Source organism: Arvicola amphibius, chromosome 14, assembly GCF_903992535.2.
Source record: "Arvicola amphibius chromosome 14, mArvAmp1.2, whole genome shotgun sequence".
Taxonomy (NCBI): Eukaryota; Metazoa; Chordata; class Mammalia; order Rodentia; family Cricetidae; genus Arvicola; species Arvicola amphibius.
The window spans coordinates 51,780,420-51,852,508 of NC_052060.1; the positions used below are offsets into that span (position 1 = coordinate 51,780,420).

Consider the following 72,089-nt stretch of genomic DNA (forward strand, 5'->3'; position numbering starts at 1 on the left):
CTGGGGAGATCCTTCTCTTTGTTCCAACTGATTATTTTATTCAGGACCCAGCTGCGACCGAATATGCATAGTGTATGTTGGACTGTAATTCCACCTGACTTTGTGTTGTGACTTGGATTGGTCCAGCTTTGACCACTGGCTCTTTCTCTTTTGAAGTTACGTTCCAAGAGGACCCTCCTTTCTGCGGTCTGCCCTCACAGGGCGCCTCTGTGGTGGGATTGCCCCTCAGACCACCCGGACTTGTCTGCCCTGGCGAAGCCCCAGTCAAGTGCAGCAGACACCATCCTCACACCTCTGCCAGCAGGATGTGGTGCCAAGTTACGCCAGGAAAATGAATGAGTTGTGAAGCTCAAATTAGAGAGCGGAGATACGGGGGACGAGAGTGGGAAGGGTCAGCGTGGTTAGATGGTTAGAGCCATGAGGCACGGGTGTCTTCGGGTTCTTCACTCGGGTCTGAATTTAATAAGCGTCTACAGAGACCATGTGTTTGGCGTTCTTCCAGGGCCCAGGGGTGTGTCATAGCACCGTGAAATGTGTGCCTTCCTAAATGCGCCTTCTCACTGGAGAGAGCACCCAGACCCTGAACTAGGTGGTCAGATGGCGAGAAAGGCTGCTAACCACAGCGCGGGCTAAGTGGTCTGAGTGCAGCCCTTTGTCTGTTTCCCCTTACAGAGCCATGAGGAAGAGGGACATGATGACGAGACGTTTGCACGGGAATGGGGTAGAGGAATAATTCCTGGGAGTGTGTAGGGGAAGAGGTGGTTGTAGAGATGGGATAGGAGGTGCGGAGGCTTAGATGGCACTGGCTAAAGAGAATTCCAGGAAGTATAGCTGTGTTTAAATCGTTCTTGCAGTCCCAATTTGCCGTTAACATGAATTATTGAATTCAGTGGCCAAGCATGCTGACCTATGCAGGCCTTCCTAAGTCAGCAACTTAACTGCGACTCAGCTCCCACCTAGTAAGATTCTAACTGGCAGAGAGTTGTTCAATGTTTGTGGACCCTAGGAAGAGGAAACACAGACAGCACCTCCTCACCCCTCTTCTCTGCACGGTTTCCTTCTGGAAGGGGGCACATTACTGAACAGACGGGCAACAACTTGTCTCCGAAGACATCGCTTGAAATAAAAGCTGTGTGAGTGGCTTTCTGATGGCTTCATTTTCATAATTGTTTCCACATTCCAAGTTGCCTGATTATCTTTTTCTCTTCGGAGAAACAAGCTGGGGAGGATCTAAATGAGAGCCTCGCTCCTGAAGGTTTCATTTGGATTCCACATATAGAATTTCCAAACCACCATTTTCTGAAGTCTTACATTACTGGAGTTCGAAGTTGCGGTCATCCCTCCAAAGTTTAGCATCTCCCGTGTCTGGGTCAGAACTGCTAAACCCACTAAAACCTTCAGTATAAAAACAAACATCAGCTGAGATGTGGCAGAAACAACAGGCAGCCAGCATCGTCAGTGTGACTGCATTGCGTCCCATGTGCTGTAAAAACCGAACATGTATTTTCAGGAAAAGAAAAGATCCTTTTTACCCAACCCCAGGCCATTTTAAAAGAAGGCTGTTTAGAGTGCCCATCTGTGTTTTATTCTCTGGGGACAGTCTTTGATGAAATCAGCTCTTTTCCAGTAATGTGGCTATCACCAAGCATATAACGAGAATCCACAGTTCTGCCTGGTGCTGCCTTCGCCTAAGGAAGAACTGTAGACTGGGTCTATGGTACAGCCCCGCTCATTGAGTCACAGTCGCAGGCATTTGCGTTTCCTCTTCTGCAAAATGGCCGCTCATCATGGTTGGGAAGATGAAATGAAGCGATCCATGTAAAATGCTTAGTCAGGCACTTGGCCCTGGGTGCCCACTTAATATTAGTAATTAAATCAGACTAGAGTGGAGATATTAACTCTCTGAGAACATGTGGTTAATAAGTGATGAAACTCCCAGTGTCTGTTGTGTAAGCCAGCAAAGCTGCTTAACTCCGGGCTTTTCATTTGAGGGGAGTGGGGCATAGCAGAGGACAAAGGTCACCAAAGGTCACTCGTTCATTTACCAGATCCACCACTCTCGGGATGAGAATGAGAGACAGGTCCCTGCTCTGTTGGAGGCCAAGGTTTCTGCATCAACATGGAAGAGAAGCCAGACATTGACCGGGCTACGGGGTATCTGTGCAAGTGCAGGAACATGGCTCTCACGTATCCAAGGTGATGGCAAGTTAAACTGGTCAGCAGTATCTTGCAGAGAACACTTTAGACTAGGTGTGAAATGACTTATTATTTTTTTTGAAATCACAGAATTATGTGGTAAGGGCTGAGAGAGGTCAAGAAATGCAGCCTTTGTCATTAGTTATAAACTGGCTAGGATTTTTGGTGATTTCCAGCTTAGAAAGTACAATAACATATGGTCGATCTGCCCTGGGAACCATCGGTATGCTTGGCAGCAAATATAGAAGACAGGGTGAGGTGGCAGGAAGTCTCGTGGGTGAATTGGTGAAGGTTGCTTCCAGCTGCATCAGCTGTCAGCATGGAAAGTCTTAGGGGGATGGTAAAGTTTTTAGGCAAACATCATATTGAGCGAGGTAACCCAGATCTAGAAAGTCAAATATCATATGTACTCACTCCTAAGTGGCTTTTAGACATAAAGCAAAGAAAACCAGCCTACAATTCACAATCTCAGAGAACTAAGACAACAAAGAGGACCCTAAGAGAGACATACATGGATGTAATCTACATGGGAAGTAGAAAAAAGACAAGATCTCCTGAGTAAATTGGGAGCATGGGGACCATGGGAGAGGGCAGAAGGGGAGCGGAGAGGAAGGGAGAAAAGGGGAGAAAAATATATAGCTCAATAAAAACAATAAAATGAAAAAAAAATCACCTAACCTTTGTTCTCCATGGAAAACCCTCAAGTGAGCTGAGCTGGTGAGGGTCAGCTGAGCACACGCAGGTCTCCCAGACTTTACCTTTGAGCCTTAAGCTGATTTTGCAGAGCGATGGATGTACAGCAGAAAGCAGAATGGACACGGAATTTGTGAACTTGTGTTGTCTTTAAACTCTGGGCAGTGGTGGGGCACACCTTTAATCATAGCACTTGGGAGGCAGAGGCAGGCAGATCTGAGTCTGAGGTCAGCCTGATCTACAACCTGAGTTCCAGGACAGCCAGGGCTGCACAACTTCATGGCATGATTTGCACTTACTGCTTGATAGTCCATCTCGTGTTTTGTTTTGTTCTTGTTTGTTTGTTTGCTTGTTTGCTTGCTTTAAACTAATTCCGGGAAGGAACTGTGTTCCTCTCGTTCTGTTTCTCACAGTTGTAGAATCTTGTTGGGGGGGGGTGGGAAGAGGACTATGTAATATAAGTCCTGCTAATCATAGTTTTCCCTCGACAGCTCAACATTTTCAAGACAAAACAACTTCTGCTCTCATAACAATTTTTCAAAAAAAAAATCAGGAATATACAACTTATTTTTTATGAAAGAAAAGTAGAATTTGAAGATTTTTGCAGTACCAATCACGGAGGCCTCACAGAACCAGAGAGTCGGCCAAATGTAACAACCCAAACTAAAAATCTTAGCATCGCTTTAAAAAATATGAAACAAACTTTAAAAACATCTGAATTCTAACATTCTACATAATATTTCTAATAAATCACTCAGGAGTAATATTACATTTCAATTAGAAAAATGTCTTTCTTAGCTATCTAGAGTATATAGCCAAACAAAATACGCAAATCATTTTTAATTAGTGAAAGGAAACAATTTAATTAAAACTTCTCACGTGGCATTTGGGCCGATTCCTGTGGCTATGGGCAAAGGAACTTGAACTACGTGTGTATTCACAGGGTTTATCTCTCGTAGTTCTGGAGTTGGCAAGTCCGAGACCTGAGATTAAGGCCCCGTCAGATTCGGTGTTGGGGAAGGCTGAGTCCCTGCTTTAAACGTGGAGCTCGGCTGTGGTGTCCTCATATGGTAGGGTGACTAAGGAGAACCCGAGACGATCTTTCCCGGAGTGGAGGTCCGGTGGAGAGGGCAGAATGATACTTCCTCCACAGTGAGCGTCCAGACTGGCTTGGTATGACGCAAGCAGACCATGGTTGTCTTGAATCTTTACATAATTTTAGCATCGTTGAACACTTAATCTTCTCCTTGGGTGTTGAAGTGAATTCCACTAATTAATATTTTCTATCAAACCTTCCTGTGGCGATGGTAGACTTAGACACACAGTCACTTTCAAGCAGTCTGACGGGATCCGTCAGAAACCTGACACATTGGTATCCTCTACCTTATTCTGAAAACCACGAATTATTCCTATAGTTGGCTGTGTATATAAAGATGAATGCTTATAAAGGTCAAACACTGGAAAGAACCTCAGTGTCCAAATCTAGGAACTGGTTAAAAGTAGGACATATAACAGGATATTAAAAAGCTGTTAAAATTATAAGATTGGTTTAAAGTACATCAAATGAACATTCTGTCTCAACAGTAACAGAATAAACATTTAATTCACTTAAAGATATCTTTCTACAATTGAAATATAAATTGAGAAACGGACTAAGATAAGTAAGACCAAGTAAAATCACTGTCTAGGCTGGTAATCTCTACTCTGGTGTGGTATCAGATTCAGCATCCACAGGAAGTTTTAAAACTTGGGATTCTTTCTCTATTTTTCCCTGTTACACAGACTTCTTCCCAAAAGGTGGGCAGCTGAACTCTTAGGTCTGCTGAGCCTGTGCTCCAATGAAAAAAAATCCTAGCCTTGTTTTCTATGAGGGATCGGACAGCCCTCCCAGCCAGAAGTTAGAATCTTGGCATCAACTACACTGGTTTTGAAGCTTTATCCTCAGTCTTACATTGAGAGGAACCAGTGTCATCCCCGCAAGCCTGGTGCCACAGTTTGGAGTCCCCTTTCACACAAGTCCTGAGGACTGGTCTTCACTTAGCACTGAAGTCTAGCATTTGCACGGGGCTGAATCTCTGCACACAGATCCTGGGGGTCAATGGCCTGTAAAGGCCTTGTCCTCAATCACCTGTGGGTTGAAGAATCTCCTGGGAAAGAGACTGACTTGAAGGGGTTGGGATGGAAAACCCAGCATACATAATTACATAGGTACCATCAGAATGGGTGACTAGGGGGAGGAAGTGAACGAGAGGAGGGGGTGGTGTTGAGGCCAAAGTCTCCCTCCCTACACCACATGCTTAATAAGTGATGGTAACTGTAGCCTGAAACTAAATGATGCTGATTGATCGAGACTGGAGTTGTAGGTGTGGACATTGATCTCTTGGAGAAAGCATTTGGCCCTGAAAGAGTAATTCAATACTATTACCTTGGCACTATAAGCCTGCTTTTGATTACTGAACAGAACTCATAAATAAGAAATGGCCTGGACGCTACCAGCAGAAAACACTCATTGATGATTTGTGCTATGTTGCTGTTGTCACCAGTACAGAGTGGAAATTGTAGGACAGCACATTTGATGTATCGATGCCCTCGCCCATTCATTTATGAGCCAGCTATTAGTTACCTGTTGTGAACAAGCAGAGCCTCTGGATGCTGGTGGGAATAAAAGACAACAAAAGGCACTCCCTCCATGAACTTTCGGCTGATCCTGGGAAATAATTTGCATGCAAGCAGTGCCCTGTGGTGGGAGGCCAGGAGTGACCGGACTGATACAGGGGCACCCGGAGGAGGGGTGCCATGGTGTCAGCTGGTGGCTTAGCAGGAGATTTCACCGAGAGTGACGCTTGTCTTCTCGTTCCTCCTAGGATGCGTAGCTCCTCTCCACGATGAATGAGTGTCACTATGACAAACGGATGGAGTTCTTCTACAACAGGAGCAACACGGACACTGTCGACGAGTGGACGGGGACAAAGCTTCTGATCGTCCTGTGTGTCGGGACATTTTTCTGCCTCTTCATATTTTTCTCTAACTCCCTGGTCATTGCAGCTGTGATCACGAACAGGAAGTTCCACTTTCCCTTCTACTACCTGCTGGCTAACTTAGCTGCTGCGGACTTCTTCGCGGGCATTGCCTATGTGTTCCTGATGTTCAACACGGGCCCAGTGTCGAAAACCTTGACTGTCAACCGCTGGTTTCTCCGCCAGGGGCTCCTGGACGCCAGCCTGACCGCCTCTCTGGCCAATTTGCTGGTGATAGCGGTGGAAAGGCACATGTCAATCATGAGGATGCGGGTGCACAGCAACTTGACCAAAAAGAGGGTGATGCTGCTCATCCTGTTGGTGTGGGCCATTGCCATCTTCATGGGGGCGGTCCCCACCTTGGGCTGGAATTGCCTCTGCAACATCTCTGCCTGCTCTTCTCTGGCCCCCATTTACAGCAGGAGTTACCTCATTTTCTGGACCGTGTCAAACCTCCTGGCCTTCTTCATCATGGTGGTGGTATATGTGCGCATTTACATGTACGTCAAGAGGAAAACCAACGTGCTGTCTCCACACATGAGTGGCTCCATGAGCCGCCGAAGGGCTCCCATGAAGCTAATGAAGACGGTGATGACTGTCTTAGGTAAGAGGGGCCAAACGAGCCAGTGTTCCCATTCAAGGCGCAGACGGTGCTGAGTGTCCCCTGTGTGCAAGGTACTCCCTGTGCAGTCAAACGGCAGCAGAGTTAAGATGTAAATTCCCAGTCATAGAGCTTAAATATAGTGAGAAAGTATGTGTTCTGATAGGGCAGACAGCACCAGCAGGACCTAGAAGACCAGGCTTTCACTAAAAAATGTAGCAAGGAAGCAGGTGTGACTTGTAGTTTAAAAAGGCACGTGAGGGCCCACGTGCTTTGGAGCAGAGTTGTAAATTTAAGGAAGGGACAGCCTGGACATCTGTGACGTCACCAGACAGACAATGACCAGCAGAGGTGGGAGGACACAAGGTCAGAGAGCCAGCAGACAGAGCGGCCCACTCAGGTTATTTAGGGCCACGTAATTGTAAGGACGTTGGTGTTTCTGAGTGAGGTGACAAGCGACTGGAAGGGTCTGGACCAGATACTGACGCATCTGCCCCACTGCTGCAGGAGGATGCTGGCGTGGGATGAGAGCAGGTGTGGTGTGGGCAAAGAGAAAAACCAGAATAAGCAGTGAAATTGCCCAGAAAGATAAGAGAAGTCGTGGGATTCAGAGGCAGCAGCACCGGGGAACTGGTTAGGGACAAGGAGAGATTTTGGTGCTGAGGATGTGGGGAAATTCTCTGGCGGTGAGAAAGAGGGATTGGGTGAAAGACAGGAAGTCTGAGAAGAGGAAATGAAACTGAGGAGGTAGGTGGTGAAGGTGATGATGTGTTAGATGTCTGCCTTCCAGTGTCTGTAGTGACAGAGATTTGGGGTTTGACCCCAAGTGTTTTGAAAGTTTTCTGTTAGAGTGATCTGAAGCATACTGGTTCATCTTTTGGGGAAGTAAAATTTCCCCATCCAGTATTGAATAGATTGTCTTTAAATTCTTTCCAAGATCTAAGTAGCCAAAGAAAAGGGAAAGGAGTGTGTGTGTGTGTGTGTGTGTGTGTGTGTGTGTGTGACAAACATATACCGAAACAATAAATGAAAGAGACTCCTGCAGGGCAGTGGCCAACACAGACTTCTGTAGATTAACTGTGTCAAAATGCAGATTCTTTTCCATAAGAGCATCTCCCAGTATCTTAGAGAGGAAGCATCCAGGTGCTCTCCTCATGTACCAATTCCGTTGTCTAAAACAAATATCTCTCAAATGGTGGACTATTAGGAGAATCTGCACTTCTGGGGCCTGCTGTCATTGCAACCAGTGGTTCTCAGAAGGTCAGACAAGTAGCTATGTGATTTGGGTATTACAATAAAAAAATGCTAAACCTTCTAAGGAAGGAATATTAACTATGTGGGATTAAGCTCCAAAGTTTCTTAGAAATGTTAGAAAGTCCATTAATATTCATAAACAGTTTCAAGGAGGCAAGTGGCTGAATGAATTCAGTGAACTTTGTCTCACTTCTAGGAGGAAAGCTTGGAGGAGGAGGGTCTTAGAAAGTCTGGGATATAGTCTAGAAGGGAAGGAAAAACTCACGTGGGTGGAAGAAGATGCCCTAAGGATGAGAAACAGCATAATCAAAAGTGATGGTCAAGGGTGCTGAAAATGCTGAAGAGTTGGCTGAATGGTTGAGTGCCCTTGTTCTTACAGAGGACCAAAGTTTGATTCCCATTACCCACATGGTGGCTCACAACTGTCCACAACTCCAGTTCAGGGGTCAGATGCCCTCTTCTGAATGCCGAAGTCACCAGGTGCCAGCATAGTGCACATAAATGCATGAAGGCGAAACATTCAATGCACATAAAGTTAAGTAAATAGATCTAAAAAATAATCCTTTTTTAAAAAGTGATGCTAGAAATACCCAAAGCCTAGCATACAAGGAAGGCCCAGGACCACAGATGCTTGCTTTCCTATCATAGAAAGAGTTCCACAGTGAGCCACAAAAGTCAATTGTCCCCTCAGTTGGCCATGAAAAGCACACAGAGCAGGATTGAGGGTAGACCGCTTTTGAGGGTGGTGGTGCTGGGAGTTCTGAATCCTCATGATTGGAGAGGCATGTCAGCATCCTGGTCATATCTCAGTGGCCCTGTGACAAAGAACATGTCCATGGAGGAAGTCGCTTATGGGTACTCACTAAAAAGACATGGGAGACATATGATCTCTCCTTCCAAAGAGCGCCACACCCTGCCTAAGATGCAGTTGTGAAATCCTACTTCTCAATAAACCTAATCCGCTGCTGTCACCAAACATACACACAAAACCATGTTTATTGTCCAACAATATACCATGTGATCTGTGGACACAGGAATCAGAAGCCAGCTGAATTTCTTCTATTTTGCAATGTCTTACAAAATAAAGGCAAAGGGGATTTGTGACCCTATGATTATAAAGTCCTCCACGAGGCTTCCTGTTCTGTGGAGTGATTAAGCTGTGGGTTGTAATCCATTAATGTACTCCCCAGTTACCCATGAGGGTATTCCAAGTCAGTATATACCAAACTTAATAGTACCAAATTTATAAATTAGATTGGCATTAGTGGCAACTAATCAAAACTCAGCAACTTCAACATATAGGATTTTCTTTTTCTCTTTTTTCCTTAAAATAACATTTTTATGGCTTCTCTTTGTCATATCCAAACTGCCAGCGAAAGCACCCTTGCCCTTTGGAGTCATTGCTGAGTAATATAAGGGTTACTCAGCTAGGACTGCGGTGGCACAGGACAGCTGGGGTGATCCTCAAGCTCCAAGCCAAGTAACTAATTGACGGTAGGCGTATGCAGCGTGAGTCTGCAGGACAGCTGTGTCCCGTGTGCGACAGGGGTGAAACTTCATCACGCTAAGCAGAGTGGAGTACAAGCCAAGTTTATGGATTCTTTTGTAGTGTTCTTTTTCTTATTTCCAGACCACAGTTGATTGGTTATCAGACACTAAAGAAGAGGGAGAGACTGTGGTGAAAGCTCAAATCAATACATTATAAAAAAACAATGCCCAATTAAAAGAAACATCAGCACACATTGTACTGAAAAGGTTTAAGTGCCATGTGCTAATCTTTATTTTGTGTGTATTACATGTGCTTATCTAAGATGCATTCATTCCTTGGGTTATGGTTAGGAATATTTCAAAAGCCAAGGTCTTAAGATCGAAGAGATTGTTTCTCTCGGTTTCTCTCTTCCCCCATCTCTTCTCTCTCTGTCTCTCTCTGCCAAAAGCATTGATATATAAATAATTGCTAAAGGCTGTTGTTGCAAAGGCTTGTGGTAATTACAACATGGAGCTAGACATTTTTTTCTTCTTTCTTTCAATCACCTTACATAGATTGGTGTTAGACCCTCCTTTGTTTCTGGGGAGACACTACTTTAGATTTTGACAGAATGAACAAATGGGGAAATCTAGCTTTGGGGAAGTTGAGTGGCTTTTGAAAACCCGGACCTCAAAGAAACATCCAGGTTTGCTCAGATCCAGCTTGGTCTCCAGCGGCTGTGGCTAAGACATGCCTGCAAAGCGGGCAGCAGCCAAGAGGGGAGCAGTCTGTTTTCTTGTGGGTGCGACCACATACCTGAGAAGGAGTGGCATGAGGAAGGATTTGTGGGGTGGGGTGGGGTGCAGTCTGCTGTGGTGAGGGAGACGTGGTGGCAGGAGTGGCTTGGGTCTGTGGTGGCAGAAGTGTCAGGCTGCTTGCTCTGAGGAGCAAGGGCACAGACAGAAGACAGCAGGCAGGCTGTAGGCTTCAAAGCTTGCACCCCCCCCCCAGACACCCACTTCCTGAAGCAAGGCTCCACTTCCCTAGAGCACCAAACCTCCTGAGTTCGTGCCACCCCCTGAAGCACAGATGGTTAGACATCTGAGCCTGTGGAGGCCATTTCACAGTTAATTCCAGTAGGATGAAGGCGCTGAAGGCAAACCTAGTGAGGGAGGGTTGCATCCCAGGAAGGAGAGAAAGGAGCAGTGATTGACGGTCTCCCTCCCCCAATGGGATCCGTGTGCTCTGAGCACTTAAGATGCTAATTCATTTACCCTTTAAAACTCAGTGCAGATGCTCCAACCAGACTTGGAACAAGTGTTACAGGAATGGCTCTGACCCCCTCCTGGGATCTAAAAGAGCCATAGTTTTCCAGGCCCATGCTTTATCCAAGCAGTTGGTAAGAGGAAGGATTTAGGAGCCTGTAGGGGGGGGAAATCAGACTTAAATCCTGGCTTTGTGGCTTTCAAGCTGTGTGGTGCTGGGCATCTTACCTAATCTCTCTGTAACTTGGAGTTCAGATCTGTAGGACAGAGACAGTGCCTTTGATATGGCGAGGGTTTAAAGGTTAAAGAGATGCTGCTTATCACACTTCTAGGTTAATGCTCGACACATAAAAGTACCAAGGAAACGTTAGCCTTGCTTCCTAGACCTTAGTTTAACTCAGGAGGGTTTCATCCCATATTCAAGCAGAATGCTCTCTTCCCCCGAGAAATGCCACCAGGTACCGGAGAGACAGAGCCTAGTGGTCTGAGAGATTCTGCAGTGTGGACAGGCAGTGACAAGGAAGGCTCCCTTGCAGAGGGTGCCTGGCAGCTGGTAAATGGCACCATCTCTGTCTCCGGAGATGCTGCTGTGGTCACCACAAACTGAAAATCCCTGCTCTTACTGTATTGATTTCTGTGATTACTTTCATCCCCTAGACCAGATTCTGCCGTGACTTCCACCCCTGACAGAGGACATTTGCATTAATATTTCATTTCATTGTGAAGTTCATGAATAAAACACTGTAATACCCCAATGAAAACATGCTGCGGCATTGCCTTGTGGAACGGACAGAGATCGCTGCCTTTCAGGGCCTTTTCTCTCTTATCGGTGTGCAGGGAATCGTATCAGATGGCACATGACTAAACCTGCTCAGAGTGGAGCCATCAAACTAAACGCTTAGTACAGAGTTTAGGGCTGTTTAGACTGAGTCTTGAAGTCTCTAAGAACAAGTGACCTGTATGCTTTATGATGGGACTCTGTGGGCTGAGGGAGACTGGTGTTCTCAGGCAGGCTGAGAATGAATGAGTGCCAAGATCCAGTTGCCCCTTAGCTGCTGCCCCAGCAATGTTGCTGGATTTGTCCCCGCCTGTACTTGTTCATTTTCTTTTTTTTCTTCAAGAGATATTGCAATAATTTATTTTTTCATGTTGAAATTTGATTATATGATATCAAGTCATTACTTTCAATAAAATTTAAAGTTAGTGGGAAACTATAAAGTTTAAAGGATGTACAACAAAAGAATGAATTTTTCTAAAAATTCATTTCGTATCCTAGAGATTGCATTTTAAAACAGTTTTACAGTTAAACATTATGAAGTGTCAAACAGAAATATTAACAAAAATGAAAAATATGTCACATCTTCTTCTTAGTATGTTTTGATAGTATGATTTCACTACCTCCTTTAGTTTTCCTTTATATTTTATTTATATAAATTATATAAATATCATTTTCTTATGAGTGTGACCAAACACCTGACAAAAGGTAATTAAGGGGAAGGATTTATTCTGACCTTTGAAAGGAGAGAGTCCATCATTGTGGGGAAGATGTGTAGCAGGTAGCTCCAAGGTGGGATGACTCCATGGTGGAACAGCAGGCAGCTCCATGGTGGGACAAACCATGGTGGCAGGAGTGTAAATAAAGTTGCTCATTCACATCTCAGAGGATCAGAGGAAAGAAAGGGAGACATTGGCAATTAACCAACTTTCTCCTTTTTCTGTTTTGATTCAGTCAGGGTCCCCCAGGTCGTAGGTTGGTGCCTACAGATTTAGTATTGGTCTTATCCTTTAGGAGCCCCTTACCCCTCTGCTGATCGAAAATGTCCTCACAGACCCAAAGGTGAGCTTCATTAATGCCACTGATATTTCTTAATATAATCAAGATGGCAATGCAAATGAATCACCCACTCCCTCTTTTTGGGGAATGCATGGGGACTGGGAAGGCCACCATGTCTATTGGTCTAGCTCTTTGTCCCCTCTCCTTGATACCTTCCCTCCACAGCCTTTTCTGTCTTCTTCTGCTTCTCCACACCTAACCATTTGCCTTCTCATTCCTTTCTGCTGTTCCAGGTGCCTATTTTTACAGTCAGCTCAACCCTCATTTGTCCAAACCAGCACCCTTCCTCCCAGGCCCATCACAGCAGGTCACTTCCGGTTTCCTCCCACAGCTCCCCATGAGTGGTAGTGTATTAAATGAAGCCAGCATTGGAAATCCCTGTTCTCACTCCCTTCTTTGGATTTTCTTCTGGCTTATCTTGTTTCCTGAAACCCAAGGAGGCTTCAGCTGGATTGAATAATCACTGTGTATTTTCTGAGAGCAAAGAACAGAAGTATTTTTTACATTTGATCTTCTGAGGAGGGGGTTCTGGTAAAAGATCCTGCATCAAGCCTCCTGGAGGTGCAGAGCTGCACAATTCTGTAATGCCATCTCTGGGGCTTTGATTTCTGCCAAAGAGGTCACTGTCCACCATGTATGTAAGTGTCGCCGCTTCCCCCCCCCCCCGCTCCCACCAGTCTACAGCTAGAGTATTATAATGCATGCCTGCTGGCCCATGGTAGAATTTGTACCTGCTGGAAATTTCAACAGGAGACTGCTGTGTTCAACAGGAAGTCAAGGCAGGTATATTGGGTGGGAGTCAAGGAAAAAGGATGATTTCTAGAATCACAGACTGAGGGACCAACGAGATGTCTGAAATAAAGGGTAGGAAAACCAAGACGTCCTAATTAAAGACACCCCAAGTAAAACCCCTCCTCCATGCTTCCTGTCCCCGGGAGCCCTGTAGTGTGTCAGAAAAGATCCCATGGCCTTAAAGAACCACTGTCTTTTGAAAGTGCTGACTAAATTTATCTTGTAAATCATTGCTAGTGCTGTGGCTGAGCTCAGGACTTCCTGGTTCCTTCTTGTTTCAGCAGGTGCTGATCTCATACCCGGTAGCAGGTTACCTGTCTCGTGTGCTGAGCGGCGGCAATGCACAGGGGTCATCTACTGTGGTTTAATCCGAGGGTTTACTATACAATCGTGGGCCTATCTTACTCTTCATGTTTTCTCAATGAATAGAGATTTCTGCTTTATATATCTTCTAATCCTAAACATTTCTTTACTGCCTCCTATGACCTGGCCTCTACTCCAAAGACACATCGCATGTGCCTGGCTCTAGTGTTTTATGGTTGTCAGGAGATGACCAAAGCTTATGAGTCAGCAATGTGTCATGTGGAAATCATGTTAAGTCAAAGCTATTCTGTGTGGCTGCCCCATGTATGACTCACAGGAACCTGAACGATGGGTTTATCTGAGGAAACAAGACGCCTACCCAGAAAATGTAACTCAAAGAAATTAGCCAAAGGACCAAGCAGGGGAGCACTGTGGATTTAAAGGCTTCCCTTGGAGGTAGAATATAAGCCAGATTTCCTATGGCCAGGAAACCACTGCAGGGCTACGTGTGGGAAGGGAGGGAGCAGGGCAGAATGCTTATGGAATAAAGTTTTCAATGGCGATGATGCCCTGCTCGTAAGGCATGCTGAGGCCAGAGCACAGCTCTTGTATCCTTAGATGGTATACTGTTGTCCCATGTGCCTCAGAGACAAGGCAGGTGTGGAAGTGTGAGCTGGGCCTGAGGTGGGTGTGATGCTGTACAGAGAGCCTCTCCTGTGGCTGCCTGGGCAAACCGTGTGTTATGTAATGACATGCAACGCCCCCATCTCTGCCACCCATCTTGCCACAGGAGCTCTGAGCTACTCAATGTGTCCTGCTGTGTGTGGCTTTACATGGTTTCCCAGCCTCTGAACTCAGGTCCAGCAAACACGTTACCCACTGAGCCACCTTCCCAGCCCCTGATTGTTTCATTTCTAACACCAACGCCATGCAGGAAAAAACCAGAATTTTATTTAAACGAGCACCACATTGTTCTGTCTAACCCTTGTGCAAAGCCGCAGGAAATGCCTCGCTGCCTCCATTTTCAGCATGAAGACGTAGTCTGAAAAAGGCGGAAACCTGCCCAGGTCACAAGCCAAAAAGGCAAAGAAGCCTTTGTTTAAACTTCATCCTCTCCACCCAGTCTGTGGGCTCTCTGAGGGCACCAGCAGTGGCTACCCACTCTGCTTGGGGTGCGCCTGACTACCCGGTGGTCCCCCTCTTGGGGCTCTTCTGCAGAAGTAGCTTCCTCAGGCTCAGTCCCAACGCTGTGGGGTCTGGTTTGTGTCACTAGAGACCTGTCATTCTATGCAGTGACCTAATTGCTTCCTATTTTGTTCCCACCAATAACATCCAGCTCCTTGTGGGAAATGCTTGCTTGTCAGTAAAATCTATCTCTGTCTTTGAGGAAGAGCGTGCTTAATCTAGAAGAGGATCTGACCTTTCTCACTGACCATAAGGCATGGAATGAGATTTCTTTGGGAGAGTTGGGCCTAGAGGTTGAAAGATCTCCAGGACCCTGAATACTGTCTCATGCAATTTCCTCCTCAGGGCAGCTGGTCATGTGGAGTGGGGTTGTATCAGGGCCACAGTGTGGGAGTCTCTCTTTTCAAATGGCAACAGTACAGTGAAGGCTTTAAAGAACACAGAGCTGTTTCTTTTCTCTTCCTGTTTCCCTAGATCCCCCTCATGCTCCATTGTTCCCTTATGAAGAGCAAGTCAAGATAAAAGTAATGAAAAAGTAAGAAGCTACAGCAGCATTTTAAAGCAAATGTGGTCCCTTTATGTAAAGCCCTCTGTGACCAGCTCCCAATGGCTTGGGCAACAAGATTGACCTCTTAACCTTAGATAGACAGGAGCCAGGAGACTTAGAGCTTATTAAATGCTCCCCCAGGATCAGGACTCACTGTGTGTGTTGGTTGGTGTTTAATCTCCTTGATTTTGAAGTCTTTTCTTCTCTCACGCTTGTATCTTTTCCTTATCAAGCTGGGACACTGACTACAGGACAGTGTCTCAGTGTTGCTGAGAACTCCTGCATGTTATCTTAGCAGCTAGGGAGCCCCAAGGGCTCCCTCAGTGCTTCCAGATTCCTAAAATTTCCAAACTGGACTCACCAAGGAGTCAGGGACAGAGCATCCCTGTCATGTTTTCAAACTGCCTAGTTGTAGGCCCAAGACAAGGCTAATGAATGCATGTCATGTCCAGAGCAGCATCCCTCAGGGCTGCGGTCACCTCAAGAACCCCACAGGTGAGCCTGTGACCAAAGTTCAGAACTTTGTGTACAGCTTGACCCTTGGAGGTTTGGTGCCTTCCTCCCTAGGAAATGTCCCAAGCTTCTTGTTCCTGGGACTTCCTACAGTTGGGCCTGGTGTCCTCACAAAAGCTCCACGCTCCAGAGTCCCTGTGCTGGGTTTGTTTGTGAGGGTAGACAACCTGTAGTCCTGGGATTGATTTGACTTCTTAGATGTCCCCCTGTGATTCCAGACATATATGGCAAACTAGTATCTATCTGCCTTCCTGCCTTTCTTGGTGCACATGTGTGCATTTGTGTTTGTGTGGTTGTGCGTGTGCATGTTGTATACATGTGTATGGAGACCATTCATCTCGGTGGTGATTTTGTTTTTGTTTGTGTTTTGATTCAGCCTCTGACTATTCCCGGGAATTCCCTGATGAGGCGAGGCTGTCAGGCCAGCAAGCCCCAGGGCTCCTCTGTCTCTTCCTGCCCAGCATTTGCACTGTCGTTGGCTTTTCATGTGGATTTCGGGGACTGAACCCAGGTCCTCCTGCTTGCACAGAAAGCACTTTTCTGACTGAATCAGAAGTTTGGAGGAAGGAAAGGGAGAAATGATATCATTATCTTATAATCTCAAAAAAGAAAAGAAGTAAATTTTAAGGAGAAACTTGTCAGTGTCTGTTACATGATTGAATGAGTGACAGTCAGAGGCTTAAGAGACTGGGGTCTGAGAAAGAGCTGTAGTAGCAATAAAAGGGGGAGGTAGCTACAGTGTGAGTACTACATGAGACAGGCTTCATTACAGGTGGCCCCTTGAGGACATGCTGAACATGCTTCGTCTTGAATACATCAGTGGGCTGTGGCACCCCTTCATGAAGTAAGATGCTAAGATCACAGTGGCACTATATATTCCTCACCATCAATAAGTTTCATCAGCATCTCTGGGCTCAACTGAGTTTCCTGAAGACTTCCCTCATCACTTTCTCAGGATGGGCACATAGACACCTAGCGATAGAGGGGAAACTTGTAATGAGCCTTTTTCTGTTCCACAGCCAGCTCCCAAATGATAACTGGGAGACTTCTTATGAATTATGAGCGCTTGGCCTTTAGCTTAGGCTTACCCCTAACTAGCTCTTATAACTTAAATCAATCTTTTCCTATTAATGTGCATTCTACTATGTGACTTTTAAAAACCTCTTCTCTATTTCTGTACTTCAGATTTATTAGCATCTTCTTGGCATAGTTTTAACACCTAAATTCCTCCTCCTCTTCCTCTCTCTCCCTGGAAGTTCTGCCTAGCTATTACCCATTCAGCTTTTATTAAGCCAATCACAGTAACCCATCTTCACATAGAGGTTGTGCAACAGAACCCAGTTTCCCAGACAGCTGTTTGGAGGGCTCCTCAAACTACACAATTCCTATAGACATGTGGTCTAAGGAGGTGCTATGGCCCTGTGTCAAGGGGCATGTTCAGCTTGTACATAAATTCTCTGTTCTCTCCTGCGTGCATGAGCACATACACACACACACACACACACACACACACACACACACACACACGTGTTTCTAATTCAGTGATCTAGCCCCAACATGGATTTTTGAGAAATAACTGAGGCATTCTTGATACTCTTATCTCATTGTAAGCGGAGACTGCTTGTTCATTTCCTGGCCACCCAGCTCCAAAAAATCACACAGAAACTGTATTAATTACAACACTGCTTGGCCTATTAGCCCAGGCTTCTTATTAACTGACTCTTACATCTTAAATAAACCCATTTCTAGTAGTCTATGTATCACCATGAGGCTGTGGCCTATCAGTAAGGTTCTGGCATCTGTCTCCTTCAGCAGCTACATGGCATCTCCTTGGATCAGCCTACTCTTTCTCTCTGTCTCTTCCAGCCTGGCTATAGTCTGCCCCGCTATAGAAAAAAAAACAGCTTTATTCATTAACCAATAAAAGCCACACATATACAGAAGGACATCCCACATCCAGGCAAGAGGTGCAGCATTGTGTGAGCAGGGAAAAGGGCATGGAAACACCAGGTGCCCCAGGAGATGGTGACAGAGGTGGCATGAGGGGAGTGGCAGAAGAATTCAGTTCGGCTAGTGGAAAAACAAAACAACAAAATAGTGATTTAGAAACAGAGGAAGTCCAATTAAAAAAAAATAGTGTCCCTAAGTGAAATCCCCTACCTTCCTATAGAACATGATATACTGATATACCATCTTGTAAAACCCCAGGGAATACCCTTCAGCCCTGATCTCTAGGAGAATAAATTACAGTAAACTACAGTAAGCCCCCAAAGTGACTCCATTTTGATCTAGCAGCTTCCATCTTCAAATTCATTTCTTCTGTATGTATATGATTTAAAACTTTACAGTGTCCTGTCATTGTCTTGCTCTTTTAGTTATGAGGAATGAACGGTTTTGTTAGGTTTGCTTGTATCCAGTCTCATCTACATAGCACAAACAGCTTCTTCGTGGGCGATGAAAGCAATTTAATGGTGTGGTCTGAAGAAGTAAGCACCATCACTATAGCTATTAACACCAGGGGACTCTCCTCGCTGACCTCGCCCAGTGGCCTGCAGACTGTGCTGCCTGTATTACTGCACTCCTGAGGAAACACGGAGAGCAGCCTCTAAACATTTTAGGGAATGTGGGAAGTCATAAAAACAAGCAGAGAGGTTCCCTGTAAATGAGAGGCGAGAAGGGTCTTCTAAGATTAATTTACTAGTTTTAAATGACACGTCACTGCGATATTGGAATTGGGCAAAAGAGCTACCAGTGCAACATAATAAAAATTTAAAAAAGAGAATGATGTCAGGTTCTGCCATTATGTCTGCTTGTGACTGTTGGTGAAGACTGGAATGTCTGAGTGGATGCAAACGGAGGCTGGGCAGTTCTGACCTTGACTAGCACAGTGTGACCGGTGGCTCTCTACTGGCCTGATATAGAGTAGGAATGGCTTTAAGACACTTCTGTTAATTCTTGGAAAACTCTGGGTAGTCTTCATTATGACCTCTCTCTCTCTCTCTCTCTCTCTCTCTCTCACACACACACACACACACAATGTATTTTAATTACATTCAGCTCCATCATTATCCTCGTTGCCTACATCCCACGGATCCACTGGGTAACACTGGAGTATAGAAAGCTGCCTTCCCCAAGCAGAAGCTCCCCCTGCCATGTAGAAATGAGCTCCCTGGTGTGAAGCCTTAGCAGGAGCAACTCTTTAGGACTGTGGCAAGTAAGACTGGCAGAGCGTGTTTTCCCGAGTCTGTTTATATACATTCTGAGGGTGCAGCTGTGGCATTGTGTAGCAAGCACACCTTTAGACACTCCCCAGGGCTACCGCCATCCTTTCTACAGATGGGTGAACTCCATGCCCCTGTGTTTTTTCTAAGTCGCACCTTTTCTCTAATAAAACATGCTATTTCAGCGCCTACTAGCATACCATCAGCATTTAATTTAAATGATTGATCTTAGTTCTTGGTACGAATAGACCAACACCCTCTGCAACATGACAGACATGAATTTTTATTCTGGTTGTGTTATTTTACAGTTCAAAGGGTGGGTTTTACTTCCCCTGACCCTGTCATTCTCATGCCTTTTGTCGTTGGCAGATTTGTACTGAGGAGGTGTTTTCCTTTGCTCTCTGGATAGTGTGTACAGTGTTAACATGCCATGTTGTCTCGATAGTGTGTGCAGTGTTAACATGCCATGTTGTGACACCCGACAAAAAGCAGCTCAGTGCAGGAAGGGTCTATTTTGATTTGTGGTTTGAAAGGATACAGGCCCTCATGGTGTGGAGGGCCTAGGGCAGAAGCCTGAGGCCACTGGCCACAATGTTTCTGAATTCAGATAACAGAGAACAGCAGTGGATAAAGCTATCAAACCTCAGGGTCTGCTCCCCCCGACCCACTTCCTCTGTCAGGGCTCTGTCTTCTGAACTTCCACACCTTCCAAAACAGTGCCACCAGCTGGGGATCAAGCACTCAAAAGCGTGAGCCTGAGGCAGACCATTCCCCGTTCAAGCTGTGGGAGTGGGGAGATGGGACCAAGGTAGAAAATTCTGGGTCCCAGGAAGGAGTTTGAGTTTTCACAGTGTTTTCCTCATCTGTGAAAGTTGTACCACACAGAATTTGTTCTTGGGAGTAAATGGAAGACAATGCCAATACGAAGTTTAAACAAAACATACAATAGCCTCTTGTCATTTGGTGATTTCAAAATGTTTTCCATCAATTTGGTTTAGCCACACCGTAACTGTGAACCATAGATGGGACAAGTTCTGAGGAATTTGTAAATAAAACCTACAGAACTGACAGAATTAGTTAATGTACATCTATGAGCCCAGAACTTAGTTTCATAAATGTTTAATTGCTTTGACTCCAGGATTTAAACTGTAACAGCATTATAAGTTTCATTCTTATGATTGCAGTGTGCTTGTTGCTAAAATGTTCATTTTACAAAGACTGTGGCTTAGAAAGTGGAAGTCTTTTCCACCTCTATGACCTTGGAATCTCTGCAGATGCCGACACAGCATTTTAATACTGGCTGTGTGCCTGTGTGTATCCGATACCCTCACAGAGAGGAATCACACTCTGCCATGGCAATGTAGACTGTTCAGAATCCTTTCCCACCTTGCTTTTATTGCTTGACTGTGTATACTGGTGATGAGGTCTCCTATGTCCTTATAGATGTCTGTATAGCTAGTCTCTTCAATGGCTCCAAGATTACATTTCCGTTCTACACAGAACCTTTGATAGTTCATGAGCTTTTCCTAATCTTTCATCATGACAGTGAGGCAGTGGTCCTCCTCATGCTGCACACTTTCAAGCTAGCTTTGATCGGCTACATGATTTGAAAATTTGTAGATTGAAAAATATATGTTCTAAAATTTTGCTAGGTGTTTCTAAATTACCCTCCAATGGGTTGTGTCTGAATGCACTTCCACAAACAATGTAATAACCCTTTCTCCATCAACACCAGGCTGTTATAACGCATAGACCTTTGAAGGTAACACTTATGCTTTTGTACAAGATATTTGAAAAGGCACATACTGTTCAAGGAACTGAGATTCAATGTCCCCTCCCATCCATCCATTCATTCAGATGACATTTTCTGAGAATGGCTATTGCTCTCCTATTTAGAATCGAGAACCAGCCCCCGCTTTCATGGATTCCAGCGTGGGTGATCCATAAACAAACACAATAGAACATAACTTCACGCTATATGAAGAAAAAGAAAACACAGAATGGGATTGATGGGTTGGTAGGGCTGGTGAGGAGGAGGTGCCTAACCTCACAAAGGCTGCATCCACTGATTACCTGGGCTAGAAAGCAATGTCCAGGCAGAGCTGGCACCAGCAAGTGCAAAAGCTTGAGAAGGGAGCTAGTTGGGAGAGTTCCAGAAATAGCTCTACAGCTACACTGACTTGATTTGCCAGAAAAGGAAAACTGGGCAACAGCCTTTGTGTTTGGAAGGACCTTGACAACTGTTCAAATCTCTAGAAAAGGCTGTTGGAAGAGTGGGGTTGTTACTGTTTACGCCTGCCAGGGAATCCTGCAATGTCCCACAGTTTGTACAACTTCTGTCCCTGGCAAAAGACTGTGGATTGTGACATTTAAATAGGCATGAAACAGGCTCATTGCCTCAGCATTGTAGAAATGTCTGTGGTAGCAGGCTTCTCCCTCATGCCCCATTGCCTCATACAAACCCCACGGATTGCTGTGTTTGAACGCTACTCAAGATAGTACTTCACACTGGGAAGGAGGACCCAGAGAAAAACTTCTACTTGCTAGCTGTGTCTAAGGACAGCCCTGTCCCTGCCTAGAGATTCTGGCCCAGGTTGAAGTCAGCCCAAGTGGCTGTGTGGGGTAAAGAGGAGGGGTGAGAAAGCAAACAAGCAGTTTCCACATGGGGGGTGGGGTGCAGGGTTCACCACAGAGCAGAGCTTTTGCAGCTCTAGACACGAGTCTCAAACCCCCACCTCGGCTTTTACCTGTGAAGACCAAGTCATCGACTGTCATGTCTCTAAAGCACTGGGATGCCATCATTATTCTACCCTGTCTTACGGAGAGAACGAAACTGCCTGGGAGGAAGCTCAGGGAGTCTGAAGTGTTGCTTACTGGGTGGTTTTTCCTCTCTACATAGATTCTGCTGTGTCTCAACATGTAAGGAAACCTTTTTCTTCATTGCTGTCTTCCAAGAGTCTTATGCAAGAAGGCTCAAACAAGAAAAACCTCCTTGTGAACAAAACAGCACCCTGGAAGACTTTGAAACCCATGCCAAGTGTGATCTTAAGCCTGAAATTCAAACAGGACTATTAGTATTATTAGTATTATCTTCTCTTCCTAAAGAGACTGTCCAGTTCTACCCTCATCCGCCTGCGTAGAGGAAAAGAATTTGCTTGCTCATGAGTACTTTCCCAGAGGAGATCTTTTTAAAGGACAGTTCTGAGACCATGATGAGGAGGCGAGCTGGGGAGGTTTGTCATTTGCTATAATAACACTCATTTTTTATCAGAGGAAAAATGAATCTCTTTAAGTGGGTTTCACTTAGAGCATGTCTTCAGAGCTCTACTTTACGAAGTGAAAAGTGTCAAGAGCAAGATGTCTGTGGGTTCATTTGAGTCGTCAGAGCCTCTAGTATCGCTGTACCACGTGAGGGCTTTCTCACATTCTGGGAAATTTTGGGCTTTGGTGAGTGCATCAAGGTGTTTGTTTGTTTGTTTGTTTGTTTGTTTGTTTTTGGCTTGAGACCCTGAAAGTGTAGCACCTGATAGAGGACCAATTCCAGCTTTGGAAGCTCTGTATAAAGGCAGCATTCCATTGTACACACTAGCTGTCCTCCTGCTTCAGAAACAGGGACAGACTCACATTTACTTAAGTGAAAAGAGAGGAGCAGTCTTAGATGATGCCAGGGTGTGGACATCATGTGCTGGGGCAGCCAGGGGTAAGGCTGGGAAGCCCCGGGCATGCTGGGGCTTCTTCCTGTCCGGTTCTCTTCTGAGCTTCTCTCCTGATGCTCATTCACGTCTGCCGGTTTCTGTTTGTGTAAAACGTGGAAGCCTGCAGCTGGGTGCTTATATCACAATGCCCACCCCCGGCATATTCCCTTTAACTAACTCAGCTTATCCAACTCAGGGCTAGAGTTCTGACCCCCATCCCTTGATACCTATGACTATTCTGTCTGTCCGGAAGCTGGGATCTAGGAAAGGGATTCTGGTTGGTCCAGCATAGTCAAGGTCGGGCACTTGAAAGAAACTAATTTTGATCAACAGGGGAATTGTGTTTTCCATGGACATCATCTATGTAACCATGTGAGGATGCTTGACTGAGGGAGGGGTGTGTGTGTGTGTGTGTGAGAGAGAGAGAGAGAGAGAGAGAGAGGAGAGAGAGAGAGAGAGAGAGAGAGAGAGAGAGAGACTAAGAGAGGAATATGCACATAGCAGTGGTTATAACTCCGCTATAGAGTGGAGATCTTTGATTTGTATCTGTCCTTTTTAGTCTTAGAACATGAAATTAAATACATGAACTGGCTCAAAACTGCAGAGCAGGAAGCATCTAGACTAGCAGAGGAGTCAGTGAAATTCTGTAGACTTCCATTCGGGACCATCATCTATGTTTTCTTCTCTAAAGGAAATTTCCCCTTTAGTGAAAAAACATTCCAGATGGGACTTTTTGTTGTTAATGTTTTCTTTTCCTTTCCTTTCCTTTCCTTTCCTTTCCTTTTCTTTCCTTTCCTTTCCTTTCCTTTCCTTTCCTTTCCTTTCCCCTTTCCTTTCCTTTCCTTTCCTTTCCTTTCCTTTCCTTTCCTTTCCTTTCCTTTCCTTTCCTTTCCTTTGTGTCGCTTTGTTTTGACTGTTTGAAAGGGTCCTTCCTACCTGGGCAGCCAGACTGACCACACTATCTTCTTGCTTCCATCTCACAAATGTTGACATTATAGCTGATCATTTTTGTTGTAATGAGCTATTGTTGTTTTTAAATGTTTTGATTAAGTTAATGAGCAAATCAAACACTATGTGTCATAAGAAATTACTGGTTATCTTTGCAGATCTCTTAGATAAATATTTTTATGATTATGCTTGTGTTTTAAGTGGCATTTAAAATATAGTACACGAAAATGGGATAAGAGGCTTCAGGAAGTCAGTTATGGGCTATGATCTAGAAAAGAAAAATATGGAGCCAAATGAAAATGCTGTCGTTCGTAAGACCAAGGGTTGCCAAAGGCAGGGTAACTGCTTATGACTGAAGACCTGGACTCCATTCATATAAAAACTCAGTGATGGCCTAGATACGTCACAGCTCTGAGGATGAAGGTCCGCAGAGGGTCATCTCTGACTAAAGTTCCAGGTGAAAACCATCCAGTGTTTTCTGGAAGCAGAGTCTCTCTTCCAATAACCTTTGCACAAGAGATGCTGCTCCCAGCCAGGGACGTGATGTTTAACCACTGCACAAACTCTTGGCACACTGTTATCTCCTTGGGTTGTGTTTTTTTTTCAACCACGTTATTGTTTTAATGAGATACCTGCCCTGCTCTGAAGACTATACACAACTAAGCCCGCTCCCCTGTCTGAGGGTGCGATTCTTCCCATCCTTAGTAAACTGTTCAGAAAAAAAAAATGCTTGTAGAGGGAAGGTATTCCATCCCGAGCACTCTCACAGGTGTAAGGAGACCTCTCCTTTCGGTTTTCTTGTGAGCCGCTTCTTGTGTGTAGGAATGTATAGGAATGCATCCTTTGTGCAAGCTAGCGGTGTACTTGCTCAGAATGACACTTCTGGCTGCCCTTCTTAGCTTGTAGCTCGGCAGGAATCCTTAACAGAGTGATGTATAGCAAGTCTCTTGGAGTGATGTTATTTGGCTCTAGGTCCAGCATGTGTTTAGGGATTGTCGTGTTATCTCTGCTGTTGTTCTTTCCTGTAGAACCCTGTGGGTGACATGCATTCCATTCTACAAGTACCCGTAGATTCTTCTTTGCTGTTAAATGCTGCTAGCCTCAAAGCAAACACTTCCGATCTTCACTGGGTGCCAGGTACCCTTTGAAGCACTCTACAGTTGTTTATTGATTTTGTTCTTCTCTCTAGAGTGGGATCGTCATCCCCACTCTAGGCAGAGAAGGCCACATACTCAAGGTCACATGGTCAGTCATGGGAAGAGCTGAGATTTGAACTATGCGTACCATGAGGTTGTTATTATTTATTGAATCCACAAATATTTATTAAGCATCCTATATGAGACCTAGCCTATGGCACAGACAATTGAGAAGGCAAATCACTATAAATTCTGTATCAGCATGGGATCTTGGGAGCAAGCATCTGGAAGATGGTCCCTGCTTTTGAGACTCATGCAAGCTTTCCAGACCAGACGATGTTTTCTCAGTTTGTCTGAGACAGCTTCCTTATTCTACAAAAGGGGAAAATGGCCTTGAAGGATACACATGAGCATCAAATGATGGCACACAGTATAAAGGGTCACTTTTCTGAGCCTGGGTGCTGTGAGTTGTGCAGTTGGGAGAGGCCCTGGTACATTGTCAAGTACTTTGAAAGCAGAAGGATCCTCAGGGACCAAGTCCCCAGAATGGAAGACAGAAGACAGGAGGCAGTCACCTGAAGAGGACTTACTCAGAGCAGAGAGGAAGCTGGCTAATCAGTTGGGTGAGGCCGTGAATCCTGCCTGCGCTTCTGGCGGTGGACTTTGGATTGTATCCAGAGGACTTTTAAGCTACAAGGTAGCTTGGTTAGACTTGCATTATTTTATTTAAAAATGGCTGACCATATACGGGAATGCACTGAAGTGGGTAACACTGAGGCAGGAGGTCATTTGAGAGACTCTTAGGTTAATATATAGAATTGATGGGGTCTGATATAACCACACTCAGAGAGATAGATAGATTGGGGAGAAGGATGCAGGACCATTGGTACCTGGTGATTTTTCTCATATAAAGTGGAGTGCTGTATAAATGATGACACCCCGGATGTCTGGACATCTGGGCAGATGGGAGAGTTGTTCACTATAGCTGAGGACATTTCACCTCACCTGAGTACAGGTGGGGGGTCACTGTTCGCAGGAGCGTGAGAACACAGGTGGTGGAAGGTTCAGGGCAAGAGGTTGAGGTGTGAAGTCATCCATCATGGACCCAGGTGTCAGTCCCAGCCAAGACAGCTTTATTAGGGTTCATTTGAGATGTTAATCACAGTCACAAGACTGTTGACACTAGGCTGTTGACATTCCTCTGCTTGTCCCCTAGTCCTCAGGGCCTGACTAGTTTCCAGGCTGTTGGTCCAGTACTCTTCCTGCTCCAAATCCAAACTAAGACCTTATTTCCCAAAATTCCAAATTCTTAGTTAGCTTTTCAGATCAAACCCCATTGTATCAGTAGGTGTAGTCCAGCCAACCAAGGAAGCTATTTATTTGCATATGTGTATTTGCACTTTTAAATGTTTTTATTAACACAGATAATTACGCACAATAATGGCTGTCATTATGAGATTTTCACATGTGCATATAACGTGCCTTGATCATATCAAGGAGGATATTTTACAAGTAGATGTCATAGAACTGAATTATTTATGCATGTTCTAAACATTCCCCAATCAAATAATTTAAAATTAATTTATTTTATTATGTGCACGGGTGTGTTTTGCCTGCACATATGTCTGTGCACTACGTTTGTATCTGGTGCCCATGGAGGGCAGAAGACCATGCTGATGCCCTGGAATGGGAGTTATAGAGAGTAGTGACCGGGTCTTCTAGAAGAGCAGTCAGTGCTCTAAGCCACTGAATCGCCGCTCATCACATTGTTTAATTCCAGATCCAAATCCCATTCTCTTCACTTGGGTTTACAAACAAGAACATAAGTTTCTATGCAAAGGTAGGAACCATATCCCATTTGATTTTTACAGTGGCCCGGATAACAGGTGATGCAAAGGGGAGTAAAGCTAGCTAACAATCTGCACGAGCTCTTCCCGACTTCCCACCGCCTGTCTCTTTACCATTGGTGGCTCAGCACTCTCTCTCAGGGGCACCAAGGACTCCATCTCATCTGAGATGCAGGCATAGTGTTAAGCACTTTAATTGCCTAAAAGCACATCATCTGCCAAAAGCAAAACACTCTTGCAAAAGACCCATGAAATACCTTTGTTCTGGCAAGGGTAATTAGAACTGCTGAGCAGACAGGATGATTCATAACACAACTGCTGTTCAGGAAAAAAGACTGAGGCCCCAGGTTGGAGGAATGATTCTCTGCTTCTCTAGACTCTCAGCTGCCAAGGGCTCCTGCCTGGCATTTCTCTCTGAGGGTTGTAAACTGCTGGTCTCTTAGTTTTCGGAGGTCATCTTACACTTGGGCAAGTGTCTACAAGTATCAGCAAGCCCATTTATTTATTCAATAATTTGATCATTGACTCATGAATAGATATTGATCCAGTTCCCACTCTGTAACAACAGTGTGCAAAGAAAAAACCTGGGGATATGAATGTAAATTTTCTCTATATGGACCCACTTCTTGCTATATACCTGATCTAGTTGAGAAAATAGACATGAAAAAGGACAGAACTAACAATGATAAAACCAAATACCTAAGGCATTTTGGAGTCAATACGAAAGGTTTCAAATTGATATATTTCAGCAGGGTCCTTTTGCCTCATAGGTCTCTGACTCTGTTCCATTCACCTAGGTTTAAGTGGCTAAATTTATCTTTAAGAAGGCACCATCCTTCAGACCGGGAAATGTTTTACACACACACACACACACACACACACACACACACACACACCGGGGATTCCTCGTTGCTACTTTCTGTAACCCAGATGGCTCTGGTTTCTTAGTTTTTCTCCAGTCTTTCCCTGAGACATGTTTCATTCTGGACATCTTTAAAGCCGACCAGTAGCCTCTATAAATTGGGCTTCACATAAGAAGTAGTCTACACCTACAACCTCTGAAGCAGGTAGGTATGTATCCATGTTAGCTGATACACAGGCTGGTTACTAGATTAAATAATGGTTGGCACAGATGGACCTGGGATTTGAACCCAGTGGTCTGTCTGTAGAGGCCAAGCTATTGATGTGTGATGCTACCTTGCCTCCTATCAACCTTTTCAGCCTATCACACCACAGTAGATCTTTCCTGGAATAGAAAAAGAGTTCATCACCATCCAGATAGTCTTGACTCAAAACCTCGTGCCAAAGGGAAAGGCTGGTGCGCTCTCTCTCTCTCTCTCTCTCTCTCTCTCTCTCTCTCTCTCTCTCTCTCTCTCTCTCTCTCTCTCTCTCTCTCTCCATCCTCTTCCATGTGTCCACCAGCCCCAGAGAGGAATTTATCTTCTGTTACACAAATGAGGAAGCAGGCTTGGCGAGTCTTACAGCCGTTTGCCTAACCAACAAAAATGTCTGTATCAGTAAAATAAATTAGTCATTGTGCACGATAGTAAACACAGGTGTTTAAGCAATCAAAGAAGCGTGTGTTTAAAGAGGAAATTTTAGTGCTCTGCTCCTGAGGGAAAGGGCGCCTACAGAGCAAGATGTCCTCACTCCACAGTGTAAGTGAGATCCTATCCCACACTCCCTTTATAACGACAAAGCAGATGTGTTTTCTGTATTCTGGACCAAGGTGGGCAACCTTTAATGCATTACAGTTACTTGTTTATATCGGGGAGGGCACTTGGTATGATTTGTGTGGAGGTCAGAGGTCAACTTGTGGTAGTCAATGATCTTTTCTCATCATGTGGATCCCTGGGATCAAGCTCAGGTTGTTGGACTTGGCCACAAGCACCGTTAGCTTACGGGCCACCTCAGTAGCCTGGTGAGCATCCATTCAGTCAGAGACTCCTTTAAACTTGGGCCGATCTGCCTTTGACTCTGTATTTACACGATTTGGAAGTTTTGCTTCATTAATTAACAACTTATAAAAATTTTACAGCTGTTTGTATGTTTTATCTTACTAGTCTTATTTATTACTAGCAATCGAAAGCTAGCAAGTCAGTTACTACTAAAAGTAACTTTCAGAAGGAGGATTCCTTAATCAGGGTGTAGCATAGCATAAGTGTGTTTTCTTTATTCACGGCTGAATGTAGGGGTGCAGCACAGTCTTGGTGCTTGCTCCAGAGGTCAAAATATGAGCATCTTTTAAGGCCAGAGACCAGAAGTTCAAGGTCAGTCTGGGCAGCAGAACAAGACCTCCTCTCAAAAACAAAAACAAAATCAAAAAACAAGCAAAGAACCAACGTGTATGACTGCCCAAATGTGGGGAAACAGGGCTGTATAAGAGCGTATGTTTCTCATGTTTCATATGATAAAAACCCTTTACCATGAGAGGAGGAGCCTTGGTGTCTCAGGTTCCTGAGATAACAGAACACGTGGTTCCTTTTGCTGTGACCCCTGTCTCAGCTTGTCATTACTATAGTATCATACCTGGTCCTGATTTTGAAGGTGTTTGCTGTGCTTCGATGGTGTAAGTTTGATCAACCAGTACAGGAACAAATTATGAATATTCCTCCTGTCCAACCAACATTCCAGCAATCTCATTCTTTGTGTTCTCTTCACAAGCCCCCAAGTATTATCTTTCCCTTCATTTTTCTTTTGCCATTACCCCCCCCCCTCCCTCCCTTCCTCCCTCCCTCCCTCCTTCCCTCCCTCCCTTGCTGCCCATTCTGTTCACTTGATGTGTGTCCTTTGTTACCTTGCAACAGTTATTTTTATTCCCAGCTAGAGACAAACCCTTAGAGGCCAGGCCCTGTTTATATCACCTTGACTTCCTGGCATTTACTGTAGAGACTTAGGAATCATATTTGCAGTTGTGGGAAGAGACAAGAGGGGGAAGCACACTGCTTTCTCTCTTATCTGTTCCGAGGTCGGGAAGGGGGTTGTCTGTGGTTGGCTATACAGACTAGAATGTTCCATTGGATACCATAAAGGCTCAACAGTCCAGTAAAGTGCAGCTCTTCATATTGAAGCTTGTGCTCAGCTTTCCAGAACAGAGGGATAGGAGCTTAGTCCATCCCAGTTTTTAGTAGGAACCGTGTCTCTATGGAACTCCATGCCAAGTTAGGTATCACAGTGCCTGTGGCCTTGCTTCTACTCTTGACACAGCCTCAATATAGCCAATCACATGGGGGAAGATCCATTGGTGTTCAACTCCATAAGTATGTAGAGATGTGGGAATGGAGAATATTTGACTCAACCCAGGACAGAATAGGAAAAGCTATGCTGAAAAATACTGGAAAAAAAGCTGTAAAGGACTTGGAGGGTAGCCAGGAGTGGTGACTCACGGTTATAATGCCAAGGTATAAGGGTCACTGTGAATTCCAGTCCTGCTCTGGCTACAGAATGAGACTCTGTCTCAAAAATAAAACGAAGCAAGCAGAAACAACAAGAGGGGGTTCAGCAGATAGCAGCAGTGCAGAGGGGTGCTTGGGAAGGAGGAATGGGGTCAAAGCTCAGCTTTGCTCTTCCCTTTGGCCTGCCTTTTCTCGTGTGTGTACGTGTGTGTATGTATGTGTGCATGCATGTGTGTATATGTGTGTGTACACATGGGTGTGCAGGTATGCATACATCTGTGCATGACTGTGAAGGCCAGATGACAACCCCAGGTGCAGTTCATAGGCACCATTTAAAACCTTACTTTTTTGAGACCGGGACTCCTAACAGCCTGGAACTGACCAGGTGGGCTAGAGCCACTGGCTAGCCAGTTCCGGAGTTGCCTTCTCTGCCTCCCTGCACTGGGATTGCACGATGCACTCCTATTTTAAAGTAGGTTTTGGGAATTGAACTTGGGTCCTCATGTTTGCACAGTAAGTTCTTTACCCACTGAGTCATCTTCTTAACTCTCTTTAGCCTGAACATGGGCCAAACTCATCGTGTTTTCCCAGGTTCCTGTGGACCCATGCTGCTCATTAGCACCAAATTGCATTTTATGCGAACCTTGAGGTCAGATTTAAAGGCTCCCTTCTTTCCCATAGAAGGGTTCCCCAGAAGACATGTTCCCAGTTTCATGGAGGCTGAGGTGGTTGTTAGAATTCAGGTTGGCAGCTGAGAATAAAGATCCTGGTTAGTGGAAGGTCCACCCTTCACATGGGGAGCCCTTGAATGTTTGTCAGACCCCTTGACTCTTGGCCTCATTCCTGACTCACCGAATCAAGCGTCACGGCACATCTGGTGCCTATCGATGAGTTAAAGAGGCAAAGTCCCTACTTTCATGTTTACTTTCCAAGCTGAGTAATGGCTATTAATCAGTTAATCAGCCAACCCATAAAAAATAATTGCAGAGAGCAATAGAAGGAACCTGGTCAGAATAATATTGAAGGGACTGACCAGGGTGGCCGCTTCCTTCTATGGAACAAAGAAGGCCTCTGCAAAGGAGGTTACTTTGGGATTAAACTGGGAAAAGCTGCACTGAGTAAAGAACTGATTGGGAAGAGAGGGAGAGGGAGAGGGAGAGGGAGAGGGAGAGGGAGAGAGAGAGAGAGAGAGAGAGAGAGAGAGAGAGAGAGAATGCTCTTGTGTCTTTCTTGTTTACTTGAATCCTGAGCAATTAACACTAATGTTGGTTCCTTATAAGGGTTTGACAAGGGTTCAATAGACGCCTAAGTCCTCAGACAGCAATGTTTTTCCAAGGACTGAAGCTGAATAATGGAATTGGGGGGGGGGTGCTGAGAAATGGACCAAAGACCTCAACTCTACCATCACATACTAGCCCTTCAGCCAAGCAATTGTTTTGTAATTTGCAAGTTACTTAGTTAACTGACATTGCTTTTCCAAATAGAAAATAATCAGAATTCTTAATGAGAGAATGGATAAAATTGATAGCTAAATGCACATGAGAAGTAAGGACCATAGAGGTAGTACAACCTGTGAGGAGGGGAGAGACGAGGAGATTAAGATAATGAGCCCACATTTGTGCCTCTGGTGTACAATCAGTTCCAACACCAGCCAGTCACTGCTGCTGCATTCTTAGGATGGAACCCGCTGCTCTTACTCTCATTGCTGTGTTGATTGCAAAGTAAACTTTAAATAAAAATCTTTAAAAGGGAAAGACGGTGTCGCATTACACTTCCTTGAAGCAAATTCTGGTAAATACTGATTCTAATTGGTTTTGGGGAAATTCAGATATGGTCGAAAGTAACAGAGGAAGGTATTCAATATGATTTGAATGGTCCTTTGAATGTTGCCCTTGCCAAGTGAAAACCATAAATGTTTGTCATTTGGACTCTTAGCAACAGAAACATTAAAACACAGAAACAGCAGGATGAGTTATTGGGGAAGCTGGTGATTTAAGATTTAGCAGATGGCCCTGTCCCTGTGTCTGTGTGTCCAGGGGCTCTCAAGCCTTCTTTGACCAAGTGATTCGTCATTAGAGAAGAGGGTGACTATGCTTTTCCTCTGTCTTAGAGCCAGTGTCTAGATCTCAGGACAAATTCTTAGCAGAGCTAAGAAGGAGAGTTGGTTTTGTTTTGTTTTGATTTTAAGTAGTGATAATGACAATGAATTCTTTTTCCCATCTTTCTTGTGAGTCTTTAAATGCACATTAGCCCTAACTCCTTATGCTGGCCATATAGGAATGACTTGTTTCCTTAGTGTCTGCCACAACCAATGGCTGTGTCTGTGGTGGAAAATGGCCTGGAGACAGAAAATGTTTACCTAAAGTCTTCCAATGTGGCTTGTTCCTGCATCATCCTTCAGTGTGTCGTTGGATTAACCATTTCCTAGCAGCTCTTATATTAGTTAATTTGTTGCTGTAATGAAACACCATGACCAAAGACAACTAAGGGGGAAAGAGTTTATCTGGGCTTGCGGTTTCAGTGGGAGAATCCACCACAGTAGGAGAGGTCTGGCAGAACAGAGACAGAGCAGAAAGATGGAAGGCCAACTCTTCAACTACGTCGGAAAATCGGGGAGAGCAACCAGGAAGTCTGTCCCAAGGATGTAGTGCCTTCAGCAAAGCTCCATATCCGAAAAGTTCCATAGTCTCCCCAAACACCACCAACAACTGGGGATCAAACCTTCAAATACATGAGCCTATGTGGGGCATCTCATTCAAACCACAACAGAGCTGCTGGTCTTCGATACCTGGGTGAAATGAGAGCATCCACGTTGGAAAGTAATGGATGTGCGCTGTGGTAGGAATATAGTAGTCAAGGAAAGACAGATTTGTGATCAGTAGGATCTAGGTACAAGCAAATGTGGGCATGCTTCTACTTAGAAGACTTAAGCTTTGGTTGTCTGGAAGGTGGACTCTTACCTTCTGGAAATAGGTACTGGAGAGAGTCAGCATCCCCCTAACGCATAGCACCCCACCCATTGGCACTGCCACCTGCCTGGTGCCTTTGTTTTCAGATGGGAGCAGCCGTCACTGTGATCTGGGAGCAGAGGGTCAGTGATCATCTGGGACCTTCCTGGGGCCACTGTCTGGGTCGATTCCCTTTCTACCTGCGTTTTAATTTTTCCCTGCAATCGTAGGGATTGAACCTGTAGCCGTGCACATGGCAGATATCTCCCACTGAGCTACATTCCAAAGCATCCTTTTTCTTTTCTCTTTTAATATTGTATTTTAAGACAGGGTCTGGTTGGCAAGTTGCCCAGCTAGGCCTTGAATTTGCAATCCTTCTCCCTCAGACTCTCAAATAGCTAGGATGCAGTCCTGTGCCACAAAGACTGCCAGCCCTGGATACTTCCTCTTTTTTACCCTTGTGACTTATTTTACATAAATATAAATATAAAATTATATAAAATTTTATTTTATATAAATTTACATAAATATAAAAATTAGAATAGGTCTTATAATATCAGACACCATCATTTACATACTTGATCTGTATTGATCCTACATCAAGGGTTATGTGATGAGTTTGCCACTCAGTGACTCATGCCCTTGTATTCTCCCATTTAGTGAAGTAACTGAAGACGCAATAGAGAGGCAGCCATGACCTCTGGTACCTCAGTTTGTGGGGTCAATCTGACTTCATTTGTTATGGCAGAAATCCAGTGTATGAAGATGATGTATGCCCAAAGTCGAAACAGAAATAGTTTTAGTGGGTCTATTATTTGAAACAAAGATATGCTTGTAGTAAAAGTTAACACACCAATGAAAAACACATAAGGAAAAGACTGGATCATGCCGAGTAGATATTATATCCATCTGCTAGGAATTTTACATATCTATTTTGAGAGCATTTCTAGCTACACAAATACACAACCATGAAAATTTAATGTGATAATATACAGAGAGTGTGTGACATAGAAAACACTTTGAAAATGTTGGCTCTGACTGTCCAGATAAAACTGGGCCTTCTCCTGCTGTGCTGCTTAGATAACTCGTAAGCAGACCTGGGAGCATGCTTTGCCTTCTATAACATGCTCACATATGCACACACACACATATACACACACATACACACACACACAACCACTTACTGCTGCTATAGCAGAACACCACATGGCAGGTAAATTATAAACTATATAAGTTTATATGTTTATATGCTGGGGAAACTAAACATAGTGCCTGTATCTGGTGATAGCTTCATGCTATGTCATAACATGGCAGAGGAGCAAGCGAGCATCCATGAAACCGGGGCAAGAGAGTGTGATCTTGTCACAAACCTCCTGTCCACATAATTAACCCATTCCTAGGATACTGACATTTATTCTGCCCTCATGGCCCTCTTAAATGTCCGACTTCATAATAATGCTATCACAGTGACTGAGTCTCAGCATGAATTTAGAGGAGATGCCAACTGTTAGTGAGCATACATGCTCGAGTGTGCAGTTTCTCACGTCCCACCCTGTTCCTGCACTATCTGGGAGTCATGCAAGACTGGCAACTCAGTAGAGATCCCTTTTGTGTATCTCATTCTGGGATGCCAGTGCTTACCTGAGGTCCTCACAGCTAGGAGATGGTGAAAGTCCCTTGTTATCTTGAGAGTAAAGTTTCGGCTGAAGCCTATATTCTGTCTGCTGTGAATTTTGCTCATGACTCTCCTCTGTTGCCAGTTTCTTTATCTATGCATTACTGGAATTGGACAGAGAGCTCCTTCTGGCTCTTATAGTCAATAATTGTGAGTTTTACTTCCTGACTCCTTCATCTGTCTTCTAAGTAATCGAGAGACAGATTAAAATGGATATTCTTCATAGCTCCAGACGAGGGAAGTCTTGGGTGTAGTCTGAGATATTATCTCAGGATTCCAGTCAGAACTGGTGTCTTGAAGAGGCGCTCAGAACGCTGTCAGATGTTCAGTCCACACTCACTTCACTGACAAGGGACACTTGCTAAGCTCTGGACACTGCACTAGATACTAGGTGAGAGAGACAAGAAGGCAGAAGAACATCTAGGGAGCGCGTAAGATTAGCTGTGAAATGCTACGAGGTAGTTGTCTTAGCTAGCTTTCTGCTGCTGTGGTAAAGCACTGTGACCAAGTGCAACTTGGGGAGGAAAGGGTTTGTTTCATCTTACAGTCTCTCATGAAGGAAGTCAGGTCAGGAACTCAAGGTAAGACCCTGGAGGCAGGACCTGAAGCAGAGGCCACGGAAGAGCGCTTTTTACTGGCTCATGGGATTTCCTGAAATAATACAGTGCATGCCCAGAAAGACTACGTTTGGGTGATGTGATGCCCATATGATGAGTATCTACATGAAGCCCTGTATATACTTATCATATGGACATCACAGTACCCAAGCAAATGATGCTCACAGAAATGTATTATTACAGTGGTGACCGCTGGAGCAGTACAAAGGAGGGCTTTGTGCTCAGAGATCTCATAACATGCTTCATATCTACAGTTGAAAAGATAGCATTTTGGGTAGAGGACCAAAGGTGGCTTCTGGATCCAAAGGAGGGGCTCCAGTGGGAAGAACTTTAGATGCTTGGGTGGACTAATTGGTGTCTGTCAGTGTTCATATTATACCAAACAGCTCCCTCTCTGATCATGCTCGCCACTGGCCTTCCTCCCTTCCTCAGACGGGAGACCCTGGAGAGAACAGTTGGTAAGACTAACACAGTGTGGGTCCACACGCAAGCTGCTTGAAGTGGCATCTAGAGGTAGGAGCAGCGTCCGCTTGCAGGGTTTACGGTTTCCAGCTCTTGTCCCAAGTTAAAGACTAGAATTAGGTCTGGGCTGTGGCTGCAGCTGGCATGCCTTTGCTGCAGACTGTGTTTTAGAAGTGCTTGGCACGAAGAATTCCAACTTTCTGAAGCTGGCTACAAATTTAAAACAAGTGTCTGAAAACTATTTGTTCAAGTCAGGAGTCCTGACAGCAGGAACAACAGCATCGGATGAATATTTGTGGGCAGTTTCACTGTGCAGTGTGTATTTCAAACTGTTTAGATTTACTAAACTATATATTTTCACTCCTTTTAGACATGCAACTTTTAAAACCCTATGAGCAAATAAATATGAATTAGAATATTAACTACATCTGGAAGCATTATTTTTTAAATCATGGAACAAATTATTTAATGTTGTAAGAACATTTCCCTCTAAATATTCTGTTAATATATGACATACATATTATAAAGCTTCAACCTCAAACACCTATTTGTTTTTGCATTTTTGCTTTGATTTTCTTTGATTTTTTCAAACACCAGAGTGCGGTCCACCTCTTGACTTTTCTGTGGGGCTGTAATTTTCTATTTTGGTAAATCAGACAGCCCTGCGGATCCTAGGTTAGTATTATTGCTTGTGCTCTGTGGCTTTCTCCTGGGCTAAAAACAAAGAATAACAGAGTGAACAGATTTAAAATATATCCTCCTGTTTGATGAAATTAGTAGTCCATGTGCCAGAGCGAGACCAGTCTGGGCGGCTGCTTTTGTCATTATGGGTGTTTTGTGAGCTACTCTCCTGTCAAAGTTTCTTTTTTGGTTGCACGTGTGAATTTTTGATTAAAAAAAATATGGCTACACATCTTACAGGTTGTAGCCCATCAGCAAGGGACACTAAGGCAGGGACCCAGAGCAGAAACTGAAGCAAAGGCTGCTTGCTTTCATGGCTTGCTCTCTCAGCTACCTTCTTATACAACGCAGGACACCTGCCCACAGTGGCCTTGACTCTTCTACATAATTAGCAATTTAGAGAATGTCATAAAGACGTTTCTGATCTGGGCAGTTCTTCAGTCGAGGTTCCCTCTTCCTAGACAACTCCAGGTTTGTGTCAAGCTGACAGCTGAAGCTAACTGTGAGAGTCACCTCACCCCCAGAAGTGCTAAACCACCTTAAACACATGGATGAGGGCACATTGCCCCTCTGAAGCATCACCGTCCCTGTTTTGACCTTTAATGTGCATGTGAGATGTTTTAATTGAATGCTTCCAATAACCTTAAACTGCTGTCACCACATTGTCACTTCGGTGCTAGACTCGAATGTTCTAATACCCCATCCACTAGACTTTAAAAACTAAGACAGCTCATGCTTTTTATTCCAAGTATGGCACTCAAACTAGTCTATTTGATTATGAGAAGAAAGTTCATTTATAGTCTAGTTATACTGTTAGTGAGTTTCTAAAACAGCTACCAAAAGAACAGAAAACACCATTAAGAGGTGGTGGTGGTGCTCGCCTTTAATCCCAACACTTGGGAGACAGAGGCAGGCGGATCTTTGTGAGTTCAAGGCTAGTGTGGTCTACAGAGCTAGTTCCATACAGAGAAACCCTGTCAAGAAGAAGGAGGAAGAGGAGGAGGGGGGGAGAAAGAAAGAAAGAAAGAAAGAAAGAAAGAAAGAAAGAAAGAAAGAAAGAAAGAAAGAAAGAAAGAAAGAAAAGAAAAGAAAAAAAGAAAAGAGAAATAACAGTGTGGGCTGGAGAGATGGCTCAGAGGGTAACAGCACTGACTGCTCTTCCAGAGGTCCTGAGTCCAATTCCCAGCAACCACATGGTGCCTCACAACCTTCTATAGTGAGATTTGGTGCCCTCTTCTGGCATGCAGGCATACATACAGGCAGAACACTGTATACATAATAAATAAATAAATAAATAAATAAATAAATAAATAAATCTTTTTAAAATTTTTTGTTTTGTTTTGTTTTGTTTTTCGAGACAGGGTTTCTCTGCAGCTTTTTAGAGCCTGTCCTGGAACTAGCTCTTGTAGACCAGGCTGGTCTCGAACTCACAGAGATCCGCCTGCCTCTGCCTCCCGAGTGCTGGGATTAAAGGCGTGCGCCACCACCGCCCGGCTAAAAAATTTTTAAAAAGAAACAACTGTGTGTAACTACTACAACTGGCCTGTCACTTGGAAATGAAGAGAACTAGACTTCTCTTTCGGATGACATCATCACGAAGACAGTATCTGGCACGCTATGCACTTACTCGGTAAATATTTTCTAACAGAAGGGCATGTGGCTTCAGTTGCAGCCTACAGCTGATGGCTCCCAAATCAGCATCTCTACCCATCGCTCTCAGACTTCTAGCCTTGTCTCCAGCTGCTCGCTACCGTAGAAAAGCCGCACGTAGTCTATGTCCAGTCCTATAGAGGGACAACTGCCTCCTCCTCCCAGACAGGGCCCTTCTGTCTCCACTGCGTGGTAAGCACAGACACATGCTTCGAGCTATTCTCCCTTCTTTCTCTGTCTTCACTGCCAAAATGATAGAAGTATGCGATGCCTTCAAGTTCTGCCCTCCTTTCTCGCCCTCAAATTAATCTACTTCTGCTCATTTAAACCAAGGCCTTTTCAGATCCTGGTCAGTCTGTTATGTGGATTTCTGCCAGTCTTCAGAGGCTTTGGCCAGGCTGGCGGTTCTCATTGTTAACCAAGCTAGAGCACTTCCAAGGGAACGGTTTAACAGGGAGACACCTAGCTCACATCTCATTCTCATTTGGTAGTAATTGGAACAGTAAGTGAGCTCCTCCCCTGGGGCCATCCTGATGCAGGTGGGAGCAGACTTCCCTTTCTACCCTATTCCTGTCCGTCTGAGAGTCTGGATAAAGCTGGGCTCTGAAATCTTAAGACTTATAGATGTAAGATTCAACAGTATCATATTATATATATTATATTATATTATTATTATAGTGGTAGTTTCCAGAATGTGGCCAGTGAGACTGTCAAGGACTTGACGTGTATATGACCAACTACCAGGCAGAAGCAACATGAAGGGGTCCATGGAGAGGGCTCAAGTCCGTCACAGTAGGGAGGGTAGGACAGCAGAAGTTGCTTAGCCCGCGTCGTTGAGAGCATGGGCCCAATAAGAAGCAGGGGTAGGAAGAGGAAGGAGGCAGGCGTATCATCCTCCAAGAATCCATCTCCCAAGTGACCCACTTCCTCCAATGAGGCCTCACCCCCAGACAGAGCTTCCCCAGCCTGGCAGAACACTTCCATGAGCCGGGGGGGGGGGGAAGTGTTCAAAAACGTGAAGCTATGGAGGGGGGTGACTTCAAACCACAGCAGTGTGTGGTGGGGAAGAGAGACTCGTGGGGAAAAGATAAGAGTGGATTTGCTGTATGGGGCTCCATCAACACTCCTCTCTCCCCTGCTTTCTTTAGTCAGAAAAACCTGCCTAAAATTTATGATGAGAAGGTTCCTTTGAGAGAAATCTTCATCCACTTTTAGAAAGTGATTTGAAAACCATTGGTGGAGTTTTAAGTTCAATTTTCAGCTGGGATCTGCAGTAAGAGACAGCATAGCTCCCAAACCCAGCCCAGCACACACATGCTCGTGCGTGCGACTGACACACGTTTTATGAAACAAATACACATTTGCTCCACTTTATATATGATGATGCTTTTTGCTCAGTGTGTTTTTTTTTCTTCTCCATGCCAGTTGTGAAATACTAATTGATTTTATGATCCATTGAGCTGCTAAAATCTGAGAAACCTTTGACTTCCTTATTGGAGTTCCTTTATGAACCATACAAAGAAATGTTTCCTTAATCCTCTCAAAAAGATACATAACTCATACCATGTTAGATGCTTGGAAGACAAGTTATTTCATTACCTAGAATGGATGTCCAAGAGCATCCGAGCTTACTTCTCTGGAGTCGTTGGAGAAGGCATCCTGAGTCTGAGCTACACCAACCCAAACTCCTGTGCAGTGTGCGCGAGCTTGCCTAGATTTCAATTCTCAGGCTCCATCTGACTTCCTTAATCACTCACCTACTTTAAAACCATCCTGGGCTCTTTGGGATTCCCCAGGTGCCTCGTGCTGTTTCTGACCCCTCTGCAAATTGTTCTTGGCCCTACGTACCCAGCTCAACAGAAACGTTACTTCCTCTGAGCTCTTCTCTGCGAGCTGCTGAGGTCATTGGGCCTGGTTTCCACTCCTGCCAGGCTCTGAGAAGTAGGCTAGTACGCCGTCCACAATGGCAGTTGATGGCTCAGCTAGCTAGCACAGTGCCTGGCCTACACGGCTCTTGGTAGCCTCCAGTCTGGTTCATCAGACTTAATCTCCCTTGTTGATGAATGTGGAGGTTCATACTGAGGACTAGAAACATGTCTAAGATAAAGATAAAGCTTGTTTGCTTACAGGACTTAGGAAAGACAAGACCTGAGCATTAAAAATCACCGAGAATAATACACAACGCTAAAGAGCCAGCGTAGGAAAACGGGGCCTTAAACCCTGGCTTCAATCTCAGCTGTTCTAAATGTCAAAGTTCATCACCTGAGAGACTAAGGTAGCAATCTTATATGGGTGTGTTTTAAGTGGTGAGTTCATCTAAATCTCTGAATGTTCCGCCTGGCCAATGGCTCTGGGGGCATGATAACATGGGATGAAGCAGGCGGGGGCCCAGAGACAGGCCAGTATTGCAGTAGAAGGTGCTAGAAGGGCCAAAAGGAAGGACAGATCCCTAAGGTGACAGATGGGAGCAGTCCAGTGGAGCAGGAAGCTTGTGAACTAAATTTGGAAAGAAGAGTAGACCCCAGGTTAGGGTGTGAGAGGCATTTCACACAGAACCAAAGGCTGACAGCGCCCAGGGGAGGAATATAGGTGTCTTGCCTGCAGACTAGTTTTGAGGCTAGGGTTTATACATTGATTTATACATATGTTCATGAACTTTTTTTCCAAATTTGGGGGGAATATATTAATCTCTAGAGATATTTTTTTCTCATTTTAAGGAAGTCTGTTTTTCCCCTTTTCTGTATTTTTAATATCTTTTTTTTATTTTTATTTTATTTTTTATTTTTTTGGTTTTTCGAGACAGGGTTTCTCTGTGGCCTTGGAGCCTGTCCTGGAACTAGCTCTTGTAGACCAGGCTGGTCTCAAACTCACAGAGATCCGCCTGCCTCTGCCTCCCGAGTGCTGGGATTAAAGGCGTGCGCCACCATCACCCGGCATGTATTTTTAAATATATTTATGAAGTCTAATTTTGTTATCAGGGTCAGATTGTTCGGATCATTTTGGGTCAGTTTAGAGATAGTTTACAAAATGGGCTGTATCTTACACTCACCCAGGGAATCAATTAGTCCTTCACACTTCCCCATCCTCCCAGAGATGCTGATATTAGGTCCACGGGGGACCAGAAGTTAGAGTATTCGAATATTCTCTTGTTGGACTGGAGAGATTGCTTAGTGGGTAAAGTATCTGCTGTGACAGCCTGAGATTCCAAGTTTGAGCATCAGAACCTATGTCAAAATGAACCTGAATGCAGCAGTATATGATTGTAATCTCCGCGAAGGGTGGATGGAGACAGGTCCCTCTCTGCCACTTGCTGGCTGGCAGGACTGAACCATTTGATGGGTGGATGTCTCAAAAAATAAAGTGGAAAGCATGTGAGACATAGACTCCAAGTTTGTCCTCTAACCTCTGCATACATGTGAATGTGCACTCACACATGTGTACCTGCACACACACACACACACACACACACACACACGAACACATACACACATGCACTTCCTTATAACTCAGCTTTGCGCATGTCCTGAAAATCAAATCTGTCTGAATTTTACAACAAGTTGAATCTAATAGTTACACTGAATTTGGCAGTTTCCTACATGAAATGAAGCTCAGCAGACTCAGCATACCTTCCATTTTAACCTAAAAATCTCTCTTTTGTATGTAGCTTAGAAGGATGCAAAGGAAACCCTTGTCCCAGCGAGACTTGGCCTGCAGAAGAGCAGGCTTCTCTTAAATACCTCTGTCTACTCCAGGTCTCACATCCACATCTTAGCTCTTTGGACCCCTCCATTTGTTTCACCTGCCCTTCTGGAGCAGCTCGGGACAAGCCCGCGCCTGTCTCTTGTATGACCAACACGCAGGTTGGAGAAGACAGCTGACCCACGTCTTCCCTCAGTCTGCTCTTCTCCAAGAAAAGCATTCTTCCACCCTCCCCAGTGAGGCTCCGATGGACCCACGCCTGTTGGTTAATGGTGATTCCTTTGTTAGGTGCAAACTTGATCTTATCAGGGCTTCTTTCAACCCTGGTAGTTAGTTCCTAGCAATAATTGTCTGTGCATTGAGTCAAAGAAACACAAAGCACATTCCTTTAAGGTTTTCTTTTCTCCTAGAATTTATTGATGACAGGGAGGGAATAACTGGTCTGAATCTCCCAGGATATCTTTCCTCTCCCCAAGCTCCACCCCAATTCACTTGACTCAGAGTCTTATGTGTTCCATTTTGTCCTTAAGTCGCTATGCAACTAGGGGTGAACTTAAACTTCAAATCTTCTACCTCTCCAAGTGCACTGCCATTTGATTTATTTGGTGGCAGTGGATAGGACTAGGGGCTTCATATATGCCAGGTAAGCACTCTACCGGCTGGATCTCAACCTTTTTCCTTCCATCTTTAAGGGTTAGCACAGTTAGCCACACCCATCCATTATTTCCCACATCATTCAAGAGGTTTCTATATTACGGGTTCCCAGGGCTCAAGCAATTCTTGACATATCATTTAAAATATTTCGAGAGAGTGGTTTAATACCTGACAGCTGGCATATGGTAGAAACCTGTAGGAAATGAGCTGTTAGATCAACATACCTGCATTCTGTTACACATTCCCAGGAGAACCTGGCCTCCAGGGGGCGGAGTCTTACATTATCCCAGTTACTGCCCAGGATGTGGGCCTCAGCATGAAACACCTATTCCTTAGGTGCTCCTCCTCCACGTTTAGGCTGTTTCTTCAAAGATGTGCCTTTCATTGCTTGTCGGAAACCATATAAACAGAAGATCAGCGTGGCCAGCTTCTCTTCTCCTCCTGTCCGTCTCTTGTCCCTTAGCCTTCTAGTCTCTTTCTCCCTTTCCTTTCTGTTGCACCTCAGAAATGGACTTGGAAGCTGTTCCACAGCCAAATGTGACAGACTGAAAGTGGGAACCTTAGAAGTTCAGGAGCGACACTTCCACTTCCTTTCCTTTAGAAGGAAGACATTTTCTGACCTGGCATCAGGCATCCAGCCCAGCACAGGTTTCCTGGCTTGAAATCCCGGCCTTGCCATTACCATCTGGGTGCCTCTGAGCATATCAAGCTGGCACTGGGCCTCAGGGCTAAGATGAAAAGTTAGTGCTTGTTTCTAAGAAATTAATGGAAAATTAAGTAGTTAACTCATATACAATGATTAAAGCAGTATCTGACCTTTAATTGGGATACAATAAAAAGTGTCACATTATTATTGAATACACTATTTGAAAGTAAGTGTGTGTGTGTGTGTGTGTGTGTGTGTGAGAGAGAGAGAGAGAGAGAGAGAGAGAGAGAGAGAGAGAGTTACCACACTAGAGGCACCAACTTAAAGGTTTATTTGTAGTGTTTAGGCCACCTGATTGACCAATATAAATCAACGTGCTGAGTGGGGAATAAAGCTTTTAAGATTTAAACACACACACACACACACACACACACATGCACACACGCATACATACACACAACCTGAAAACTCCCTGTTTTCATACTGAGAGCTTTTCCCTCTCCTTGGGTTCCATCACCCCCTCCCATTGGTCTGGAAGCTACATGTTTACAAATTTTGCTGTGTACTTAACAAAGTCTAAATCAGACACTGCTTTTCCTTTCTTCCCGGGAATGTTGGAACATTTCCACTGGGGTTTCTTTGCAATTAAGCGATCTCATACAGAAAAGACTCTCCACATCAAAGCGGAGTCTCTACGTTTGGTGCCCGGCCTGGCTCAGCTCTGGTGCCTTGACAACCCTGCAGCCCACTGCAGGAACACCAGCAGGAAGAGAGATTTGCTGCTGTGGAAACTCCAGACCACTGGAGCCGAAGAGGGCCTCAAAGCTGGTTCACACTAGCGCTTTTCAAAAATTCCACCAGCCTCAGCAATGAGAAGTAGCACCCCGGGCTGTGGAGAGATGGCTCAGTATGAAGAGTGCATGCTGCTCTTGAGAGGACATAAGTTCAATTCCTGGCACCCAAGTCAGGCAGTTCTCAGTCACCTGACTCCAGCTCCAGAAGATCCGATGCCTCTGGCCTTTGGGCTCCTGCACTCATGTGCACACACCCACGTAAATACACCTCACTAAAAGTAATAAAAATATATCTCTCAAAAAATATGGTTACACTGCTCCATCAGCATTGCACCCCCATGTAATATATAAAGTTTCCATAAAACCATAATTTCCTTGGCCTGTGTAACTCTGCGAGTTATTCCATCCTATTATACCCCCATTTTTAAAAGATGGTCCAAATTCATTGAACTGATTACACACCCACCGAAGGATTTGTGCCACAGTTTGGAGATCCAGACGTGCCCTAAAGTCCCTGGTTTACAGCCAAGGAAGCCCAGCCTCTCTGCCATGATGTGGATCTCAGGAGTTGTACAGTAAGTGCCCGAGGACTTATCTATTCTTTCTGACCTCACATCCAGTTCTTTGTGCACATTAGTCAGATAAGAAAAAACCACTGTGTGATGGGGAAACAATTGGTTTGGTGATGTATAGTTATAAAACAGAGAGCTAACCTCTTCTGTTATCTCTTACACATCCAATTTGAGTTCAAGCAAAGCCACAGCTTAGAGGCTCTAACGGAGTACTGGGGACCATTTCTCATCAGCTCTGACACTCACGTGTGGCCAGACTTATGTGAACAATGAAGAAAAATCTGCCCAGAGAGTGTTCTAACTAATTGGAGTCACTAGTAGTTGGTAGACTTGCCTGTTCTGTTTTCCACATTAACTCTTTGCTCACTAGCACTGTCTGGTACAGCCCCAAGCATATCGTAAGCTTGATGTGAATATTTATTGACTTGTAAGCAGTGCATTATAAGGGCACCCAGAGAAAAGAACTATATCATGATAAGGAGATGGGTTGCACCATAGTGAAGAACACCATCTGTGGAAGGAGAGCATGCATTCGAAATCAGGTGTCTCCTAAGAGCAATTTATTATGGGCAAGACACATAACTTCTCTGCAGCCAATCTCATAGCATGACCCTATGAGTTAATCAAGAAAAACATTTCTCCCACCAGGTTTGGCTCATAGCAAGCATAAAACGTTAGCTGCTGTCTGTTGCCTGAGGTTATGCTAACTAAACAGTAGACTACTGTACCTCTTTCAACATCACCGAGCTGAGCGGGAAGGTCAGGGTGATCCAGTTACTAACGGATGGTGCTCATGTTCCAGCACGGTCTACAAAGCACATTTCTAGCCATCACACCACGAGAGAATGGTTTCTTACAAAGGCGGTGGAGATCACAGCAAACGATTTAGTAAACAGCCTGCGAATATGCCACCAAGAACAGACGGCTCAGGAAGCCCCAGTGTGTGAGAGTGTTGGATGGAACGTTTGACTTGATCAAAGGCGAAAGATAATGCTCTAGGCGCCGTGGCTGCCCCTGACAAAGCCCATTGTACAGTGTGACTTGGCGTGGGTGGGGCGGGTGGGGGAGCAGTGTGTGGGGCGCGTTAGTCATTCCTACCGTTTTCAAGAAAGTGATTAGGAAATCTGAAGTCCGGAACAGCAGAAAGGGTAGGAATAGGAGTGCTGGATCCGTGCACACAGACGCTAAGAGTGGAGCTTCAGTTCCCTTCTGTCAAATATGAGCAGCTGCAGCAGCCTTCTGATGTGCTCCGGAAAACCTCTGGGGCACACATATGTAGAGCACTTTATAATTACTTCCTGAAGGTTAGCTTTTGTTAATAGAGAGACCTGGGTGCGCAGATGACAGTGAGGTGGAACCGGTGGATGATCAGAGGGGGTCCCAGCCATCCAACACTAACCCTCTTCCTCGGCCGGTGAGGAAACATGGAGGGCTGGGACAGAAACCCTGAACCAGCATCCCCAGGTCTGAGCAGCCCTCACTTCTTCCTGACTTCTCCCCGCAGGTGCCTTCGTGGTGTGCTGGACCCCAGGGCTGGTGGTGCTGCTGCTGGACGGCCTGAACTGCAAGCAATGCGGCGTGCAGCACGTGAAGCGCTGGTTCCTGCTGCTGGCGCTGCTCAACTCGGTCATGAACCCCATCATCTACTCGTACAAGGACGAGGACATGTACAGCACCATGAGAAAGATGATCTGCTGTGCCTCACAGGACAGCAACGCCGAGAGGCGCCCCTCCCGCATCCCCTCCACCATCCACAGCAGGAGTGACACAGGCAGCCAGTACCTGGAGGACAGCGTCGGCCATGGCTCCTAAACCAAGGACGTCTCTGCCTGCTTCCTCTGGGGAAAGAGTTGTTGAGGATACTCGCCCATCTAACAAAGCCCATAGCGGACAGTGTTGTCTGAGGTCTGAGGTCTCCATGCTGGGGTTACAAAGTTTTCATTTTCAAGGAAGATAAGATACTGCGTTTAGTGAAAGTTTACAGGAAAGGGAGACAGAAACTGTGGACTCCTGCTTGCTGTCTGTGAACATCTCAAGTCATCCTCCAGCTCCGGGCTCTGCCGCCATCTTGCCACCATCACCTTCATGTTTTCAAAGACGATGAAGGGTCTTGGTCAAAAGAAATAATAAATAATCGTACTTGAGCCTCCTTGTGTAGCTGCTAGACACTAGGTAGCTGTTTCTGCTTGCATTTAAGATGTTCAAAAATGCTATAGCAGTGGACTTTGTTTTCCCCAAAGAGTCCTTGGCCAGAAGCTAGATGTACTGTAGGGGTCTGGGAAAAGCCAGTACAGGCTCTGGAGTAAACTTGATTTACAACCAGATGAACTTTCTGAGGAAAAACATTTATTGAAAAGAACACTGAAAATATGGAAATATAGAAGTTCTTCTGGGGTGTAAAGAGTCTTTTGCCCTCTAGGTACATGAGGCTATGAGCTCTGCGTGGCTGTACACACACCTCTACTTACACAATTCAGCTGGTTTTTAAAGAGTCAAGTCAGTGATGGTGAGCTGAATTCACAGCCTCCTAGACTTTCCAGTCCGAGCTAGTGGCCTTAGAAAGAACTTTGTGTTCTAAACAAGGAGAGACAGGCAACCGTATCGCAGAGAGAATGATAGTATTGACAAGCAGGCTGGACCTCCGGAACAACATGGAATGTGAGCATGACTAGAGCCTTCATCCGGGCTATCTGGACACCGCCGGTAGGCTTGCTGGACTCAGTGTGCAAGGTGATTGCATAGCTGGTAGTTTGTCCGAAGCTGCCAGCATACTTCATCTTCCTTAGGGAATGAATTTTGATCTTTTATTTCTCTCCTTCAAAGACAGATCAGTCAAAAAACAAAAATAGTGTTCAACATACATAGGGCATCTACCAACATCCTCTGTGTAAGACATTTAGAGACTATTCCGTCTTAAAGGAAGAATAGCTTCAAGGCAGGTACTATAGTATTTATGTAGTTTGTACAAGTTTACATGCTTTCTTTCTTTTTTTGCTATTGTGATATAACATTCATGTGCACAAACTACTTGTAATAAAAGAATTTAAGGAGTCATGCTTTGAGGTATAATGGCCTAAAATATAAAGCATTATAATTTGAAGGCTTAGAGGTTTTTATGCTTGCTGCAGTAGGTGGATGTACGCAAAGCTTATGTTAAAGTTACCTATAAAATAAAAATTTAAAAGGACCTGCTTCCCCTTGACGAGGCCCATTATTGCTTTTTGTATTCTCTAAGCAAAAATATGGCTGTGGTGACTGTGCCTCACATTTCTACTGCAGAAGAAAAATCAAATTTGCCGTGAAGTGCGCGCTGTCGGTGTTTTCTGTAAGCATCCGGAATCCACAGCTGGCCAGAGGGTGGAGAGCTGAAATTGAATTCCAGTCTCCAAATAGCTACTGAGGGATCTTTAAAGGTTCTGTGCTGCGGCAGAAACCATTTTTAGTGCCCTGCATCCGATCATCATATTCAGAATGGTGTCTGGAGGGGAGCCAAGCTGTGGAAACACGGTGCGGAAATAGATAGCTTCTGTGTTTACGCTCACACACATCTCGAGAATGGCACAAGAATAGGGAATTCATGTATATTTGGAAATGATGATTGGAGAGGTTACAGAGTTCACTGAGACCACTGAGAAAATCCAGCCTTTAGTGTGTGAGGGGAATAAATGCAAAGAAAGAAAGAACGCTCCTCTGGCAATTCTCAGACCCCCGAGTCTGCACGTCTTATCTGCATTCATTGCAGCGGCCGTACTGAGCATCTCATCCAGACTTTTTCAGATCCACGTTTAAATCTAAGCACGGCTCAAACAAGATCTCATCTCTACAAGCTTCCACTTGGCAGCCTTGTGTGCAGTGTTCTGACCAACCTGTGCCGTTGAGAGAAGTCTATATGGAGACTGCTGGCTTAGAAAGAAATAATTTTTTTAAAAAACAATCTTTTGAAATTTCTTGGTGAAATACAATTTCGTTTCAACTGAGTAGTAGCTGTGGGGCCGTTTGTGACATTTAGAAGCCCTGAGTTTGAATACAGTGACTGAACTGTCCTGATTGTGTCTGTGCACTTCCAAATAAGGCCAACGCTAGCTTCCCACATCCACGTATACCTCCAGCTTGGAGAATTCCTTTTTAGCTTTTTACAAATGCTAAAAGTCAAAGATGGTTCCCTTGTTTCCTTGGCACTCTGAGCACATGCCCAGCTTACATTAAGACTACCCGGGACCAAGGTCCCAGCATAGGTTGTTGGAGGAAGCCACTCGTTTATTCCTGGTCGCTTAGTCCTGAAATAATCACACAGAAACCATATTAATTAAAACACTGCTTGGTCTGTTAGCTCTAGCTTCTTATTGGCTAACTCTTATGTCTTAATTTAACCCATTTCTATTGTCTGTGTATCACCACATGGCTGTGGCTTACCAGCTAAATTTTCCAGCGTCTGCCTCTGGCGGGCCACATGGTTTCTCCGGTTTCTCCTGACTCCACTCTTCTTTCTCTCAGCATTCAGTTTAGTTTTCCCCACCTAGCTCTGTTCCTCTATAGCTCTGCTATAGGCCCAAAGCAGTTCCTTTATTAACCAATGATATTCACAGCATACAGAGGGGAATTCCACATCAATGTATTTCTCTCTTCACCTGTAGCTATAGTCTTATGCAAGCCACAGGGTTTTGTAAGCCCTGTGTTTGTAGATGAGCCTACAGTTTAGCTCCTTCGTCCTCCCATCACGGTAAGGGTGGTAAGATGATCTGGTCTTTTTCTCGTTGGTGGAGCCCTGTGAAGGCACCATGAAGGTGGCTCAATCACCACTCAAAACCCATGAGAACCTGAAATAAAAACAACCTCAGCGTCACCCTACAACACGACACCTCTCACTGTGTCCTAAAGAGAATTAACAACACACACGGCAGATCTGGCTCCTGGGAAGCTTACCATAGAATCTCATTCCCTTTGTGGGTCACTAAACATGCTGTTAAATTGGAAATCCCCCACAGCTCCTGCCAGCTCTATGTCTTTCTTCAGGCCTAGAGGCTGGGGTTAGGATTGCCTAAAGATGAGAAGCTTTAAAGTCAGAGAAAAGTGCAGTGTGTGATGGATGCTCTCCCAGATACGTCGCACAATTTGCTCATAATTTAATACCAGTTCCACAAAAATGTGAGTACGTAGGCATGCTGTTGCTGGGTTTTGGTTTTGGTTTTGCCCTGCTGCTATATTTTGTCACTTTTTCCATTGTGTCTTAGAGTGTGCTCTTTCTTAAATTATCCGATGGCAGATTATCGATTACAGTTGCTACAGTTTGGAGTGTTTTATCATCTGTAACATCTGGGATAAGGTTTATTGTGCAAACAGTAACACATGGAACATTGGCTTGTGTGTAGAAGTTTCAGAACACATAAATAACAGTGTGGGTCCCACCATACTATGTAGCTCAGTGTCCTCGGGTGGCAGCCAGTGGTCAAGGTTGGAGGATCGCTGGTCCAGCCAGTTTTCAATCTTGCAGTGCATGGCTGTTTTTTACAAAGTTCCAATTTTATGCAGCCACACATCATGTTTTTCTGTATCAGCAACTTCAAATTTGTACAATCCAATTTCCATAAAATTCACCTGTGCTTTATTTGTTGCTTAGATTAGAGCTTGCACATTATACAATAAGATACACTGAATAAAAAGGGGAGGGCTGAGTACCATAGCCCATGCTGAGTCTTTGCATACGTTAAGAAAAAAGTCTGCTACTTCCTGAAGTCACTTTAACATTTTTATGTGTGTGCACATTTGCTCATGTGTGACATGTTCATGTGTGCAGATGTGCATGCATATGTCTATACACGCATGAGAGGACCAAAGGGCAATAACAGGTGTCATTCATCAGGACACTGCCCACCTTGGTTTTTGAGACAGGGTCTCTCCCTAACATAGATATTATTGTTCAGCAGCATTTCAGGTTATGAAATCAACATACAAAACAGGTATCTTCCACATACACTAATAATGGATTTGCTTAGAAAGAAATTAGGAAAAATATCCTACTCATAATAGCACAAAAGGTACCTATGAATAAACTTAATCAAGGAAATGAAAGACACTCTATAATAAAAATTTTAAGAGACTAAAATAACAAATTATGAAGATACTAAATAAAAAGATCTTCCATGCTCTTGGATTGGCTGATTTGATATGTGAACATGGCTATATTACCAAAAAAGAGTCTACAGAGTTGATGTAATGCTCCATCAAAATTCAAATGATATTCCTTGTGGTCATAGTTGATATACAACTATGGACAATATATCTTGACATCATCTATCCCTCATGTCTCTAGGATCTTGACACAATAATGAATAAGAAAGCTATAATTTCAGGCATGCAAAGTCATTAAAAGTAAGACTTATTATCTCTGTGATCATAAGAGAGAGAATGGGTCAAACTAGTTATAAGAAGGAGCAATATTTGATCCGAGGAGAAAAATGGGTTTTGATGAGGGAGGGGAGCACTAAAGGTTCTTCATTTGATAGGAAGAGGGTCATGATTAATTCACCTGTGAGGAAATTTTCATGAGACTATCTTGATATAGCACACGTGGAAACTAAAAACCACAAATTTGGATGGCTGTTGACAATAAAATGTGACTACATCAAGTTCTCCCTGAGATCTCTATTCAAAAAGTGTTGGTTTCTTTTTTTTCCCCCCAAAGAAAAAAATCTTTACCTTCCTTTATTGGAGCAAGATTCCTGATCTATACAGTGCTGTGTTTACTAAACAGAGTCCTGTGCAGAAATTACACACTAGCCACCTAGACAATGTTTTCTTAATACCTTTGTATAACTTCAGATTCTGAAGAGCCTATATTTAATAATAATACTACCCTAATGAAGAAGACCTTTATTCTTAAAGTGCTTTTGTTCTTGAGAATATATGCTAGAGAAATGATTCTAAACTGGGAAAGGGCTTTGTACACCAAGGTGGTTAACACAGCGTGATTTACGACAGCTAGGAACTTAGAAACTATGTAAATAACACAAAAGTATAATGTAATACACTACAGTCCAGGCCACCATTGTGGCACTTTCATATATCATCCGGGGGCACTGGCAAGTTTCTCTGTGCCTTAATTTATCCATCTTTAAAGAAAGATGATATTATATCTCATAGGGTTTTATGGAACTTAAGGGGATCATAGATAAAACACTTAGAATATGGCTGGGCACTAAGCATGCATAGTTATTGATGGAATGTTACTTAGCAATTTAAAATTACAGGCATGAATAATCTAATAACCAAAACACGTGTATTATAGACTTTTCTGATGGACTGAATATCGTATAAAGAGATATGTCTTAAGAATGACCTTAAGAGCTTGGGTCAGAGCTACTATGAAAGCAGAATTAATTTTTCAGAAGCAGGACACCAGAAACACCTTATGTGGAGTGATTAGAAGTGGCATTGATGTTGTTGAGACAGAACCATATGGGGATGCCAACAAGGCAGCCAGGGAAATAAATCTAGATCGGAGATTTTAAACTCAGAGACACTCGGGTATGAGTGACATTAAAACCCTGGGCTCAGAATTCACTCAGTTAGTGAGTGAACACAGACATAGCAACAGGTTGGAGACTGCCTCTGAGGACTCTCAGTGTCTGAAAGACAAGAGATACAAGAAATCAGTCAGGACCGAAGGCAAAGCCTTGGTGAAGGAAAGGATCCAGGGCTCCATGGAGACCACGTAGTGAACAGCTATGTCGAGCATCCAAGTCCGGGCTCGAGGTCTCACTGTTAGTGAAGAAGCTATGTCACTGCGAAGCTATGAGGGCACCGACAGAGCAGTTTCAGTGGAGCCGTGGGGATGAAAGCCAGCTTGAAATAGGTTCAAAGGAAAATGGGAAGAGAGGTTTGGAAGCCGGGGAGGCCGGGCTATTTTTGAGGCAGTTCTTGTTTTGTTTTGTTTTGTTTTGTTTTTCCTGAAATGGGACCACAGAAACAGAGTAGTGGCTGGAGGGTCATGTGAGGTCAGTAAGGGAGCAGATGCTGGAGGGAACGGGTGACAGTTCAGGACAGCGGTGACAATGATGGGTCTGGTCACACAGGGACACCCCACTCACAGTGGGAGGAGGGAAGGCGAGGTGTGCCTGCAATGAGCGGGGAGACACAGCGAGGAAGGGGTGGATTCACTTGTTTCCTCAGGCATTATAGGTAAATGAACATGTCAGGCTATGAGCAGAGAATAATGCTAAGTCAGGATGAGTCAGAGTGGAGAAAGGAGTAAAGAAGTCATAGTCCAAGCCTACAGCAGTTGCTCCGTGAGTGGAAACAGCAAAGACATAACACAGCACCCTGTAATGAACTCATGAAGCCAGGGAGGTCTCTACAAGGAAGCAGGTAGAGAAGCCAAGAATCCGAGCCCAGCTGGAAGCACAGATCCAATGGGCACCATGCCAGCCTGCCAAAGAAGGCTGCGCAGGAAAGAGCAGTAGAAACTGCGAGGAAGCCCTGGCCCTCACCTCACCATGTTTCACCTACAGGGCCAGGAAAGGCCATCATGGGTGAAGGGCAAGGTCTGAGGGGAACTCTCATGAAAGGCGTCATGTCGCCCCTCCTCCACACACAGAACCCCAGGAACAGTGAGGCTGCAGGGAGCACCAACTCAACACTCGCCAAAACCCAGCACCAGCTGGAACCTTCTAGAGCCTGAGGGGTCTGAGAACATCGTGCCTCATCTCAGGGCAGTTAAGCCAGAAATTCACTAAGTGCTTTTCAAGCTCTTATTTTCCATTATTAAAGTCCCACTCTTGCACACAGCTCTCATGATGGTTTTGCTTTTGTGTATTGTTCGGCAGAGTCTTAGGAATATTGTTCATGTCTCTACAACCAGTTTGCTGTAAGACACTCTTCAGCCACACTACAAAATTTCCCTCTTATTCCTCTTTCTCTCATCTTTATTCCCTTCTCTTTTTACTTTTTAATTATAATCTTCCATAGTGTTAACAATATCTACAGTTGTGGATGCTAACGGTATCCTAATTTACCCTTCCCAGCTACTTTACCCACCACAGTCTGAGTATGCTCCATCTCATCTTTGGTTCTTGATCCTCCAACAGTTGCAGAAGTCAAAGGGATGAGTGCTATTAACTGGCTACTATGATATTTACATAATAGTAATATCAAACCGCTGTTGTTGCTCCCAGTTAATATTGCTCTTGTGGAATGATATAAAGCTTTTACAAAGCACCTGAGATTCTGAACTAAGGGATTGCTTTTCTGAATTATTCATTCAACTCTACCATATCCATATCCCACATAACATTTCAAGTACTCTGACTGAAGGGAATAGCTGATAAAATAAGTAAACCTCACATAGAAAGAAGTCCACGTGTAAATCTTAACGCAGTAACATAAGAAACACACACAAAGACTAAAACAACATAATTTCTCCAAAATTGATAACCCCCAGTAATGATATCAAATGAGAATAAGTTAGATTAAATCTCCAACAAAGAGGTCAAAATAACATTGTAAGCATGTTCAAAGACACAACCAGACAACCAGTAGAATAAAATAAGAAAATATAATAGAGTATGAGAAAGAGAAATTCATCAGAGATAAAACTACTGAAGAAAAACAAATCTAAAATCCTGACAACAAGAAAGAAAGAGAGAGAGAGAGAGAGAGAGAGAGAGAGAGAGAGAGAGAGAGAGAGAGAGAGAGAGAGAGAGAGAGAAAGAAGGAAAGAAGGAAAGAAGAAAGAAAGCAGACATCTTTGGAAAGTCTCAGCAATACTATGAACTGAGAAGAACAGAATATCTTAGCTTATAGATGTGGTGAAGGAGCTAATAGAGAAGTCAGTAAGAACAAAGAAGAATAATGAGAAGTCACTGTTAGTGATTTCAAGATATTCATGTTATATGTTAATATAGAAGGGAGGAATCTCATTCTAAATGCATAAAAACATTTTCAAAAGATTCATAATTCAAAATTTCCTGGAGCTGGGAAAGGATAACAATCTATATTCAAGAGATGTTTAGGACAGCAATCATGCAAGACCTGGAAAGACCCTCCCCTGGTCATATTATAATTAAAATACTAAGTATACTGAACAAAGGTAGTATACGAAAGCAGTAAAAGAGAAGCACCAGGCCACATACAAAGTCAGGCCCATCAGAACAGCAGCTGGCTTATCAATCAAAACTTTGAAAGCCAAGAAGTCATGGAAAGATGTATTTCAAGTTTTAAAAGAAACTGCCAACCCAGACTATTATACCCATAAAAACTATTTGTCATAATTGAGGGAAAAATAAAAAAAAATCCATGACAAAAGTCAGCTGAAGAAATCCATGACCGGTAAGCTAATCTATAGAAAAAAAACTTGAAGAAACAGTTGGACCAAAGAGAGAAAAACTGATGCACAAAGCCACAGGAAAGAATAAACTTTTAGAATAATAGGTAAGAAAGAAAAAAAAGGAAGAAAAATCCAAACACTACAAAATCAACAAAATTGCAGAATAATGCATACTTTACACCAATAACTTAATGCTAATATTCTCAATTCCCCAATGAAAAGCCACAGGCTAGTAGTTGCCTGTGTGTTGCCTCCAAGAAACACCATCACCATGAAAGGAAGACTCTGCTTTAGGGTGAAAGAAGGTCAAAGAGTATTCTGAGAAAATGGAATAGGAAGCAAGCAGATGTTGCTGTTTTCATATCTGATTAAATAGACCTCACAGTAAAACTAGTGAGAGAAGACAAGTCTCTTTATAGTGACTAAGGGAACAATCCATCAAGAGGAGGCTTAAAATCCACAGCCAGAGAAACACTGGAGCTACACAGACTCATAGAGATTAAACAACACACTGTTGAAAAATGAAGGGTCCTTGAAGTCATCAAGAAGGAAATGAAATCATTCCTGGAGTCAAATAAAAAAGTAACATATCAAAAACAATATGATACAGTGAAAGTAGTTCCCAGAGGGAAGCTTACAGTAGGTGCCTTCTTTAACAAACCAGAAAGATATTAAATAAACAACTTAAAGCTCTGGGAAAAGAGCTTAATCCAAACTCCAAATCAGTAGAAAATAAATAAATAAATAAATAAATTATAAATAAAATCAAGATCAGGGTAGAACTTAGTGAAACAGAAACCAATAACAACAGACACAAAGAGTCAAAGAAGTGAAGATTTGGTTCTCTGAAAAGGTAAACAAGATAGACAAATCCGTAGCCCAAACTAGAGGTGTATGAAAAAGCCTTATGGAAACTTGGTACTTTGTAAGATAATTAAAGATAATTTTGAAGGAGTTTGAATGGAAGTGCCCTGCATGGTGAACAATGCTGCTTCTAGAAGACATGTTTATTAAATAAAAATCTTAATAAAAATAGGATATCTCCCTTTTGAGTTATTGATCTCATGGAGGCTGTTGCTTGTGGTTGTTCCTATAAATAGACAGTGAGACCCATTGCTGAAGACACCACACACTTTGGTTGTAGAACTTAGAGTAATCAGTCTGGAACCAGCCAGAAACTTCCTCCCTGGTGGCAAGTTTTCGTAGAGCCAGAAGGTGCTATATAGGCTGCTGATGGAGAAAGGACAATAGTGTAGACAACCCGGTTAGAGGACCCTGCACAATACAATGCTGACCTGCCAGGCAAGATGTGCCCACTAGGGCAACGGTGCATTAATGTTAAAGGATGGCCAACCACATTCTCACTGTATTTGAAACCTGCTCCACAGGAGAGAATTCAGGCCTGATACAGTGGACCTGGACAAAAGCCCACAGCTAGGGAGGCAATAGGCCTTAGGGACCTATTATTGTCTTGTTAAAAGATCATGTTGTCCAATTACCTTCTAAATATTTATGAGTATAACTATAGATACCATTGCTCTCAACACTGGCCACAGAAGCCTATTTTTACAGTTGGAAGTGATCAAAAGACCCATACCTGGTCAAAATAACCAGTGACCATTTGGTAAGTACTTAGCCATAATTGGGACATCTGTATCCATCCCTCACCACCTTGAGGCTCAAGGAGCATCGTGGAAAGAAGAGTCAGAAGATGATGGGGTGCTGTGAAGTGCTGTTTCTGGACATGACATAGCCCTTGTGCTCATGAGTGCACATCAGCTGTAGCTACCTGCACAGGACCTGAACAAGAAGAGTAAGTCAGTCAAACTTCCAGCATGTATTGGGTTGGGACCCATAACACCCACCAGCAGCTGAGGAGCTATTGGCAGTCGATGGCTGCTAGGGAAGGAAAAGGCATTTTTCTTTAGGCATGTAGGCATTGGTAGGTAGCACAGGCACCAGAGGATGTCTCCACATCCATGAACATGCAGAGGAAGCCATAGGCTAAAGGACTGGGTAGAGATTCCAGGCCGAGATCCACTATAAACCTAGCAGGCAGGTATTTAAGGTGTGCTCATCCATCTCGTGGTGTCATTTGGCTTGTGCAGCATTAAATTGCTTTCCTGGACAGTATCTAGACTCCTCCAATGTGAGCTTCTGAGACTTGCGTAGATTCTCTTGGAATCTATGGATACATTCAAAGTCACTGTCGTATACAGCTCAGACTGGGAACCACAGGCGAAGGGTGCACTATCCTACTGCAGCATCCCTTTGACCGCCATGAAATACGGTACATTGACCCACAGTCACCGCAAGGAGACAAGCAAAACGTCATGATAATTTCTGAGTCTGCAGAAACGGCAATGAAGCTGTTAACAGCCCCTTGTAGATGGAGACATGGAGCATTACCAGACACTGAAGATTCTAGTTATGGCTCCCCATGCCCCCAGAGACATGTGGTCTTCGGGGATGCTAGAGTATATCAGATGTGGGAGATTGGTGGTTTGGACCCCACTGTTACATCTTTCATACTGGGATAATACAGTAAAACTACCCAAGTTCCTTCAAACAATCCTCATCCTGTAAGTAAGCCCACTTGTTAGTCTGCCAAGCTGGACTCGGGTGAAATCATTTCTTTGGTCTGTTGGCCCCTGGCCTGAGGTGACTAGATGCTTTCTTATGTATTCCTAGGAAAAGTCATACGATGGGCTCTGAGAAGCCTGAGACCCAGGAGATGCAGCTGGAAAATTCAGCGTACATTGAATTACAAAAGTGTGGCAATAGATGTAACTATCATAATCCAGTGGGCAGGAGCCGAGTGGCGGCAGGGAGCTAAGACCTGTTTAGTACCCACTGTGTGTAGGGAAGTGTGCCCGGCATTTTGCATGCTTAGACTTGAAATACTCTTGATTAAGGATAGAAACCTTTAGTGTGAAGAAGCTGAGACTCAGAAAGGCAATGGAAGAGGCTAACCGCGCCCCAACTTGTGAGCACTAACATCAGAATTTGGATCCAGAACCATGTTATCCTAACATTTTGTTCAGTATTCTGTAGGAGATTTGTCAGTTGGACTGTGTGTTAGAAGAACAGGTTTTTTATTCTGAACACATAAAAAGGCTTCTCAGATGGAGATAAAAAAAAAAAAACACAGACTTAGTAATAGACACGATAAATGCTGAAGAAATGGTTTGGTCAATAAAGTGCTTGGACTGGAGTTTGTTCATCCATAAGCCACATAATAAACCCAGCATGGTGGGAAGTGTTTATAATCCAAGCAGTGGCCAGATGGAAATCAAAGATACGCAAATCCCTATAGTTCACTGGCGAGGTTTTCTCTTAAACAACAGGTGAAAGGGTATCTCAAGATTTCCAGGCTTTGTTGATTTCCTTACCCTATGGAAAGGAGTGGAGGGGGAGGGCTGGGAGGGGGGAGAGGTGAGTGAATTGTGGTTGGGGTGTAAAATGAAATTAAAAAAACAAAAATTAAAATGAAAATATTGCCCTCTGATCTACACACACACACACACACACACACACACAGAGAGAGAGAGAGAGAGAGAGAGAGAGAGAGAGAGAGAGAGAGAGAGAGAGAGAGAGAGAGAGAGAGAGAGAGAGAGAAACAATGGGTGTAAGGAACTGGTAAGGAGAAACTTGCCATAGCCAGAGGGGCTAAAGTAAATGAAGAAACAGTGCCCAACCACCAGCCAACAAGGAATGAATCCAGACAGGGTATTCTCAGTCCTCTGACTATCCAGCAGCTGACAATGTACTTTGGCACAAGGAAGCTGCGTTGCAAAACTGCTAAGCAAATATGCCCTTCATTGTTTGTACAATTCATTATTTTTAAAAAATGACAGCTGTTGGGCTCCATAGAAATAAAAGATGGCCTCTAAGCATAAGTTCATTATCGTCTGTCACCATGCCTGGGGAGCTTTATGTGTCCGCGGAATCTCCAGATCTATATTTCTCCAGCCTTAATCCCAGGGTCGATATCCCAACACAGCACTGCTCGTAATAAATAGCTCCCATTAAATGATAGAGTGGGCTACTGTCTTTCGTATTATTTGGCTTTCAAGCCAATCAATTTTACAGCTGTCTGTCTGAGTGCCTGGGAGAAAAAAACTTCTAAAGACAACTGAGAGTCTTATGAAAAACTGGAACAGGCTGACAAAATAAATCTTTATTCCTCCCACTTCCTCAGAGAAAAGAGGCCCGCAATAGAGCACGGTGCATGCGCGTGGCGCAGTCCCATACATATGTTGTCCTCTTGCTCAGCTTGCTGTCGCTCTGCTTTCTTGGCAGGGGCTCTGTCCTGTGATGTGCCTGGTGGCTTGTTTACCTCTTGCGTTACTCTCCTATCCCTGTGGTAAGACACCATAACCAACTAAGCAGAAAGACAAGTTTATTTGGGCTTATGGTTCGGAGGAGTAAAAGTCCAGTGTGGCAGGGAAGCCTGGCAGCAAGCGATTGGGTTGGTGGCAGGGGCAGACTGTTGATGCCTCGAAGTCTGAACCACAAGCATGAAACAGAGAGAAAACTGCAGGTGAAGTTTGTTTTTTAATCTCATAGCCAGACCCGGATGATGTACTTTCTCCAGCAAGGCTGAACCACTTAAAATTCCTCAAACACCACCACCAACTGAGCACCAAGGGTTCAAATACCTGAGTCTGTGGGGGACATCCCCACTCAAACTACCTCATTTACCTCCTCGCAGAGATGCAGAGTTGGTCTTCTACTTTGGTGTGTCCCGAAAAGGTAGCAAAAGAAGGTGATAGAAAGCAAACTAGCCTTTCTCCTGCAGTACTGTTCAATAGAACTCACCTCTCCTCTCCTCTCCTCTCTCCCTTCCCTCTTCTCTTTCCCTAGCCTCTCTTCCCCTCCCCTTTCCTCTCTTCTCCTCCACTCTCTTTCCTCCCCTTCCCTCCCTTCTATTCCTGTCCTCCCCTTCCCTCTTCTCCCTTCCTCTCCCTCTACCTAGTGTCTTCTTTTGAAATATTTGTGGTCTAAAGAAAAGGAAAAAATATATCATTGAGTGAAAATTGTTCACTTTTGAGTGCTTTTTGTATTGTTGTTGTTGGTGGTGGTGGTGGTTTTTCAAGATGGTTTCTCTGTAGCTTTGGGGTCTGTCCTGGAACTAGCTCTTATAGACCAGGCTGGCCTCGAACTCACAGAGATCCACCTGCCTCTGCCTCCCAAGTACTGGGACTAAAAGCATGCACCACCACCATTCGGCTCACTTTTGACTTTTTATGTTACACAAATGTACAGATGATTTTATTTAGGGCTCCAGAGCTATGGCTCATCAGTTAAGAGCACTGGCTACACCTCCTAAGATCCAGGGGTCAATTCCCAGCTGGTGATAGTTAACAACCTTTGGCAGCTTCAGTCCCTGGGTATACAATGCCCTCTTCTGGCCTCTTCAGGCACTGCATACACAGTGCACAGATACTCAGGCAGGCAGCTACATACATAAAATAAAAATAAATAAAAAGTCAGAAAGCATTAAAGGAGATATGGCTCCAAGGCTGAGAGCTGACAGGTGTCCTCATCAGTTTCCAGAACACATCAGGTGTCTCAACTACCTGCAAATCCAGCTCTCAGGGCTCAGAACCCCTCTTCTGTCCTCTGAGGGAAGTCACACATATGTACTTATATACACAGAGAAATATACACACAACCAGAGAAAAAATAAAATAAATCTTTTTAAACTATGCAACCAATTAACTATCGTGATGGTTTGAATAGAAATGGCCTCCCCAGATTCGTGTGTTTGAATTCTTGGTTCCGAAGGAATGGCACAATTAGGAGGTGTGGCTTTCTTGGGGTGGGTGTGGCTTTGTTGCAGGAAGTGTTTCACTACATGGTGGGCTTTGAGGTTTCAGAAGCTCCAGCCAGTTTACTTCCAGCCATGCTTCCCATTATGATGACAATGGACTAAAACCTCTGAAGCTATAACCCCGCCCAAGTTGAATGCTTTCCTTTATAAGAGTTGCCGTGGCCATGGAGTCTCTTCACAGCAATAGAAACCCCAAGACAGGTATATAAATGGAAACTTCTCAGTATAGTTGTTGTGTTTGTCTGAGCTTCAGTTTCCATCTGAGAAAGCAGCTGAAGTACCTCACAGGTGCACCATACCTTGTCCAGTTATCATTGAGCAAACCTTCTAGAACACTGACTATGGGCCAGGTGCTGTTCAGGTCCAAAGAAAAGCAAAGCAAAGCTCAGACTCAAGAAAGAACTTATAACTGTACCAGTAGGCATTGTACCAGTAGGTGTTTCCAGGAGTGATGACTGCTTGACCATACTGCCCAAAACACAGGACCAAGACTCTCATCGTATTTGTGACTATCAATCAAAAAGTACCATGAGATTTGCCTCTGCATGGGTTGCAGCGCCTGGTAGTAAATTTATTACTGTTATTGAAGTGGCTAAGAATCAATAACTGCAAGGGTATTTGCATGTGATGTGGTAATATGTAGATTATGTAAATAAGTTGCATTATACTTCAAAAATTATTGCTATCCCAAGGCATACTCCTTTGATCTTTTTAATTTATTGTTTGTTAGTTATTTAAATTCACTTGATACTTTTATAGAAGTGTAGGCAGAAAGTGTAAAGACATTAGCTACGTTGGATGAACTGGCTGTGCTAGGAGGACAATGGCAGATGATACCAGCGCTGTTAAGGAGTGTTAGGTCACTAGGAGAGGGCATTCCACAGTGCTACATACAGACCCTAGAGCCACAAAGACACTGACCGTAGGTCCCAGGGCACTGTGCTCTCTCGCTATCTCCAAGTCTCTTTTAGTGGCTTCTCTCCTCTTCCTGACTTCTGGACGCTGGTGGGATTTTCCCACTGGTCCGTTCTTCTGTCTACTCACACTCTGCGGTCATCTTAACCAGACTTGAAGTATCGTCTTCATATTGACGGCTCCTAAATATATATTTAGAGCCAAACCCTCTCTCTTTTTCACTCTAACTCATAGGGAATGTTGCACTGTAATGTCGAGAGAACATTACCTCTCACCCAAAACCTGCTCTGCCTGCTCCAGTTGGGAGCCACACACACAATCCTCCACCGTACGCACATCAAACATTGTGTTTTATGCCTTAAGTTTTCTTTTTCTTACGTCCTATGTCCAAAATATCTACAAATCGCTTTCCTTATTTTTGTTGTAGAAGAAACGACAATTTTTACCACTTCCCAGACTGCTTCCTGCTCTGAGCTTCCCTCATCTTTCCAGACTTTGCCTGGATTCCTACACATCCCCTGGTTAGGCCCTCAGCTTTACCCTTTCTTCCTTACAGCCAGTGTGGCCCTTTTAAGACCCAATCCTGAAAATGGCTTCCTACCTTACTGATGAGACGCCGGTGACCTGATCTAGGGCCACCACCTGTCTACAGAACATAACTCAGGGCCGTGAACCGCAACACAGCTGCATCTGAACATCACTGATGTTGCCGCTTCAAACAGAATCAAGCGTGTCTCAGAAATGTGGCTCCCAGGACAGCAGTGGGTATCCCCATAGCAGGTCTAGACTCTCCATGACTCAGTGGAGGGGCATCTTTTCTGTGGAGAAAGGATCTGAATGGTGGCCCCCAAGAAGACTGTCAGTGTCTAAGTCCCTGAAAACTGAATTTTACTTTATTTAGAATGGGGGGAGATCTTTATGGTGTAATGATGTTAATGCTCTTGAAATATCCTGAAAAACCCAATTGAGCCCCAAATGCGATGACAAATGACCTTGAAAAATACAGAAAACACACTGAGACAAGGTGACCTGGAGATAGAGACAGAGATCCCAGTGATGTGGCAGCAAGGTAAGGAAGAAGGGGGTGCGAGCATTCCTCAAGGGGTCCCCCTCGTGCCCCATTGAAATATCCCATAAAACTCACAAATACCACTCTCTTGGCTCAGGACTTGTTTTAACCCTTTTGTTGTTTATTACTCAATAATGTTTTGATGTTCTAATGTTTTGGTGGGGTTTTGTAAGCTATATTTTCAAAAAACAGTTCACTTTTGTGCCCCTTTATAAATGTATTAATGTAAAGGTTTCCATAGGTTCCCATCTTTTTGAAATTTTATGTTGTCTTTCTCTTTAATAGTGTTTTGAGACAGGCTTTCAGATAGATCAAGCTAACCTTGAACTTGCTGTGTAGACAAGACTGGTCTTGAACTCCTGGTTTTCCTACTTCTACTTCCAAAGTGCTAGAATTACAGGTGGGCATCATCATACCTGTCTTAAAACTTCTTTACCTAACATAATATAGAAATATGAACACACATAACATAGAACAGTATGTCTCATAAGGGTGCAGTCAGATAAATCCCTCCATTGTGCACAACCATGTGTCCACACATGAGGAAGCACAGGGATTTGAGTATTTTTTTTAATTCAGTAGAAATACATTCAATATAAATCAAACCATATTACTGTGTATAACCCAGCGGCATTTAGTACCTCTCCAGTGATGCCCGGCCATCTCTTCCCTCTCGTGTCTACACATCTCAAAGAACCGCTCCTCTCCCCGAGCCCCCAGCAACACCAAGTCGCTTTCTGTCTCTACAGATTTGGAAGTGATGGATATGTTTCAAATTATCTTAATATATGAGGGCCTTTAGTTGTGCATATGTAGAATCTCTGTGTGTGTATGATGTATGTGTATGCTTAAGTGTGATAATGTGGGCACATGCACACGGCAGTACACTTGTGGAGGTGTTGTCCCTCTGGTGTTGATCCTGGCCTTCCATCTCACGGGAACCAGGGTCTCCTATTGTCACCACTGTGTGCACTAGGCTAGGTGGCCTTCAAGCTTCTGGGATTCTTCCCCCCCCCCCCCCATTTTATCGCAGACTCCTTGAGATTACAGACACATGTTATCACTTCCAGACTGACGTGGGTTCCCGGGTCTTCACACTTGCACAAGCACTTTTACCTTCTGTGCCTTCACCACAAAACCTTAATTTATGGTTTTAACTAGTTTCCAGATTAATTGCTGTGTGATCTTATGATAGCGATTCTTTGAAACTTAATTTTATACTTGCTTCATGTCCTGAATTGCTGGAAGCGTTCATAAATGTGGCGTGGAATTTTGAAAAGAACATATGTTCTCTGATGGTTGAGTGCAGTGTTCCATGTAAAAGTTTCATATGAGACTTTTAAATCATATTTATCAAAGTCTTTATAACATCACTGGGGCTTCTTAGCTGTTTGATCTATCAATTACTATGAAAGATGATAAATCACACACTCTGGTCACAGATTCATCAATTGCTCCTTGAAGCACTGCCAGGTTTTGCGTTTGTGAAAGACTTTTCAGATAACACAGAGGGACACTAATCAAAACAGAGGCCTTGGACTCACCGAGGTGTGGAAAGACTCTCAGCCCCTCAGTCTCTTCTGCCACATTAACCCGGTTTAATAGATGTCTTTCCAGAACAAGAGGGGCTGGCTTTTCTCTCTTATGCCACCCTTTTTTCTTTCCCACTATTTCAGAAACGTGTGGGTGTAAAATCAAAAGGAGGAGCTAACAGATGTGCCATCACACACTTCCTGGAACCTTTGACCCCAGCACAGAGAGCAGGGAGGAGACAGGGGGATCCCAGGCACTCACTGACCAGCCAGCCAATCTAGAAGAAATGCCAAGCTCCAGTTCTAGTAACAAACCTTGTCTCAAAATACAATGTATTTGACGAGATGGCTCCATGGTTAAGAGTGGGTGCTGCTCTTGGGAAGGACTTGACTCTGGTTCCAGTATCCAGGTCCCATGGCCCACAACAGCTTGGAACTCCAGCTCCAGGGAAACCAACAGCCTCTTCTGGACTCTATAGACCCCAGCACTCAACTATACATGGCAACACACAGACACGTTTATACACATAATTGAAAAATAATAATAATATGAAAGGGATAGAGGAAGGCATCCACGTGGCCTTTATATGCATTCACACACACAGACACACACACACACACACACACACACACACACACACAATGGGCAAAGAAGATACTGAATAAAAATCCTCTAGATCCTTAGACTTGGAGCATTGGAACTACAAGCATTTTCATGTGATTGCTCCATTCACTGACATCCAACCTCACAGTCCTCTATTTTCCACCAACTGGATGAAGGGTGGATGGAACACTGTGCCCATCTCTCCTTCATGTCATCTTCAGAATATGGTCCCTCTTCACCAGACAGTGAAGGATGAGTTGTGATTCATTCCACTTGGAAGAGAAAGCCCCTGTTGTACCAGAGCTGAATTCACGCTGTGTTTCTCACTGCCGTAGCTGGAACCAGAAAGAGAAACATAAGAGGTGAGAGTCAGGGTCCTGGCTTCAGCATCCCTAGTCCTCATGACCTGCTGCATCCAATGCAACGGATAATTTAAATAGCTTGTCTTAACCTGGTAGAAGAATTTTGTCTCGTTCATAAGACCAACTTGCTGACGTGCTTAGAAAAAAAATGGCAAGATACCTTTCATTCTACGTGGATCCGTTTCCCATAGGAGACTTCACAGTTTTACATGTTTGTTTTTAAATCAATAAAGGTAAAATAATGCCAGGTTTTGAGAGAAGTCAAGTTTATTCTTTGGGATGGACCGATGCCATTGAAGGTAGATCAACTTCATCTTCCATGCAGGAACGCATACCAGTCCAGTGAGAGGCACCTGGGTTTGCTCAAATCAACTTGCCGCACTCATTGTAATTGTTTCTTTAAAACAAGCAATCCAGCTGGCAGCTGTCTGTCCCACTGCAAGGGCCCCTAGGGTTGCTGACTCATTCCTCTTCCCAGACTGAATGGCTCATTATTTCAGAAGGAAGATAGAGCCAACCTCATCTGCCCTGACTCGTTTGAGGTGTTATCTAAGAAGGGTCTCTTTTCTTATTCTTCTCCTGACTTTCAAGAGAATCCTTTGGACTTCGTTACCAAAAATAACCTTCAGAACAGATGCTGCGTCTAGGCCCCTGAGTCTGGAGGTCAAAGAAGGTCATAAGGTTTGCTGAGTCAGCGGACACTATGAGAGTGGCACATGAATGTTTGGGCTCATTAGGCCCCTTTGTCTCCAGGAATCATCACCCACATATAAAACACAGGTTTGTGCAAGGTAAAGGACTGTCGGCCATTGCTTATCACGTCCTATGGTGCTCAACACCATATGTTAATGTCCTTATGGAACCCTTCTAGAATTTAGTCAATCTAAATTTTTTACGAACCCTTAGTAGAAATTCATATCCTCATAATTGAACACGGGGACTAAAGGGGTTTGGATGCAAAATGCCCCTGACAGGCTCATGGGTTTGAACACCTGATCTCCAGCTAGGGGTGAAAGGTTGTGGAATATTCTAGAGGTGGAGCCTATCTGGAGCAAATGAATCTCTATGTCAGGCCAACTAAAGATGTACTTTACAGTTCTTACTGCTGCTGCCTCTCTGCTTCCTACTCTGTCTGCAGACACGTAAGAAGCTGAGCAGTGCCAGGTGGGTATTCCTGTTGCCATGGAGACACCTGCCTGCAAGCTATCCCTGCCAGGATTGACTGAATCACCTTGTGTCCTTTAAGTAAATCTTTCTTCCTTTACATTGCTTCTGTCTGATAGTTTGTCATCACAAACAGGAAAAGTAACTATATGGGACCAAGACATAAACATAGCTTGTAGGTCATTTCTGTTTACCACTAGGAGTTTATATAGGGTTCAGTTCCTGAGCAGAACATCCTATTGACATGGGCCAATGGGACAAGCCAACTGCAGACACAGCATCCCCAAACTCATTATTTCATTTGGTCTTCAGAAAAGTCATTAAAATGTAGCAAAATTCCTTAAAAAAATGGGGAATGGTTTTAACTTAAAATTAGACTTTGTAACAAACACTATTCTTTTGAGTATCAACCTTGCTCTGCTTCACCCAGGCCTAGAATTGACTATTTTCTGTGGTATAACACATTTCCTAACTACACTTGAGAAGCTGATCCGGACTGCAGTATTGTGAGGTGCACTCTGCAAACACAAATCACATGTGTCTAGTGTCCACTCATGATTGTGACAGCTGATTATATGGGTCTGTGGACAAAAAGTGGGAAAAAACCCTTGTTAATAGGAGCCATGCATAAACTATAAAACATTCCCATTAAGTTTAGAAGCTCATATCCCAGACTTGAAACTAATCTATAAGTTTTACCCTATAAAAATTTCTCCAAACTGTCTCGAAGGCAAACATAAATTATCAAATATGTGTAATAAAGAAACAGTCTTTTATAATGTGGCAGGGACCATCTTTGTTGGAATACTGCTCCAGAGAAAATGGTCTCTGAGGTCAGTTATTCGGGATTCTGAGGGCCTGACTGGGGAAGGAAACATCAAACAGGTAAGACAAATTGCTGTTACTCATTTGCTTCAAATGCCCCTTGGACCAAGTCCTACAGAATACAGATCTGTCACTCCAGGCAGTGTCTCCAGCTCCGAGGGCACACCCCACATCCCTCTGTGCCCACATCTGGAATGCCTACCCACCTTCAGGACTGAGGAGCCAACCTATGTTCTGGAAACCAACCAACATTCACTCCCCATCCCAGGGAGCCTAGGCTGGCTTATGATCCATCTTCTGAGCTCCCATTTGTCAGACTCTTGATTGATTAGTGAGCTAATGACTTAGGCCCCTCCTCAGATGTGGATGTAGAAGTTTCTGTTCTGCCTGGTCCTGCAGCCATCCAGTCCCAAAGAAACACACAGAGGCTTATAGTAATTACAAACTGCTTTGGCCTATTAACTCAGGCTTATTACTAACTAGCTCTTACAACTAAATTAACCCATAATTCTGACCTAATGTTTAGCCATGGGGCTTGGCACTTTTTACTCAGTAAGGCATTCTCATCTTGCTTCCTCTGCATCTGGCTTGCAACTACATCTCTGCCTTTCTTCTTTCCAGAATTATTCTAGTCTGGTCACCCTGCGTATACTTCCTGCCTGGCTACTGACCAATCAGTGTTTTATTAAACCAGAACAGTGATGGATTTTTACAGTGTACAGGAGTATTACTCCACAGCATTGTGTCCAAAAGCCTTATCCCACAGCATCTGGAGCCACACCCTTCCTGCTTAGCACCCTCACCATCTACTATAGAGCTCAGTCATAGCGTGTGCACAAAGGGCATCAGTGAAATGGGCTAGGGGAAAGGTTGTTAGGGTTGCAAAGGCAGCTGCAGGTTACTTGACATTCTAGGCTGACCTCAAACAAGCTATGTGGTAGAGGATAACCTTGAACTTCTGATTCCCTTGACTGCATACCCAGAATGCTAGGACTAGAGGCATGCATCATCACAACCAGTTTTTAAAGGTGCTGGGATCAAACCAAAATTAATTGCTTTTGCTGCTGTGGCAAAACATCATGACCAAAAGCAACTCATGGAAGGAAGAGTTTGCTTTGGTTTACAGTTCCAAACAGAGCGTTCATAATAGTGCGGGAGGCCTGGCAACAGGTGGCAGAAGCGAGAAGCTGGGAGATCACAACGTTATGTATGGACAGAAGGCAGAGTGAACTTTGAGGGAGGTTACAGCCTTTCAAAGCCTGCTTCTTCCAGGAAGGCTCCACATGCTGAAGTTCCATAATCTCCCAGACAGACAGATCAACTGAAGAATACATGTGCACACACATTTGCCTACAGAGGCCATTTCTCATTCAGAACCCCACATCCTGCCACCCATAAGCTTGTGGCCGCTTCATGATGCAGAATGCAAAGTCTCCACAGTCTTTCTTAGACTCATCCCTATTGAAAAGTTCAAAACCAGAGTCTCTTCTGAGAAATTCTGGGCAATCTTATAACATTATCTCCATGTAATAAAAAACAAATTGCATACTTCCAACATACAATGGCACAAAAATCCATTACCATTACAAAAAGGAGGAACTGAGGCACAGTGAGGAACTATTGAAGCAAAGCAAGACTGAAATCCAGCAGGGCAGTCTACAGATCCTGTATGTTCAATGTCTGGTGTCTAAGGCTTTAATACCGAGGGGCTTAGATGACTCCATCCCTCCACCTTAGGTGCCTGAAGCATACAAGTTCCAGTCCCTATGTGCAGCTCTTCTTGGTAGCCGTCTCATGGCTCTGGCATCTCCAACATCTTGGAGTCTGAAACATGCTGACTACACAGAAAAAGGAATTAATTCAGAGCCTGAAACTCCAGCCAGGTCAAGACTAGAACGAAAGATGACACATGTAATCCTAAGACTGGTGTTGAAGAATCTCAAACACCTCTAGCTGGTCCTCTGCTCCCCGTCTCACCACCGTACTGGGTCTCCAATAAGGGATACACCAGTTCCTCCTGCCCTCTTCTTCGCATGTCTCAGGACTTAAGGGCAGGCCTCTTCTGGAAGGCGCTTCAATTTGTCCTTCAGAATTAGGCTCCCTGGTGGGAGCATTATAAATATGGATGGAGTGTGGCATCTTTAAATATTGTACAGGGGGAGAGGCCAGGTTCAAATGATAATATTTTGAGACTCGGCAGGGAGCCCACACTGCTGCTGGATTCTTCGTTGTGATTGAAGAACCGGTGTGGGTTTTTCCGCATCCTCAGAGACAGGCCATGCGTTCTCTTTCCCCCGCTAAAGCACTGAAGGAGTTTTTGGATCCCTAAGTGCACTACACACACACTTTCAGCGAAGTCTCTAAATGAAAGGCAGGCGTGAGCACATTACCGAGCCTCCCGATTGCTGCAGCCTTGAGAAATTAATTAACGGCAATGTCGCCTGCACTTGCCTTCCCCGCTGCTCTCTGTGGACTTGGAGCCCTGGAGCTGTGCTTTGATCATCACCCAGCCAAGAGCCACCCTGTGTGTCCTCAGCCAAGGTGACAGTTTTTCCAGGGTACGTTTTGGCTTTCTTTTCCTAGAGGAAAAGTCAGCCCTGAATAATTAAGTGACTGCGCCTTCCCATGTCCCATAGTATTTGTTTTTAGTCTAAATTATGCACTTTTCACTTCAAGATTCTACGGTGTCTCATATATTTCTTTCTTCTTACTAATACATATGAAATATATGCATTTATTGGCCTTTCCTTTATGCTAATAGTCAGCCCTTTCATGTTGCTTAATTTATTAGGAACGATTGCAACCACGGACACGTGTGTGTGTGTGTGTGTGTGTGTGTGTGTGTGTTTACTACTTGTATTCACAATAATCCTATTGTGCCAGTATCATGGCAGGTAGAATAAAAAGTTCGGAGGTCCTGATTAATTCACTTAGGATCACACGGCTAGAACGTGGCAGAGGCCAGGTCTGAACACAAGGGATTGTCTCAGAATCCATGCCCTAACCATTAGTCACATTTGCGGCCTCCCGTAAGTATGCATGTGTGTGTATATATTGGGTCTTCTAAACTTATTTCAGTTTGGTTTTTACTGTATATAACTGAGGTGTAAATAGACAGCTTTGTTCATACATAGAAAAGTGACTAACAGGTAGTCAAGTTACTATATCCAGCACTTAAATTTCCATTCTCCCTCTCTCTCTCTCTCTCTCTCTCTCTCTCTCTCTCTCTCTCTCTCTCACACACACACACACACACACACACACCTGTACCAGCACCTGAAATCTACTGTAATAACAAGTTTTCAATATTAGTAATTGTAGTTTTCTAGAATTATCAATTGGAAATAATTGCAAATTTGTCCCCTTTTGGAAAACTCTATTTCTTTATCTTTCCCATCAGTGGCAGCCACTCCCCTCCTCTCCATTTTAAGGTATTTGTTTTTCTGAAGATTCTACATGCATGTGGTATTGTGAAACGCTTTTTGTTATGGTCTATTTTGTTCCACATAACATAAAGTATTACAGGTTCACCGTGCTATATCAAATGGGGAACTCCTTTTGTAAAGATCTATCTATCAATAAATCATATCTATCTGTCCATCTCAGTTCTCTCAGCACAGTGACAGAAGCATCTTTTGGTAGGAGAGGTTCATGGCGTCTGATGGTACCTCCCTCCTTGGTGATACTGGCTTAGGGTACAGTTTGGTGTCAGGTTGGTGAGTCAGAGAGTGCAAAGAGCTCAGACAAGAGCCATGAGCAGACTCAGTGTCAAGACTTCCTCGCAGAGACCTTTTTTCAGATCAGCCACCATTGCAAAGGTCCCCAGCCCCAAAACAGCATCGCCAGCTGAGGAGTAAAGACGCAAACACATGAACCTGGTGGGTACATGTCACATCCAAAGAATGACATCTGTCTATGCCATTGTTTTCCTATGAATTCATCCAGTAATGAGTGCTGTAGCATGATTAATAAAAACCTAGAGACAGATATTGAGGCTCAACCTGAAGGTCAGAAAAGCAGAACAGCCAGTCACTGGCTCTCACTTCTACCTCAGTTCAAAATGGCGATCCTGCCTCCTGGAATCTCAGGATGAGACTGTGTGCACAGGCACACCACATATACACAAAAATCAAAACAAAATGACAGCAATTATTGGCTAGGATGTGAATGGAAGGGCTTCATACTGGGGAGAATATAAAGTAGTTATATTCAGTCACTATGAGAAACTTATGGAGGTTCTTCAAAAGACCAAAAATGTAGTTTATGTGACCCAACTATATCATTTCCAAAATAAACTGTAATATATATATATAGTATATATAAGCTTTATCTCATATATATAATACAGTTATAAATATATACCTAATATATATGAGACAATAATGTTATTCAAATGAATCTATCATTATTTGAAAGTCATCTGACTGAGAAAACGGATAGCTATTCTCCCAAGTTTATCTCTCTGGGAGCTGACTGGGGAGAGGTTTAACCGTATGGGTGTTCAGACTGACGGGTGAAGTTCTGGGATTGTGGGTAGATGACTCCAATCTGTTGATTGGCTGGTCGGTTGTTTTGAGACAGGGTCTCACTCTATAGCCTGCCTGGCCTTGAACTCATGAAATCCTCCTACCTCAGGCTCCCAAATGCTGAGGTTACAAGCCACCAGACAGACCTGTATCTAATCCTAATTGCCTAGTTTTATTCAACAAACCTCCAGTTAGTCCCCTTTGATGGGGGCGTGGTCTGTGGATAGCCCCCAACTTGCTCCAGAATTGCTCCAGGAAAACACACTCAAAAGCCAGAAGCTTTCTGTAGCTGCCCTGAAATGGGTCACTCCTCATCCCTTCTCCCAGCTGCCTCCCTGGGAAGGAATCCATCAACACCAGCTGGACAGATGTGAGCCTTCACTGTACAGCGTCTGGAGCTTGAGGAATTCCTGCCCCACAGGGCACCAATTGTGCCCCATCTACTAGAGAACTAAACACTATGGATGTTTTTTGGTAGAGGTTGGTTTTAGGCCAGCAAGATAACTTAAGGATTAAATACACCTGTGTGCAAGTCTAGCGATCTGAGTTTGATCCCTATGACCAGCTCCAGTAGGTTGTCCTCTGACCTGCACACTTGCTCCACAGCGTACACACATGCATAATAAT

At 44.1% G+C, this 72,089-nt stretch overlaps 1 protein-coding gene across 1 annotated transcript; it reads left to right on the forward strand.

The window, feature by feature from the left end:
• Positions 1-5,774: 5,774 nt before the first annotated feature.
• Positions 5,775-46,120, forward strand: Lpar3 (lysophosphatidic acid receptor 3). The gene is made up of 2 exons (XM_038310865.1): positions 5,775-6,510; positions 45,813-46,120. Exons 1-2 carry the CDS (start codon positions 5,775-5,777, stop codon positions 46,118-46,120), a joined length of 1,044 nt encoding a protein of 347 aa, XP_038166793.1.
• Positions 46,121-72,089: the final 25,969 nt, after the last annotated feature.

What these genes read in the sequence shown, in the direction of transcription:
- Lpar3 (XM_038310865.1), top strand. Translation starts at nt 5,775, where the DNA reads ATGAATGAGTGTCACTATGACAAACGGATGGAGTTCTTCTACAACAGG. An exon ending in GACGGTGATGACTGTCTTAG is followed by an intron (nt 6,511 to 45,812) that starts GTAAGAGGGGCC and finishes TTCTCCCCGCAG; the next exon opens with GTGCCTTCGTGGTGTGCTGG.